The sequence below is a fragment of the Molossus molossus genome, unplaced genomic scaffold (assembly GCF_014108415.1).
Source record: "Molossus molossus isolate mMolMol1 unplaced genomic scaffold, mMolMol1.p scaffold_m16_p_10, whole genome shotgun sequence".
NCBI lineage: Eukaryota > Metazoa > Chordata > Mammalia > Chiroptera > Molossidae > Molossus > Molossus molossus.
The window spans coordinates 523,232-591,398 of record NW_023425345.1 but is presented as its reverse complement, the minus strand read 5'-3'; the positions used below and the strand labels follow the sequence as shown (position 1 = coordinate 591,398).

The window sequence follows — 68,167 nt, the reverse complement described above, 5'->3', positions numbered from 1 at the left end:
TTTCAATGTTGCTATATCTTTACTCATGGTGCTCATGTCCTTACTCATGCTGTTGAGCTTCCTCAAGGTCATGGCTGTGAATTCTACCTCTGATAATTTGCTTAGGTGCATTTCATTTATCTCATCTTTGATAGAGTTCTCTTGTTCTTTCATTTGGCATTTGTTTCTTTGTTTCACCATTTTGGCTTTCTCAGTGGGTTTTGGAGCCTGCCAAATTTTCCCTGTGGGTGTTGGTGTTCTGCTGTTTGTGGCTCCTCTACTGCATTTGGACGAGCCTGGGTGGGCCCACGTTAAACAGCACTGTCAAGTCTTACTTTCCTGGGTAGATTTGCAAACCCAGGAAAGGTTCAGTTATCCTCTAGCTTTTTCCTGATGGCTAGTAGTCTCAGTTACTCAGTGCCTTGGAAGGTAGCCCTGGTGTTCTGCATAAGAGGATTTCCAGAGGGTGGGATAGATGCTGGTTATTAATGAGCCTCAATTTGCATTTCTTTGCCTCACCTAGGAAAGGCTGAATCTCTGGGGGGAGGAGGGCTGCAGCTTTTCCCCACAGCTCTGAGAAGGAGCACATTGGCCACTGTCCTTTGTGGCCACAACTCAGCAAAAACTCAAGGTGCCCTCCAAATCCCGGGTGTCCCCACAGAGTTCCAGCCCAGTCTGCCCTCCCTCTGCCATAGCCCCCAGGTGAGTGGCTGTGGCTATTTTAGCACTCTGTCCCGGCTCTCTGTGCTGTGGAGTGGGCGTGGTCTTTATTCCCCAAGGGCGCTGCCCATAGCTAAGACTGCTGATGTCCATGGGCTCCCAGCTGTGGGTTGTGGTGCTGGCAGAACTCCAAAGAGAAGACCTTGCAAAACAAAAGATTACAAAAATCCCCTGGGCATTGAAGGGATGACTGACCTCCCCTGGCATCAAAAGGTGTTTCCCCACTTTGTTCCCCTTCTCCTTGAACTCTGCCTTGCTTTTTTTTCATAAACTGTTTTTTTAATCCTCACTCAACGATATGTTTGTTTTTTTATTTCAGACAGTGGAAAGGAGAGAGGGAGAGAGAAACAGAAAAACATCAATGTGTGAGAGAAACATCCATCAGCTGCCTCCCGTATATGCCCCAACCGGGGATCGAACCCGCAACCCGGGTATGTGCCCTAGCCAGACGTCGTACCCTCGATCCTGCAGTTCACGGGACGATGCCTCAGCCAACTGTGCCACACCAGCCAGGGCCAGATGTTTTATTTTGGAATCATTTCAGGTTCTCATTGACCCCTCAGCCAGCTCCCTGACGCTGGGGTCCCAGCCCCGGGCACCAAGACTCTGCTTCGCCTTTCGCCGCTGCTGCGCAGGGTGCGTGAGGTCGTGGGGTCTTCTGAGTTCGCGGGTTGGGCTACTCCCTCGTGCTCTGCTGTGAGATGACCGGAGATGCAGGCAAAGGCTCTGAGCCAGGGAGACCCTCCCTCAGCAAGAGGCGAGGAGGCCGGACCCAGGGCAGGGGCCGTGGGTGCAGAAGGACCAGGGGAGGCACTGGGCAGGGCCTGCAGGAGGGTGTGGAGCGAGGCGTGGGGCCGAGTGCAGGAAGGACGGGGCTCACGGCCATGGCCCTGGGCCACAAACGAAGGGTGGCCTTCCTGTAAGCCAAGGGCTTTGTTCAGGTGCATCAGGGGAAAGACGTGGAAAGGAGCTTTGTTCTCTGGTGGCACAAAGCGGTTGCCAGCCTCAGAGCGTCAGCCCGGCTTTCCACTGTCACCTGTAGGGTCTCAGGCGAGATCCCGACCTCCCTCTGCCCCGGGTCCTCATCTGTGAAGTGGAAACGGTGTCACACCCAATAGGGTTACTGCAAGACTAAGTGAGAAAGTCCGGGTAACAGACCACGCCCAGCACAGGAGCCCTCTTTCTGTCTGTGTTTCCTGTTCCTGGACCTTAAAACCTGATTCTTTCTGGAGTCTCCTATATTTGAGTCCCAATCATCTCTTTATTTAGTAATAAGCTGTTGTCATCACATTTCAAATTATTAACTCCTCTAATCCTCATAACAACTCTAGGAGGTCAGGTGCTCAGATTATCTGCATTTCACACTGAGGCTCAGAGAGGTGACCTAACTTGCCTAAGGTCACAGAGCTGGACACTAGCAGAGCCAAAGGTGGAGCCCAGGTAGTCTGGCTCCAGTCATGCCCCACTGAAAGTACTGCACAAGGGCTCTGGACGGGTTAGTCCCCTCCCCTGGCCCCAGAGCCCCTGCCTGGCCTGCCTTCCATGGCTCTGTCGCAGGGCAGCAAGTGTGACTGTCCAATCCCAGCTCTGCCATTTCCCAGGTTAGAGACCTTGACTAAGTCGCTCCACCTCTCCGGGCCTCCGTTTCCCCATCTGTAAAGTGGGGGTGACAGGGAACCACTCCTCAGGGGAAGCTGCACAGTGGCAGGTGGGTGCCCAGTACACGATAGCTCCTGTCCTGCCGGCCTCCCTGGGCCACAGGGCACACCTGCCTGTCTCAGGTGTGGACCCTGAGAAAGAAGTTAAAACAAGAACATAAACAGAGTCTAGCAGCCATTTCTGCACAGGGACCTCTCATGCGAACTGCACTTCAGGAAGCAGCCTGTGCTGACCCGCCCGCCCCCGCACTGACCCGCCCGACCCGCACTGACCTAACCGCGCCCGCACTGACCGGCCCGCCCCGCACTGACCCGCCGGCCCCGCACTGACCCGCCCGCCCTGCACTGACCGGCCCATCCCCGCACTGACCCGCCCGCCCCGCACTGACCCGCCCGCCCCGCACTGACCGGCCCGCCCCGCACTGACCCGCCCGTCCCCGCACTGACCGGCCCGCCCCGCATTGACCGGCCCATCCCCGCACTGACCGGCCCGCCCCGCACTGACCCGCCCGCCCCGCACTGACCGGCCCGCCCCGCACTGACCCGCCCGTCCCCGCACTGACCGGCCCGCCCCGCACTGACCGGCCCGTCCCCGCACTGACCCGCCCGCCCCGCACTGACCGGCCCGTCCCCGCACTGACCGGCCCGTCCCCGCACTGACCCGCCCGCCCCGGCACTGACCGGCCCGTCCCGCACTGACCGGCCCTTCTCTGCACTGACTGGCCCTTCTCTGCACTGACCCGCTCGCCCCCGCACTGACCGGCCCACCTGTGCCCTGGCCCACCTGCCTGCGTGGTGTTCCTGCCCCGAGTCAACCCTCATGCAGGAGTTCCCAGAATCCTTTTCAACGAAAGCACTGAGGCTTTCTTCAATCAGATCTGTACAGTTGTATCCCCAGCAACATCTTTTTAAAAGTATCCTCATTGGAAGATATCTTTTATTGATTTTTGAGAGAGAAAGAGAGAAACATCAATGTGAGAGAGAAACAATCAGTTGCCTCCCATATGCGCTCTGACCAGGAATTGAACCTGCAGCCCTTTAGTGTCCTGGGACAATGCTCCAACCCACTGAACCACCCTGCCAGGACCCCATCATCTTTACTGACCAATCAGAGTGGCTCCGTTCTGACCAATCAGGACAGTGTCTTTTGAACCAATCAAACTGGGAGAAATTGCAGTCCTCGTCTGCAGGAGGACGGACCAATCAGGGACCAGAGGCTGGGACTTCGGTCAAAGTAATCAGCTCTCCTAGGGCTCTGGGAGCCCACTGTTCCTTTCCACCCAAGCCTGCCTTTCCCAGCCGGGGCCGCAAGACCCATGTCTCGTGGAGCCGACCAGCGCGGGCCGGAGCGGCTGGCGCACAGCAGAGCAGAGTGAAACCATCTGACCAGAGCGGGTCCTGGCCCAGGCCACCTCCCCTCACTCCTGTGTCACACCCGAGCTGTTCGGCAACCAGGCTACTGCTGCGTTTCGCACTGAATAAAGTGACCTTCTTTACCCTAACTTGGGGATTCCTGCTGGAATGACCACTGGGCGGCACATGGCGGTCTCTAGAGGTGGAGTCCAGCCCGATATTCCATCCCAGCGGCCTCATGTTACCCACACTCCTTACACGAGGGCAGCTGTTTCTGTCCAGGTGTCTCGGATAACCCAGTCTCCCCAGTTGTGCCTCCTGGATCAGCCTGGCACTTCTGTTTCCAATGCCACCTTTTCTTCTGGGAAGTGGGCGCAGACCCTGCCCCGCTGTGCCCTGGCAAAGCCGCTGGGCGGCAGCAGAGGGCCCTCCTCCCTCTCGGGCGCCTCCAGTCAGGAGCTGCTCTGAGTATGCAGCGGACAGGGTCCCCCACTGATGTCTGAAGTTGGCTGTGCGTTCTTACCACTGGTTCTGTCTCCTTGCTCTTCAAGGAAAACCCGTTTCCTTTTGTACAAATGCCTCCAGGTCACTTTAAATAGATAAAAGAATTCTTTTAAGCAACATGATGTGTATCTCTGTACTGACCTGCATCTTTGAAACACCCATCCATCTTTTCAGTACACCGTAAACTGTTCCAATTTTAAAAATTGCATTTCAAAGTGAGGGGCGTAAGAAGCACGTGGGGAGCTTTCCCCAAACTACATAGCTGCCTGGTGGGCCCTCTGCCCCAGGGCTAGCCCCAGACACAGCACTGACCACAACACCCGTGGGCCATCCCTTCCATAAGTGTCTGCCGCCTGCCCTCCCCCACCCCCTGTGCCCCAGGCTCACCCACTGTTAGTGCTCCATCCATCTCCCAGTGGCCCTGCCGGCCCAAGGACATCTTCCTTTATGACCTCCTGCCACTGGGCTCAGTGGGCTCGAAGCGGGGCTGAGAGGGCAGCTCCCAGGGCCCGATGGCAGATGAGAGGTGCTAACACCTCAGTTTCCTTCCCCCTCCCCCACCCCCCGTCCCCACGCTGTTTGTTTCTCCAGGAAAACCCCAGCTGGCCTGACCCCACTTACCCATAGCAGGCACCTCCCCACTAAGACACCTCTTCCCTTCTCATTTCTCTGACCTCTCTGATGCCTCCTGGGGTCCCGTGCGCTCCAGTCCTGGTCTCTGGGTCAGTCGGCTTCTAGAGGAACCATCTAAGACAACACCTAAGCCGCTAAAGAATAGTTGAAGTGGTGAGTTAATAAATGTGTGGGGCCCTGGCCGGTTTGGCTCAGTGGTTAGAACGTCGGCCCGTGGACTGGAGAGTCCCAGGTTCGGTTCCCGCTAAGGTCACGTATCTTGGTTGCAGTTTGTCCCCAGCCCCGGTTGGGGTTCTGAGGGTGGCAGCTATTCGATGTGTCCCTCTCACATTGATGTTTCTCCCTCTCTTCCTCCCTCTTTCCCTCCCACTCTATCTGAAGATAAATGCAAAAATGTCTTCGAGTGAGGATAAAAAAAAAAGAAGAAAATGTGTAGGTCTTAAAGGTGGTTAAACTTGAAGGAGCTGTCTACAAGAACGGGATGGAGCCGAGTGAGCAGGACGTGCAGGTTGATTGAGGGAAATACCTGCCTCCCAGCAGAACGCAGCAGCCGGTTCTAAAGACTCCGGGTTTTAAACTCGGGGCTGGGGTGGGGGGTTGCTCTGCCAAGGAGTCACGCTCGTCCTTGGTTGGTCGGGGCTGGGGTCTTTCCGAGAGTTGTTCTGGTCTAGGTTTAGGTTTGGGTGGGGGTTCAGGAAACTGCTCCGCCTGGCTGGAGCGATAAGCTTTGGCTTCCTGGAATAAGGGGCTTGGGGCGAGGTTAAACAATCAGAGGCTGGGGGTTAAAGTTAACACTTTCATGTTTAGACAGACAAGGGGAAAGGGTATTACTTTAGCATTCACTCATTCATTCATTCATTCATTCATAAACACCATTAAGGCCCCCTGGGGGGTGCTGCCTGGGCAGGAGAGAGCTACCATCTCTGGCAGGAGGGATGATGCTGGTCACTGACGACACGGCCTCTGGCACGTGGCCAGGAGTGTCCGTCTGACTTCCGCACGGCTTGTCGGTGTCACCCTGCAGGTTACCCAAGTCCATTTCCCCAGGAGCCAGGACACCTGGAGGGAACCCATGCACGACAGAGGGCATCCTGGGTCCTGTTTTGGGGACAAAACAAAGCTGAGAAGGACTTCGTCTCCGAGGACCAGCATCCAAGAGTGGCGTCCTGGGATGTGGACGGAGCCGGAGAGTTGTTCATTTGGAGACGCAAGAGCAGTGACGCGAATGGGTGGGCACGCGCTACATACTGAGGGCTCGGAGAAAGGCCTTTTCCCTTGACTTTTACGTTCTTGACTAGTAGACGCCTTTACGCCCTTGGCCCTGAAGAAAAGACAGACTTCTGAGAAAAGCATAGGCCTGTGTTCCGTGTGAGTTTGACATAACGCAGGGGATTCCTAAGCAAATGACTGAAGAAACAGCCCAGTGGGGCTTTCGTGCTGAGTCCGATGAAGGGTGGGGAGTCGAGAGAGATACGACAGGACAAAGGGAATGAGGTGACATGAACCGGAGGAAACAACACTTGTTCCTTCGGATTCCTCTCTGGTCCCGTCCCTGCAGGGGAGGGTGTCCCTGGCACAGAGGCCGTGCACCTGTCATATCAGGGTCTGATGACCGGCTTCTGGGAAGGGACAGAAAGTCCTGCACCCACCAAGTCCTTCAGCCTAAAATATGCCAAGGTGCTGTCTTTTGGGGTAATGTGTCCTGAACCCCATCAATACATACAAGGGACTATGAGTCAGCCTTCAAGAGCAAGGAGATTCTGACACCGGCTACAGTATGGGTGACCCTTGAGGACACTGTGCTCAGTGAAACCAGCCAGTCACAGAAGGACAAATCCTGTGTCATTCCGCTTCTCCGAGGTCCCTGGAGGAGCTGAATTCATAGACAAAAGCAGGTGGTGGCGGCGGGCGCTGGGCCAGGCCGAATGGGGAGTTAGTGTCTCATGGGGCAGAGTTTCTGTTCCGGAAGATGAAACAAACTTGGAGGCACATGGTGATGATGTTCGTAGAACCTTGTGGATGGACTTAATTCCACTGAACTGTGCCTTAAAAAATGGCTAAAATGGTTATTTTTATGTTATGTGTGATGAACCACACGCACACATCAAAGTGAATTATAGCCGGAGCTGGGAAGCTGGGCCAAGGGTGGGGGCGGCAGGGTGCAGTGGGCTGACAGGGGCTGCCTGAGGCTGTCCCTGCGGTTAGGACAGGCTGGGCAAAGTGTGTGGTGTGCAAGGGACAGAGGCCAGCCTGGGGCACTCAGGGGAGGACAGTGAAGGAATCGACACCTGGCAGGCTGACAGAGAAGCCAAGGCCTCCCACAGGTGTGGGATTTGGTAACTGGAGGAAACACCTGCTCTTATTTTGCCAGGGACCCCAGGGAGGCAGTGAGTGGGGGTGGGGGAACCTCCCTGGACCCTGTGTCCGTGCTGAGCCCACACAGTCAGCTCAGGCCCTCTCTGTCTTTACAGCTCTATGACCTGCTTCCCTGTGAGGAAATCCTTAGTCTCCTGAGTTCCCTTCTATCAAGTCACCGCTTCATTAGTGAATTCTGAATCGGCAGTCCTAGAGGACCAGGGTTCGGTTCCTGGGAGCTTCTGGCTACAACAGTTTGGTCAACCGATCCATACACAGACTTGTGTGTGTTTGCTGTTTAAAGACACCTTATTTGATATCTGTTGAAGATTCATTCACAGTGAACTTACCGCCAGCAGCACTATGACTGTGGCTGGAGGAAGCTCATCCAGCTTCTGCATTTTTTCCGGGGCACCTTGCAGTCCCTTCCTTGCGCTTGGGAACCCTGCATAGCCCTTCAGCACTACATTTGGGGGCCACAGTAAACAGCGACGTCACCATTTAAAAGCAAGGAATGTGAGCTAAATACATAAGCAAGGAGATCACAGGAAGGAGAGTGAAAACAAGAAGGCAGAGTTGCCCTGGCAAGTTTGGCTCAGTGGCTGGAGCGTCAGCCTGCAGACCGAAGGGTCGCTGGGTTCAGTTCCGGTCAAGAGCATGTGCCTTGGACCCGGTTCAATCCCCAGCCCTGGGGGGGTCCTGCGGGAGGCAGCCAATCCATGTCTCTCTCTCACATTGATGGTCAAGGGGCATCTTGGCCACTTCCCAGCGGCCGCAGGAATCCTCCCAAAAGCCCACATTTCTACACTGCCCCCCAACACCCAACCCCCATTACTCACAATTTTCACTTGGAAGTAAAGCTCTGAAATGGAAGCTGCATGTCACTATCATGAAATGAAAAGTCTCTACCACTTGCCATGAATTGAAGACATCATACACAAAACTGCAAGACATCAAAGCAAAAACAGTATATATATTTTATTTAGATGGTGGTACCTGCTTAATGCATGTAAAAACGGGAAATGATAAAGTGTCAAAGAGACATAAAGGACCTAACTGGGCAACTGTTACCTTCTCCCCAATTTAAGGGATGAAGAAGAATGGAATGGGGACCTGTCTCTTTCCAGGACGTCTGAGTCATTGGGAATTACGGAAAACTTTCCCAACTCCCGCGGGCGCAGGTCTGCCCGCCTCCACCCCCGCCCCCGGGATCCTCTAGCCCAACCCGCCCCAGGAGGGAGAGGTGGACATCGTGCCCCAGCTTGGACCACCCGCCGGCTCCTCCCCCTGGTCCGAGGGGGCGGGGCCGGCGGGTGACGTCACGCAGGAACTACCTGGGCGATGCTTGGGTCTGCGCAGAGCCCGCCGCTGTCCAGCCTGGGTGTGCCGCTGACCGCGGACCTCAGAGCCCGCATCCCGGACTCCGACCCGCCTCCATGGACGATCACGAGCACGGCTGGAGCCTGTGCTTCTCGGGCTGCGGCTTCCTGTGCTCCTATCACATCGGGGTGACCCACTGCCTGCAAGAGCGCGCCCCGCAGCTCCTCCGCAACGCGCCCATGTTCTTCGGTTCCTCGGCCGGGGCGCTGCACTGCGTCACCTTCCTCGCCGGCATCCCGCTCGGTACGTCCGGGCCGTTGCCGGGCTCCCTGCCGGGAGGGGGCGTCCCCGGGCGTGGGCTGCGGGAGACACCTGAGGGTGCGGGACGTCTGGTGGATCCGAGTTTGCACGCGGGTTGCGCAGGGTACCTCCCGGGGGCCTCCTCAGTCAGATCCTCCTCCACGGCGCCCTTCGCCTCCGAGGGGTCGCGTCTGGGGGGCCCTCCTCTGGGCGGGGGAACCACGAGCGCCGCCTCACCCCCACGCCCGTCTGGCGCCCGGGCTTGAAGGAAGCCCCGCTTCCCCGGCACTGAGAGCCGTGTCTTCCCGGAGCGACCGGGGAAGAGAACGCGCCGGGAGGCGGGGGGTGGAGCTGATCCCGGCCGGGCAGTCCCCGCCGTGCGCTCTGGAGGCGCTGGGCGAGCTGAGCTGCCGACCGAAGGGCCGATCTGCCCTGGGTCCGACCGGCCCGGGCAGGGGCTTTGGCCTGTGACCCAGGGTGGGCGCCTTCTTCCTTTTGGGGACTTAAGGGACTGGAGATACCACACCATCTCCCTTGCCCCTCTGGGCGCTTTTGGTGCGGCCCAGCCCGCCCGGGGTTGGATGCGTCTCGGGCAGAGGGTAACTCTTTGGAGTCCTCCTGGGCAGACTTGCTGGTGTGGGGTCCAGGTGGGTGGCGGGTGGGGGGCTGCTGTGTGTATGGAGGAGGGGTACGAAGGTAATCTCCTCTCCTTTTCCAGTGTTTCAGGGCTAGAGCGGATCCCTGGACATGCCCCACATGCCACGCTCACCTCCCCCACACCCCACTCAGTGCCACTGGAAATGCCATCCACTGCGTGTTCTCCTAGTTAACGTCTGTGCACCTGGATGCCAGTGGGAGGGACGGACGTGGGGCTTGTGCGTAGGGTAGAGCGTCCTTGGCCGGGTTCCGAGTCAATGGGTGGAGCTGGGAACAAGTGGTAGTGTGGAGCTGATGGCACCTAAAGCTCCCCAGATAACGCACCTTATCAGCCCCAGTTTATCTGGGATTCCTTCACATTTACTCTTTACCTGTCTGACATGGCCAGCAGGGGGCTACTTTGCTCCTGGTGACCAGGAGTCTCCTGACAGTAGGCTCAGCCCTGCCATTGGAGCAGACTCTGGGCTTACTGGGAGGTAGGACTTGGAGGCCACCCACTGCCTTCTTCTTCTAGGCACAGGGGAGCAAAGGGCAGGACTGTGACCTCAGGGAGGATTCCACTGGCTACATGGCCAGTCCGCCCACGCCGGGCTATAGCAGTGATAAAAGACCCACATGGGTGAACGTTTAATCAGGACTAGGTTCCAATGCAGTGACACCAGGACCTGAGTGAAGTGCCCTGGCTTCAGTGTGGGGGTCCTGATTGGCAGAGGACAGGTGCAGCGCAGGAAGAAAGCACCGGGACCACCAAGTCCCTGAAAGTGGGTCTAGAGGTTCTGACAGGAGCTGTTCCCCAGATTGTTGCTTTAACCTCCTGGCTCATGTGGGGACCTCCAAGGAACATTTCCCAGGGGCTGCGACTTGGGCAGAGGTTCTGACAGTGCATCTTAGCTGAGGAGAGCCTGGCGGGCCTACCAGCTGTATACACGGCTGCCCTTTCTGCCTGGGCTCAGTGGGGCCACGCCGGTAGGAAGAGCAGAGTAGACGTCTTCAACGGTTCAGGACAGGGGCATGGCTGGCTTTCTGCATTGCAGGAATTATGACCGGCTGGGCCTTGGGCTGGGGCAGGTAGTGCTGCGTGCCAGGGCAGCACTGGGCAGCCAGAGGGGGCCAGGCTAGGGAGCGAGGTCAGATGGAGCATGAATATGCCCCGTGCCCATAGACTGTCTCGTACTTCTGGCGGTAGAGGTTGAAGGTTACGTCTAGTTATTTATTAGGTGCCCCCTCTGAGTTGAGCGCCTTGGAGGTTGTAGTGGATCTCATCCTGTCTCCAGAAGGTAGAAACACGGCCCCACATTCAGAGCGCATCGTCTGAGACTTGGAGAGGAGTGAAGTGACCTACTGAGGTCACTCAGCTAGAAAGAGGTGGAGGCAGGCTCCAGTTCTGGTGCTGGCCCTTCCTGCACACACACCAATGCCCAGGACGCCCTGGCCTCTGCTCTGTGGGGGATGCTTTGAGAAGAGCTCCCTGGGCCTCTGGAGGCTCGGCCCCGGGAGCAGCGCCATCCACTAGAAATGTAGTATAAGCCACAGATGTCATTTCACATTTCCTGGGAGCAGGATGCAATGAAAGTATAAGACACAAGTGACATTAATTTTATCGACCCCAGTGTCACCAAACTGTATCATTTCCACATCTAATGGATGGGGAAGAGTATTGCGATACTTTGCATTCTTTTTGGGACTCTGTGTTGAGATCTGTAAACACAGTTTAGTTTGGCCGAACCCCATTAGAAGGGCTCTGTAACCACGTGAGAACACAGCTTCCCTGTCGCCGGTTTCTGTCCTGCTACAGATCAGTCCCATCTCTAGAGTGGCACATTTCCTTTATGTTTTTATCTCCCACACCCACAGAACAGCTTTTGCAGAGCATGGTAAACATTGTCCGTTGTGCCAGAAACCGGAACATTGGCATCTTCCACCCGTCCTGCAACATAATCAGGCTCATCCAAGAATTCCTCCAAAGATGGCTCCCAGACAATATCCACAAGCTCATCTCCGGCAAAGTGTGCATCTCGCTCACCAGAGTGTCCGATTGGCAGAACGTCCTGGTGTCCGATTTTCAGTCCAAAGACGAAGTCGTGGACGTAAGCAGTGGGCCTATCTGGGTATTGTCAAATAAGAAAGGCTGTTTCATTTGGGAAGTAACACAGAGAGGGCTGTCACAGGCCACCTGCCCCATTTCTTAGGGTGCAGAAGAACTTGGTTGACCATGATGCTCTTTGCTTCCTGCACCACAGTGACATAAACTCTGTGCCCCAGTGGTCTGGTCCATAGCACATGAAACCCTGCATGTTCCAAGACAGTTTCACTTTTAAATAATGCCTCCCCATCCTTCCAGGCTTGGCTCAGGGCCACCTTACCCAGGGACCCTGTCCTATGGTGTCCCTCTTCCAAACAATGCATGCTCCTTAACGAAGACACCTTGAGTGAGGCCACAAGAGGTGGGAGCATGTCTTTTGTTGTTGTTGTTAATCCTCACCTGAGGATATTATTCCACTGATTTTTTAGATAGATTAAGGGAAGTAGGGAGGGGGAGAAAGGGAGAGAGAGAGAGAGAGAGAGAGAGAGAGAGAGAGAGAGAAACATTGATGTGAGAGAGACACATTGGTTGCCTCCCACCTGACCCCACTGGAGCTGGGGATCCAACCTGCAACCCAGGTGTGCACCCATGACTGGGAATCAAACCCTCGACCCTTTGGTCCTTGAGCCGATGCTCCAACTGCTGAGCCAAACCATCCAGGGCTGGGAGCATGTCTTATTGGCCTCTGTCCTTAGGCCCTAACACAGTGGAGATGGTTTACAATATCAAAATACCATTGAATTTGGCTGATGCCTTTTATGAGGGTTAAATGGACAATATTTCACTTAACTGTGTAAGAGAGCAGGCTGGCCCGTAGAACCAGCAGTACCTCAGCAGCCAGTATCATCTTTCATTAACCTTATTTCTGGGAGTTTGTTCCTAGCCAGCCAGTCCCTGTCCGTTCCCACACAAGTTCGTTCTGTCTGTGCATCAGCATCCTGTCCTCCTTGGTGCTCTCTAGCACGGTGCTGTTCGAAGTGTGGTCCCTGGACCCGCGGCAGCATCACCTGGGAGCTTGTTAGAATTGCACTCTGAGGCCCACCTCCAACCTGCTGCATCAGAATCCCGGGCTGGGGTCCAGAGTCTGCGAGTCAACAAGCTGTGGCTCTGATCTCCTCCCTCCCAGTCAGTGATCAAGTCCACCGCTCTAGATCCTGTCAGCGATGGCCCACTATGCCTCTGGGGGAGCAGGGACAGGAAGTGGATGTGCACACAGTGTTGTTAAGGTGCTTATACTTAAGTGTGAAATGCGGATGTGTGGTTGGTTCATCATTCATTCAGTCTGTTTATTAAAGTGCCTACTCTGTGCAAAGAGCATGTGCAGACTCATTGCCCCCAGGACTAAAGGGCCGATCCCTTCCACCCATGGCTTAACTCCCTTGTGTCTTCACAGGCCTTATTGTGTTCCTCCTTCGTCCCTTGCTTCTTTGGCATAATCCCACCGACCTTCAGAGGTGTGGTAAGTCTGCTTTGATACTGTATTTGCATAGATCCTGCCCTCGAGGTGCTAGGCTCAGGCACCCTAGGACCCCCCCAAATGCACAGTGTTATCTCTCACCATCAGACAGAGATTTCATAGCTGCCCCCGCCTTCCCCCTCCCCCAGCAGAACCAACTTCATGACCATTATCTGGCTACCTGTAAGGTAAGCTGGTTCACTTAATCTTCACATGAGTATCCAGGAGAGGTGCCTAGGGGCCTAGTTCAAGTGTAGCATGCTGAAGACTTGGCAGCTTGCTTAAGGTAGAGCCTTATTCTTAGGGGTGAGCGTGTCAGGCGTCTCTGGGACTGACGGTCTTTTTAGGTTTGGGGAAGAGCTGCCGACAGGGCTTCTGTTTGGGTCCATTCCACAGATATGTGAACACATGTGGCTAATCTGAGCCCAGTGTGGACAGAGAGACAGCAGAGGAGGTGTTTGTCCTGCAGGTGGCTCTGTCTAGGGCAGCAGTTTTCAACTGGAGATGATCCGGTCCTCCACCCCGGGACATCAGCCAAGTCTGGAGACAGTTTAGGTTGTCACAACAGTGAGAATGCCCCTGGCATTGGTTTGGTAGGTGCAGACTGTCCAAACTGTATCAACACTTGCTTGGCCAGCCGAAGTTGGTGGAAAGATGTGGATGCCGGAGCTCATGGGAACCGAGCCCAAAGGCCACTATTTGTGGAATAAGAGGTCATTTACTGGGGGTCGTCTGGGACCCAGCTTCACTGTTTCACTTAAGTTTCCAAAGTTCCTCGAGGTGTTGGTTCTTATTTTCAAGGCGTGGAGAGAGATGAGCTCACAGGTTAGGTATGTTGTCCAAGATTTCCCAAGCAGCAGGGGGCTCTGGCACTGAACCCATGTCCTTTTCTCTCCTCTAGGGCAGGGTCTGTCCCTAGTGTACATATTACCCTGCTCTGTGTGGCCTCTTTATGCGAATTTCGTGAGCACACCTGCCTGGGCTCAGGACCTGGTCAGCGCAGTGTGGGCGGACGGCAGCCTCTGCCTCTTTGCCAGACCCTGCTGTGCAGTGCACGCCCTTTACAACAGTGACAGCAGCCCTGAGTGCCAGCCTGGAACTGAGGATTTGTGGAAAGAGGGATCCCCAAGCCCCGTGTCCCCCCCGGATCAGCCTGCGGCTCTGAGGAGCCTCTGCCCGTAATCTGCAAAACACGTAAGACACCAGCCCAGAGCTTCTGACAGGATGTGCTTTTTTTCTCCTTTAAAAGCGATATGTAGACGGAGCAATGAGTAACAATCTACCCTTCATTGATTCCAAAACAACCATCACTGTGTCGCCTTTCTTTGGGGAATACGACATCTGCCCCAGGAACAAGAACGTAGAGTTCATTTTTGTGCATATTAACCAGCTCGGTGTGCGCCTCTGCTCACAAAACGTTAACCTGATCAGCTACGCAATGTTCTCCATGGACATGAAGGTGAGTGTGAGGGGCTGCGTGTTCTGGGGGTGCAGCTTTTTGCTTCAGACTGCCTGGAGGCCCATCAGGTGGTTCTCTAGGCAAACAAACCGGAGCAGAGTCCTCGTTGAATCGGGACTTTGAGAAGGGTCCCTCGTCCCCAGAGGTCCACACCACTCCACTCTGATCGTCAGAATCACCGGGTACATTAAACTGCACTGCCCCTCGGGTCCCTCTTCCAGGGCTGCAGTGTTAGTGCAGTCAGCCCTCCCTGTCCACAGGTGTCGCTCCTGCAGAGTCAGGCATCCTTGGGTTCAACCAACCACATATCAAAAACATTCCAAATAGAAAATCCCAGGAAGTCCCAAAAGGCAAAACTTGAATTTGCCCCTCGCCAAGCCCTTGCTGAATCCCCACGAACAGCACGGTGTGTGGTGTGCTCTGCCGCAGCCAGTGTGCAAATCCTACATCATTTACATAAGGCACTAGAGTGTCTTTGGACGTTGGCATCGAGAGGGGTCCTGGAACCATCCCCGAGGAGTCTAGGGCAGGACGGTGGTCTTGGTGCAGCCCGGACAGTAGAGTGTGATTGAGTTACGCAGAGCATCTTCTTTGCGGCCAAAGTCATGAACTACACCAGCTCACTGCACCGTGGCTGCCGCAGCCCAACAGTAAGAAGTGTGGACTGAAGGACCAAGGAGGCTGCGGGGGCAGTGTGCACCCCTGCATGTGCTCCCCCTGGAGGCAAGGCTGTGCAACAGCAGGTCAGCAAGCCTGGTTTGTGCACACACCCGTAGAGGAGGCAGCTGTGAACTATCCCAGTGATGAGTAGGACAGTCCCTGTCATGGTGGATGACTGCAAAGGCTCCGTGGAGGGGTATCATTTGTACCGAATCCCGCAGGAAAGGGGAGTGCTGTCTCCTGGGCACAGAGTCCCTTGTCCGGCCATGCTCGGCACCTGGAAGCGGCTCAGAGTTTGGAAGTCTGTGCTTGAAATAAATGGCGCTTAGCGACACCTTCTTGTAGTTAATTCCTTGTTTCCTCACAGGTGCTTGGAGAGATCTGCCTTCGAGGGTATTTGGATGCGGTCAGGTTCTTGGAAGAAAAGGGTATGTATGGGCTGGGGAGCAGACCAGCCCTCTCATCAGCTTTTTGTTAGCGGACTTGAGGTTCTGTGAGTGGCTTCACCTGGCCAGGGAGCGGGTGTGCGGGGCCTTCACTGCCTGGCCTCCGTTGTGCTCAGCCCACTCATTAGCCCCGCCGCACAGGAAAGCTCGGCCCCATTTCACAGAGGGGGAGACGGAGGCTTGGTGAGGCGAGCCAGGGACCCCACTCCACCCACCGAGGGGCAGAGCTGGGGTTTGAAGCCGGGATGTCCAAGCTCCAGGGCGCTCTCCTTGCTCAGTGTCACCTATCGGAAGGTGGTTCCATTTACGTTCCAGAAGAACTTTAACCAGGGCCCCAAGTAAAGCATCAGAAGAGCTGACCCCAACTAGGTGTCGGTGACGCCCCCTGGACCGCTGTCCTTTCTGGAACGCGTTCCAGCTTTGGGTCCCCTGGCTGACGCCTGAGATATTAGAGTGGAACCAAACATCAGGTGCGTTGAAGCTGTTTCTCTTCAGTACTGAAAGGTGGCTCCTGGTTAGTAGGATACACGTGTCATCTACTCAGAGAGTGTTTACTGTGCACTTTCAGGTGCCAAGCAGGTGGCTGTGTGCCGGGGCAACGCAGGGACACACAGCTGCGGCCCTCCTCCTGGAGTGCGGCCAGCGGTGGAGGTGCTGCGCAGAGTGCCTGGCGGGAAGGGGCAGGGCGCTACAGGTCACGCAGGAGGGCTCGCATGGGGGCAAGGGGGGCTTCCAGGAGGCTGTGACTCCAGCCTGACACTTTGGGGATGAATAAGAGAATGGAAAGAGGGCCTGTGGCCTGTGGATGAGAGGAGAGTTTGTAGCAGTCGGGAGCCCTGGAAGGGGAGCTTTGGAAGGTCCCTCTGGCTGCCGTGCAGAGTGGGCGGGACCAGCATCCAACTGGCCAGTGAGGCAGCCAGAGGCTGGGTCCGGTCAGGCAGTGAGGAGAGTGGAAGGGACCAGAGGAGCAGGACTTGGAAGTGGCTGACCAGAGACTCAGGAAGAGGAAGACTTGAGCACTGGCTTTGGCTTCAGGAGCTGGGTGGGGAGAGTCAGGGCTCGGCCCCCAGGCTCAGGGTATGCGGGAGGGAGGAGAGGGTTTGCAGGAGAGCTGAGGGGCTCCAGTGGGTGTGCGGGGCCCCAGGGGCATTTGTACAAGGCAGCAGCCAATGTCAGGGTCCGAAGTTCTGGAGAGCAGTCTGGATGGGGCTGAAATCGGGGGACCTGGGACTAAATGACGGTGACGGGCCCTGTGGGGGTGCGCTCGGGTTCCTCTGTAGCTTTGGGCCAGCCAGCTCGCCCTCTGGGCCTCTGTTTCCGTATCTATACTAAGGAGAATTCTGATTCAGTGACGTCCAGGTGATTCTCAGTCATTCTGAAGACTGGTGTGTGGCCGAGCGCTTGCATCATTGGTGCTAGGTTTGGGTTTAAGTATGTACGTGGTCCTCAGCCCGGCTGGTCCCTGGCATCCTGCAGAGGACAGGTGGGACAGGCCAGGTGTGCTCTGGGAACAGATTCTATACCTAAGGCCAAGTGAAGTCCCAGAGGGTGACCGGTGTGTCTAATGGAGGCCCTAGAAAGATCTAGCGAGAAGCATACATGGGAGGTCTAACCTGGGGAGCATGGTGGGGCATCCAGGAGCAACTCCCGGTCTTTTTAACCCGAGGTTGGAAGAAACACGTGAGCCAGGGCGGCTCACGGCCTCTGGAAGTCGCTGTCCCCATGCCCCCACCCTGTGGGCCATTTCCAGGAGAGCAGGAACCACTCACCGGTGTCGGCACCGTGCCCGGCCTCCTGGGGCAGTGCCCACACAAACTCCTGTGTCTAATGCTGCTTTCAGGGTCCCGTGGTGGAGGAGGGCCCGGGTTCAAACCCCGCTCTGCCGCAGACTGGCTGTGTGCCTGTGGGTGGACCTCCTCACCTGTCCGGGCCTCCAGCGCCGCAGCTGGAGACGGGGAGGTGCTGGCGGTGGGGCCAGCTGAGTGGCTGCTGCAAGGCTGACTGCGAAGTTTCCAGCTCAGGTCCTGGGAAGCAGGCTCAGCCAGCGGCGCGGTGCCTGTTGTTACAGATCAGCTGGGACGCAGGCTCAGCCAGCAGCGTGGTGCCTGGTGTTACAGATCAGCTGGGACGCAGGCTCAGCCAGAGGCGTGGTGCCTGTTATTACAGATCAGCTGCCCTCCTCCTCTTTCAACCTCGCAAGTCCACACTTGGCTGTGGAACCCACACAGCGCGTGCGTGCGTGATGGAGCCAGGAGCCCGCCTCACGTCTCCATGGCTTCAGAGCCCTCGCCTCTCTCTCCCAGTGACGACCGCCTGCCTTGTCCATCCTCGCCTGCTGCTCGGCCTGATGGTTTGTCTTCCGTGCCCTTTGTAGGGATCTGTGACAGGCTCCATCCATGCCCGACCCTGTCCTCAAGAGAGCCGGATGTCTCTGCATTCCCCTGGGAAACCACGAGCCTGGAGGCTTCCGAAGGGGAGGCTGCCCGGCAGACGAGGCCTGTGGGAGATGAGCTGCTGGACCACCTGCGTCTCAACCTCCTGCCCTGGGACGAGAGCATCCTGGAGATTCTGTCGCCCAGCCTCATTACAGGTGCCGACTCCTCGGGGGCGGAATGGCGAGGACGTTGCTTTCTGTTACTGACGGAAAGGGCCTCTCTCCTGTGTGGGAGGGAGGACAGTGAGGCTGCCCTGGGGCAGGAGATGAGGCCACCACCTCCTGGCACAGCCTCTCTGCACCCACACGCCTTGCACAGTCTCCCTTCCCATGTGTGTTTGGCCAGAAAAGTCGAACTCCAGTTGAGCCCGTGTTGAGTCAACCGGGCATGCTGTCAGTTCCTGGGGTCTAGGGACACTGGATTATGGGAGCCTCAAGTGTGGGCCCCTTCTTTCAGAACACTGTTCTCTGCCTGGGTCCCATCTTTCTCCAGGAGCCTGTGCTGATTCCCCCTTTTCCCAAACACACAGTTTTGAAGTTTTTATTCTACGATGGTAGTGTCTTTTTTTACCCTCTCCTGAGGACACTTTTGCATTTATCCTCTGGTAGAGCAGGAGGGAGAGAGCGGGGAAGAGAGAGAGAGAGAAATGTTGATGTGAGAGACACATCGAGTGGCTGCCACCCACACGACCCCAACCAGAGCGGGGACATACTGCCACTGAGGTGCGTGCGCTTAGCGGGAACCGAACCCAGGACTCTCTGGTCTGCGGGCCGATGCTCTATCCACTGAGCCAAACCGCCAGGGCGACAGCAGTATCTTTTATCGTGTCGTCAAACACCAGATGGGCACAAGTGCATACACCGGCTTCCAGTTGGGCATTGGGAGAAATTCAAAGATGAAGAAGACGCTGTTGCCCGGGTCACTGTGCTTTGAGGCAACATGAGGTCATTACAAAGGGGAAACAGAAGGCCGGGGGCTCCAGGCAGCAGGAGATGGGGCCCCGCTGAAGGAGTCAGGAAAGCCAGAAGACGGGTTGGTGTTTGCGGAGTCGGTGTGCTCCTCCCCAAGGACTTGCGGATGGGACAGAGAGTTGTTAGCTGGGAGCCCTGTGCCACGGGCTGTCCCAGGGCTGTCCCGGCCAAACTCCCCCCTTGATCGTGGTGAATGCTTCCGATTCTGTGGCCGCCAGGATTTGTGTATTTCACTGAAAGTCCAAGCACCACCTGCGTAGGGGAGGTTCGTTTTTACACTGGTGGGAAACACCCCCCCCAAATTCTGTTTTTCAGCACTGAGTACGGCAAGTAAAAGCCAAAGTGGCTATATGACCAAGATTTGCGACTTCATGCCGGTGAAGGTCATGTCTTACTTGATGCTGCCTTTCACGCTGCCCGTGGAGTCCGCGGTCTTTGGGGTCCGGCGGTGAGCGTTCTGGGTGGTATAGTGTCTCCACTGGAATCCTGGGCATTCATTTCACATGGATTCGGGGATTTACTTTCTTTTTAGTGAGTTAATCGAGCTTGTCCTTCAGTCCATCTTTCAAAATACAATTCACCCTTCAAAACCCAGCTCCATTCTCCAGGTCCTGATAATCCTTTCCAGGTCCCTTCCCTACTGCATTAGCCCCCTGTCCCCACACCACCTTGCCCTGGGTGGAGGTTCAGGCATTCATCACAGCCCAGGCGTGGGATACTTTCTGTGTCCTGGGGGGTTGGAGTTTGTGGAGGGCAGTGGTCAGCTTCCTCTACTGGACTTGTATGTAGCCAAGCTGTCGGGCTGGGTGGAGGGGGTGATGTCTCAATTCCAAGTTTCGGGCATCTTGCCACGGAGAACAATCCTGGAAAACCAGCCTTCTCCTTTGCTTTGAGTATAAATCCCTTTAGCGTCCACAGGCCCGGGTTTCAGGCTCGATCCCCATTAGGGGGCGTGCAGGAGGCAGCCGATGGATGTTTCTCATGTTGATGTTTCTACCTCTTTCCCTTCTCTCTCTCTCTCTCAAAAAAAAAAAAATCGTGTGTGTATATATATCTTTCTTTCTTTCTTTTTAAAGAGCTTTCCTAACTCAAAAGTGGCCTACCTCTGGGGCTCTTAGGCCGGCTTACTCCAAATCCGCCTTCTGGGAATTTGTCGGGTTGGGATCGACAGGTCCGCAAGCTGCCTTTCGTTCGGCTTCCGTTGGGTCGTCTTTGCTTTGGCAGGTCCCTGCTGACACAGTGAGTGACGGCTTTTCCTTCTGCAGACTGGTGATGTGGCTCCCAGACATTCCTGATGACATCCGGTGGCTGCAGTCCTTAGGCTCCCAGCTGTGTTCTCGAGTGGTGACGCGTCTGCTCCCCACTTCTAGGTATATGGTTTGCGTGGGTCTGATGGGCATTCCCTTCCTCTGAGGAGGCCTCGTGCGCCATTCTAGAGCCATCGTTGAGCACCCAATCGGTGACAAGAGCTGACCTGTTAGTGCAGGGGCACTGTCTTATGTGGGGCAGCTGAGGAAATCAGAGGTGCTGGAATGTCTGCTGAGAGCTGACCAAGGCCTACCTGCACAGGGGGCTGTGGGGTCCAGGGAGATGGCAGGAGACCCGCCAGATTGAGCCCAGATTGGGTGGAGAGAGCCGAGGGGCCGAGTCCAGGTCAGGAGTGTCAAAGAGCATTGCATTGCCTCAAGGAAGTAGCTCTGGGCTCCTGCAGCATGGGGAGGAGCTGAGGCGCGGATTGGGGTGCGAGGCAGGGCTTCTGGAGGCCTGGCCGGGCGTCATGTGACCTCAGACTTGCTGAATCCTAGGCTCACGGTGGGACCCTGAAGTGTGCGCTGTGACCATGGCCCAGTGATGCTGCTGCTCTCAGAATTCTGCACACTGATTGCAGCAAGAAGGACCTTGTTCCGGTGACGAGGGTTGGACCATATCCTGAAAATTGTGGGCCTTGGCTTTCTCACCTAGTCCCCAGGGGTGATCCTCACCTCCTCTTTGGATTTCTGTGAGGATTTGGGGCCCCTTGGCACAGTACTGGACATGTGGTGGGCATGCCTGAGGCGGGGTCTCGGTAGTTATTGCTATTGCTGTTGGCAGAGGTGAAGGGGTTATTTATCTTTAAAAATATGTTTTCTTTGTTGATTTCATAGAGAGAGGGAGAGGGAGAGGGACAGAGAAACATCGATGAGAGAGAACAGTGACTGGCTACCTCTTGCATGCCCCCACTGGGGATCGGGCCCACAACCTGGGCATGTGCCCTGACCCGGAATCGAACCAGCGACCTCTTGGTGCGTGGGTCGATGCTCAACCAGTGGGCCACACTGGCCGGGTGAGGTGAAGCGTTTAAAGTAGGGGGGTGGCAGGATCGGTTGGCATTGGGAGTGACCCTGCGGAGGAGGCTGGATCTCGGGCCGGAGTGGCAGTAGGCTCACCGGGGAGAGGGCAGCTGCACTGTCCCAGGCGAGCACCAGGGGGACCTGGTCTCAATGGAACCTGGGTGACCGAGAGGTATCCCCAGGCTCCGGGGCCCAAAGGAGGTGCCAGTTAGAAGTCCTGGGGCTTGCAGGCATTTTTTGGAAGCAGGAGGCCAGGGGAGGGGTGGGGAGGTGCCCTGGCCAGTGAGCGGCTTTCTGTGGATGAAATCACGGGGTCAGTCATGCCTGTGGAATCTGGTGGAGGTGTCCAGGTGGAGTGAGGGCCGCAGCCTGCAGGGAGTGGCCCAGAGCGTGGGTGGCGGTGCACTCAGGGTTGGCAGTTTTGTCCGTGTTCGCCGAGACCAAAGGTGACACCGAGGTAGCATCTTCTTCGTTTGTTTCAGATTCCCCCACTGAGGGCAAGCAGTCAGCAGCCGCCCCCACACAACCAGAGCACGATGGCCCCTAGGGCCTGCCTGCTCCCCATGGACCCAGGCGCCCCCCCCCGTGCAGGCCCAAAGCCGAGGCCTAAACCTCTTGGGTCTCTGCTGGGGGGAGTTTCCGAGTCATTTGAGGTGGCGAGTCTAGGCCGCCCTGGCTTTGTGTCCCTTAGTGCCGTTGAGTGCCCGTGTCTGTGACGGACGGACTCCGGCTGCTATGCCGGTTCATAGGTGACTGAGACCGACGGCAGTGGAGAAGCTGGGAAGACGCCCGTGGTGTAGGTGGTGGCCCAGAGGGTAACGCAGTCAACCGTTGCAGAGCCTGGGCTTAGCTCTGCTGGTTGGAAATGACCCTCAGTGGGGGGGTCTTTGTCCTGTGGCCCTCAGCTGCCCTAGAGCGAGGTTCCTGGAAGGGCTGATGTTTGGACAGGGGAGCCTGTTCCCCCGGGATGGCTGCCTTCGTGCACTTGGCGTGGCGTGGCGTGGCGGTTGGAGGGAAGAAAGCCAACTGCAGAGGGTCTGCGAGGCGGGAGGGCTGCCATCCTCCAGGTAGGGCAGTGCCCGGCAGGGGCCGTTAAAAGATGCTAGTAACTTATTTACATTTTAGGACAGCTCTTTGAGCCAACCTCAGTTTCATAAAGAGTTTTGTGTAAAAGATAAGGGAATCTTATTATCTGTTGAGTTACGTATTATGTGAATCAGTGAGCTGTTTATAGAAAGGCCTTTAAAAACAAGTCCAGGGCACAGGACAGTCACCTTGGTCCCCAGGGCGGGAGGCAGACACAACTGGCCTGGCCCCTCTCCGCGCTGCTCTGTGCTGGAACCTGGCTCATTTCCCCCAGCTCCCGGTCCACCCTCCTTTCTCCTCAGCCTGCCCCACCCAGCCTGAATGGAGAGCACCAGAGACAGGGAGCGCCCTTCTCCCAGGTGGGGGAGTTTGTGGGCAGGCACAGGGTACTGTACCCAAGGGGCAGCGGGGCTTCTCTTACACATGCGAGCATTACAAAAAGAGAAGCCATGACATGGTCACGTCCCAAGGGTTGGGACAGAAGGCTGCACCTCTCCCCTATATTGTGTAAGAGCCCTGGAGTCGAGGGCCAGCAAGTTCAGACAAGGTACTTGTGAAGACAGACACTCCGAAAGGGGATGCGGTTTTAGGGGCTAACCCTATGTGAGCCTCTCTCCTGAGCTGTGAACTCCTAGGAGGCAGGGATGACGGGATGAGCCAGGGTCACTGCCCAGCACCGGGAACCCCTGCACACTCCTTGCGGGCTGTCTGCAGAGCGATGGAGCAGCTGGGCCTCCTGGTCTGCTAGCACTCGCCCCTTAGCGAGGCAACAGCAGGGGTGTGCTGGGTCTCCCCACCACCTGGGCCCCAAAACAAGGCACTGTCCCTTGGCTGAGCTGGCCTGGAGATGGGGGGCTGGCCTGACAGCCCCCTGGACTCCTTGTACCCCATCTCACCCCTTCCCGACTCATTTCCCGATCAGCATTTCTGTCAGAACCACAGGTATAACTGGGCTTCAGCAGCATTTTTCAGTAGCTAGTGTTTTCTTGTAGACAGATACATGCATGAGTTTTGCCATCGTTACAGGAAAGAAGTATGTTCCCACAGCTAAGATGACATGAAACTCCTTTTCTTTACACTTTTTGAAATTATTCAGCCTCTTACTATGAGCATGCTTTATGAGACCTTTCAAAATGTGCTCTAGGACAAGGAAGTACAGTACTCATTCAGAATGGCTGAGGCTTCCCGACCTGGGCCTTCCATGTCCCCCTCCCCACCCCCCAGGCCCTCCCCTCTCCAGCTCTGCTGGGGTTTCCCACAGATGGAAACATTCTTAAGCCCCTCCTACCCGGTCAGATAAAACCCTCCCTCTCTTAGGGCACATTAGGCTTTGGGGTACTCCACGGTAAGGAGTTAGCTGCGTGCAGTCTGGTTAATGTCGGGGGGCAACAGCCTTGACTTGGTGCGCAGACACCAAGAGCTGGCGCAGCACGTGGGCCCAGCTTGTCACGTGCACTGCTGGGGAGTGTGTGTCCCGGAAAAAGGACCGAACAGATACCAGATACCGTTGGTGGCTGTGCCATTTTACAGAACTCTGTTGTGCTTGTTGTGCTGATAGGTGTTTTCCTAATTTCTATGTCAACAATATTACTTTTGTCAGAAAAGAACTGGTAATAAATGTGGTCAAGTGCTGTCCCGCGACTCGACGTGCCGTCCAGGGGGAGGCGGTGTTGTTCTTCCCTCCCGAGTGAGTTCCTGCGAAACACCCACGCGGCTCCCCAGGCGGCCTCCCCCGGCTCCTTCCTGGACTCCGTGGACCTGACCCTCCTGGCGTCCCTCTCCTTCCTCTGGGACCCCAGCCTCCGAATGGGGCTCCTTTTCCATCCTGGGCACCAGGCTCTTCCCCACAGTGCCCATGTACCTGCTGTGCAGAGTGTGCACCCAGCTCCCGGGGGCGGTCCTCGGCTCACATGCCCACCTACCCCCGGCTGGCTCCACCTGGCCATCTCTTGCTGCACCCCAACATAACCCCGCCAGGGCAGAGCTCAGCTCCCTGGCCAGCCAGCCACCCTGTCTGTCGGCTTCCAGGTCACCTGAGCCAGGAGCTCAGCCTCCCTCACGGCCTCTGGTGTCCTTCAGGGAACCCGCGTGGTCACTGACCGCACTTCTGATTCCGAAGGGCCCGCATCGGCTCTTCGTAAACCGCGGTGTCTGGACTGCGGGCAGATGTCACCGAATCGCTCAGTCAGGAGAGGCTGGGTTGGGCCGCATTTAACAAAGGCCCCCCAAAGGGGTTATTTCTCACACTACATGCCCATTGGTTTTGACCCATCCAGCCTGAAGCTGTCCCACCATCTGGAGGGTCACTTATCAGCTTGGGGAAGACAGGGAGTTGGTGTTTAAAGGTTTTCATCCAGAAGTGATCTCTATCCCATCAGCTTACAACTTGTTAACAAAAGCAAGTCACATGGATGGGGGCGGGGAATGCAATCCTACCCTTTGCCCCAAAGAGGATCACTGGGCGTGCTGGGGACCTACCGCCCAAGGCCACAGAAAGCCTCGAAAACAAAACCCGCGAGGCCGTTGTGGACCCATATAGTCAGGAAATACGGGGTTAAGGAAAGGGAAATAGGTGTTATGTACTGCAGGACTTCTCAGAGCCTTTCTTTTTCAATCCTCACCCAAGGTTATTTTTCCATTTCTCTTCAGATAGAGTGGGAGGGAGCGAGAGGGAAAGAAAGGGAGAGAGGAAAACATCGATGTGAGAGGGACACATCGAATGGCTGCCTCCTGCACGACCCTAACCAGGGCTGGGGACCAACTGCAACCGAGGTATGTGCCCCTCGCCGGAATCGAACCCGGGTCTCATTGATCCATGGGCCGACGCTCTACTGCTGAGCCAAACTGACCAGGGCCTCAGAGTCTTTAAAATATGAATGGACATTGTGACTGTCATAGACAGTGTTTGAGGGTAAAGCTGTGACTTTGTGTTCCTGATGGATTCTCTGTCACTCTGGCCCAGTGCCCTGTGTACAACAGGCTCGCAAATCTTTGGCTCATGGCTCCTGCGATCTGCAGGTTAACCTCACGGGTTACCTTGGGGAAGAGGCTTGCTTGACACTAACGAAGAAATGCAGGAAGAAAACCTGCCTCTATTCAGTGTTTATGGTGCGCAGGCCCCATGCTTTATCTCACTAACTCCTCCTCTACCTTTATGCCTTAGGAACGGCTTCATCCTCATTTTACAGATGGGGAAACTGAGGATGAGGGGCCTGGCAGAATCCAGTTCAAGTTAGTGTCCAGTTTCTGTGACCCGTGCTTAGTTTTCTCAGTCTCCTAGATTGATATCTTTGATAATCTCTGTCCCAGTTTTCACACCTAAAATAGCCTTTTAAGTCTGAGCCAGGGGTCAGGGAGACCTCCCGAGCTTTACTTTGGTGGCCAGGGGCAGGTTTCTTGGGTCCCAGAAGCTAAGCCTGTGGGCACTGAGCCAAGGCCCTGAGTCCTGCCAGGTAACAACTGGGCCACATTCAATACTTTTCTTCACAGGGCCACCTGGTGGTTGTAGCCTGTTAGTGCGCTCTAGGTCCTTATTTTAAAATTAGCAGAAATGGGGGGGGGGGGAAGGAGGGTGTCAATGGGGGGAAATGAGAAACATCTGTAACAAAAATTAATAAATAAAAAATTTTAAAACAATGGACAGGCCCAGCCGGTGTGGCTCAGTGATTGGGCGTCAACCCACGCACCGGGAGGCTGCTGGTTCCATTTCTGCTCAGGGCACATGCCCAGGTGGTGGGCCAAATCCCCAGTGGGGGGGCGTGCAGGAGGCAGCCAACCCATGTTCTCTCATGGATGTTTCTCTTTCTCTCTCCCTTCCTCTCTCTCAAACCAATGAAGAAAATAAAAAACTGGGAAGCTTCTGAACGATCATCCACTTTACCTGTCACCCACTCCAGTCCCTGGGGTTGTGTGGGCGTGGCCACGAACGTGAGACCACATCAGACTGTCCTGTGTTCGGGTCTCTCTTGGACTGAGGGTGTTAGTCTCTCTGAGCCTATTTCATCTCCTGTAAGAGGCCACCTTACTGGGATGTTCATGAAAAGCGATTAGCACCATCCCTGCCGCAGCTAGACAGTCAGTCCTTGGCGGTGGCTCTGGGCTGGGCACAGCTTTACATGTATTAATTTGTTAAACCCTCAAGGCAATCCTATGAGGTACATACTGTTACTATCCCTACTCTAGAAAAGAGGAAACTGACCCAGGGAGGTCTGTGCCACGCTGAAGGCCGCACAGCTTGGAATTGGTAAGGCGAATCGTGACTGAAGCGCAGCCGGCTGTCACAGAGCCGTTATTGTAATTAAATGGGGGCTAATCCGGGGTTTCGGACCCCCTGGCAAGTGGATATCCCAAATGGGCTTAAAAGCGTGGAATGCCCAGGGCCTATTACTTCCTAGCGTGAACTATTAACCCAGTTTAAAAATCGTTCATGGAACTGGCAGGGTCCTTAGCAATCCCATCCCATTATTTCAGTGGAGGAAATGGACCCTTAGAGAGGTTGTGACCTGCCTGAGATTACACAGCTAATGATGGGCCCGTTCTGCCACCAGCCCCAAGCCCATGCTCTTCTGCCTCGAGTCTGTGCCCAGACCCAGAAGCCTCCCCACCAGGCCCGGCCCCTCCTTGGGAGGCCCGTCCTCCTTTCTTGGGAGGCCCGTCCTCCTTTTTGGGAGGCCGGTCCTCTTTTCTTGGGAGGCCCGTCCTCCGTTCTTGGGAGGCTGTCCTGCCTGCCTTGTAGCACCTGTATCCTTGGCCCCCAGCTGCTGATGCCCTGCCTCATCCTCCCCTCCCTCCCCTGCTGCTCTGCTCCTTTTCCAAGACTTCTGACAAGGGTCTGCATAAGCAGGCTAAGACCCGCGGTTTCAAAGACCTTTGAGGCTAGTGAAGAAAGACATGGAATCCATGAATGTTGCAACAAGGGGTTCTTAAACCTGGTGGGCAAAGAATGACCGGACATCCTGCTTTAAAATTCCGATGTCCAGAGATTCTGCTTCAGCAGGTCAGGGCTGAGGCCCAGGAAGGTGCATCTTTAACAATTATTCCACAGGGTCTCTGGCATGTTCTCAAGACTGAGAGAAACACTGCTGGGGGTGGGGACACTCAGTGACAGTGGGGTTGGGGGCTAACTCTTTTGGACAGCATGGCCAGGTGTGGGCTGGGTCTTGAGGGCTATGTGGGCCCCAATTATATACCAGAGCCAGCGCTGCACTGAGCCCTGGGGATACAGCAGTGAATAAGGTAGGATAGACTGGGGGGGCCTCTCTCATTCTTTGCACTTTTCACATTGTGCAACTATTATTTATTACAATGTTTTTCAGGGGAGGGGCTGTTTCCACCACCGAAATGAGGCCAGGGAGGCACTCTTGTTGCTCCATGTGAATGGCCGCATCCGAACCCCTGGATGACCCTCTAATATGTACTGGTTGCCACTGAATGAATAATGGTCACTTACCCACCTCTCAGTGTGTACCCTGCACAGGGCCAGGCGTTGTGGGTTTTTTTTGTTTTTTTTTTTATCCTCACCCGAGGACATTTTTCCATTTTTGGTTCCGATAGAGCGGGAAGGAGAGAGAGGAAGAGAGAGAGAAACATCGATGTGAAGGGACACATCGAGTGGCTGCCACCCGCATGACCAATCAGGGCCGGCGACAAACTGCAACCGAGGTATATGCCCTTAGCGGGAAGGGAACCAGGGTCTCTCTGTACCGCAGGCTACGCTCCAACCACTGAGCCAAACCGGCCAGGGCCAGGGTCAGGCGTTTTTACATCCCATCTCTCATGCATGAGCCGTATTAATCCAACCCTTTGAAGTTGATATGACCACCACCTTCATTTTGCCAATGAGAAGACTGAGCCTTAGGGGGTTTCAGTGACTTGAAAAGGTGCGTGGGGCCAGCAGGAGGGGCACAGGGCGACAATCCAGCCACCGCGACACGCAGGTGTGGAGAGTCTCGGCGCTCTGAACGAGCGTGGGGACAACACCCCCCTCCCCCACTCACACACACACTGGTCTGCCTCGGCGCTCTGCACGAGTGTGGGGACTACACCCCCCTCCCCCCCACACACACACTGGTCTGCCTCGGCGCTCTGCACGAGTGGGGGACTACACCCCCCTCCCCCCCACACACACACTGGTCTGCCTCGGCGCTCTGCACGAGCGTGGGGACAACACCCTCCCTCCACCTACACACACACCCACACACTGGCCTGGGGTACCAGAAATGTTGAGGAAGAGACCTGGGGGAACCCCCGGCGCACCCACCAGCGGGCGTGTTCTCTCCGAGGGGCAACTCCGGACACGTGCTATTAAGCGAGACTCACGCAGAACCGCGATCTACGAACCGGCAGGTTCGCAGGCGTCCTCGGATGCTCTGCGCTTGCGCCTTCCCCAGGCCTCAGGGAGTCCCGGAGACCACGTGAACATCCGGGTTACAGGTAAAAGACCAATGAGCGAAAGCATCATGGCCACGGGGCGGGGCTAAGGCGGGGCATCATGGCCGCCCCCAGCGCGCCGCGTCCGTCCGAGGGCTTGTGAGTGGTTCGCGGACCCGTAGCTCCGCTGCCGCGGGCCCGCCCTCTGCCCCAGCAGCCGAGCCTTGGTTGGACCCGAGCAGCTGTGCGAGGCGGCAGGCGGAGAGGGCGCTATGGGGACGGTGCACGCCCGGGCAAGAGGCCCAGCAGGCGGTGTGACCTCTGGGCGGGCGCCGCGGGGGGACGCTCTCGCGGCTGCTCCCGGGGTTCCCCCGCGCGGGGGCTGCTCGGGCAGCGGGGCCCGGAAGCCCCCGCGGGACCGGGCCGGGCGCTCCGCCGGCAGCGCCCCCGCGCTGGGCCGCCGCGGGCCTGGTGCAGGAGGCCGTCGAGAGCCGCCAGCCGGCCCCGCAGACCTGGGGGCAGGACGCCGAGCGCTGGGCGTGACTTGCCCAAGGTCACTCCGCGAGTCCCTGGTCCCGAAAGGAGTAGCGACGTTTCCGTGGTGTCCTGGGGCAGAGTGACTCGTTTTCTCTCCCTGACTCGACTTCTCTGCCTTCAGCCGCTTCCCGTGTCTGCTCACCTGTCACTTTCTCCAGTCACCTGCTTGGTAGCCTCGCGGACACCAAGTGACCTGTGAAGTCTTCCAGCCGAGACCCGGCTAGGAGTCCTCCTTACTCTCCCCGTCCGAGTGGAGCCTCGCCGTGCGTTAGGTCCTCCTTGTAGAGTGGAGGCAGTAATCGTACCTACTGACCGGGCTGCTGCGGGAATTAGAAGACAGTGCAGCCCTGGTTTGGCTCAGCGGTGGGAGCATCGGCCCGTGGACCAGAGAGTCAGTCCCCGGTTCGGTTCCCGCTAGGGGCACGCACCAGAAAAAAAAAAGGAAGACAATGCATATTAAGTTCTTACTTGGGTGCTTGGCGTGAACTAACTGCCTGCCAAACCGCTCTCCTTTATGGTTATCTTAACTGAGGGCCAGAGAATGAATATTTTGTCCAAGGTCACACAGTTAGAGCCTCAGAATGTTCCAAATCTCAGATTTCTTGAGTCCCAGCCCTGAATACGACTTTCCTACTACAACATGGATTGTTTGGCTTGCACTGCTCCAAGTGTTCAGTGGTTTCCCGTTGTCTTCGGAAGGAATTTGGCACAGACGTCTCAGCCTGGCATCCGGAATCGGACTTCACAGGTCTTTCCTTCAAATGACTCACCGTTGCTCTTCTGATACACTCGGGACTGGGCTGTTGCACCCAGCTCCCTCCTCCATCACCCACCCCACAACCATCATGAGTGGTCAGAATGTTCCCATCTGTTAGAACTTACTTCAAGTCACTGCCTACATAGACCTTGTCCTTGTCTCCCCCAGCTGGATGGGCTCCTAGCTTCCTAGACACTTTTTCTCTGATGCCCTGTTTTAGCTCTGGTTGCATTTTTGTCTCACCTTTTTATTTATTTATTTTTTATATGCCCTAGCTGCCAGCGTCACCCAGAGAGAAAAAGGTTCAGGTCAGCCTCCCTCGGCCACTTCTTTTCTTCCAGTACCCTTTGTATCAAGATGGTCTTGCTAGTGTCAGACCTGAGCCTTACTTGTCTTACCCTTTTAGATTCTAAGTGTATAGACGTTGCAGTAGGAACTGCATCTTACTTGGCTTGTGTCCCTTGTAGCATCTTTAAAAAAAAAAATTTTTTTTTCTTTATTGATTTTAGAGAGAGAGAAAGGGAGGGGGAGAGAGAGAGAAACATCGATGAGAGAAAACATCAGTTGGCCTCACCTCCCCCACCACATTGCCCTTAAGGGGGCCTCTAACCCAGGGCCTCAGAATGGGCAGCTAGTTCGAGTGTACTGCGACAAGCAAACCGAACGCCGGACTGTCACCTCCCTTGTTCTGAGGCTTCTGCTTCTATTATTACAACCACATGTAGCTTACAGAAAATACCAAGTATGAATTTCCCTGTAGTCAGGGCAGACCTCCCCATCAGTGCTCATATGTAGACTTTTTGAAAAGGCGAGAACTTGCCTTTATCCTTTTGTATTTCAACCTGTGGTTTGAGTCTAACAGCTCAGCACGAGGGTCAATCAGCAGAAAATTCTCTCCCTGCCCTGGCCAGTTTGGCTCAGTGGTTGGAGCGTCGGCCTGTGGACCAGAGAGTCCAGGGTTCGGTTCCCGCTAGGGGCATGTACCAAAAAAAAAAAAAAAAGAAAACTCTCCCAACTCGGGGTCACCAGCAATTTAAAGGGCAGGACTGGCCCAGCCATTAACTCAACATGGAGCAGGACACAGACCTGTGACCCATTTCATCAACCTTCTTCTAGGGAATAGAGTTTTTTAAAATTTGGATCTCGTATGACACCAGTGTCGCCCTTTGCTGCCTTTGCACCACTGCGGGACAAACTGCACACTCCTCACGTGGCCCTGTGTGTCTAGCCCCTGCCAGCCTCCCAGCCCCATCTTGGAGAGCACTCCACATTTCGGCTCCAGCCACACTGGCCTCCCTTTCTGCTCCTCGGAGAAGCCTTATTCCCTTCTGCCCCAGGACCTTTGCACATGCTATTCCATCTATCTGAAATGCTTCTCCCTTTCTTCTTTGCTTAGTGGGTTCATTCATCCTTCAGGTTATAGCTCAAAAGTTATCTCCTCCAGGCAGCCCTCCCTGACTAGATGGCCCCTAGTGAGAGCCATCCGGTTCACAGCCAGTGTACACCTCCCTAGGTATCTCTAGGCAGAGCAGTAACTGCACAGGTGACTGTGCAATGACCTGGGCCGTCAGACTCTAGAAGGCCAGGGACTGGGTGTGGGTCAGTGCCGCCTCCCTAGCCTCCATTCTATTGCTAGAATAAACGAACAATGCAGAGTGGTCCATTAGTCAGCAGGGTTAGAATGGTTAGGAGGGCTTAGCTACAGCCGGTCTGCCATGGAAGAGCCCTGTTTTACAGAAAAGGAACCTGAGGCCCAGAGAGGTCACGAGACCTGGCCCGGGTCACACAGCAAATCTGAGCCAGACCAGCCCCTAGAGGCATTTTCAAAAACAGTACAAGGTCTCCAAGGCGCTGACAACTGGAGCAATGGACCAAAGGTCCTAGAGATGGGGGCGGGCATTGACCAGGAGGCCCCCTCTTGACCACAGCTGCAACACCGCCTCCCCATCAGTCTCCCCAGACCCCTGAGTCATTCAGCCAAGACCAGCCAGACTCCGCCCACCGGTGTGCCAGCCACCTTCCCTGCCCTGGCCAGGCCTCACCTTCGGCTCCGGTAGTAGACGTACTCGAAGGGCAGCATGTAGGGCAGCAGCAGGTACGTCAGCACTTTCCCAGGCTTCGACCGGCAGAAGCGGGCCCAGGGCCTGGGGTTCCTCATACACTCTTTCTTCAGGGCTACAAGAGAAGCCGTAGCATGCCTACCCCCCTCCAGCCAGCTCCCTCTCTGCTTTACACAGTCCACAGACTGGGCCCACCTCCATCTGCAGAGGAGAAACAGCACAGAGCAAGCCCCCAGTGAGCCAGCAGGGGGCCAGGCCCACAGCTGGAGATCTCTCATTACAGTCCCTGAAATGAGCAGTGTGACCTTTCCCAGAAAAGGAGACAGAGGTTCAGAGTGGAGAAATGATTTGCCCGAAGAGTGTTGCCAGGAAGTGGCAGGGCCAGGATGGACCCAAGGCCTCCTTAATAGAGCCCTTTCCACCCCTTCCCACCCCTCTGGAAAGTCTGCTGTGGCCTCCTAAGATGGGACAGGTGTCCACAAGTCCCCTGATAACAGTAACACATCGGCATTATTAACCACAGCTGTGGCAGCAGCTGGACCATAACGACCATTTTCCAAGTCCTCTATCCCCTTAATTGACCAGAGTGGAAGAGACTTGCATCCTGGCTGGGGGCAAAGCCAGAGCCCAAATCCCCACCCCAGACCATGGCACAGCCACGCACACACCCCCACCTTGACTCAGGGGACTGTTACATACAGCAAGGTCTGAAGACGCAGCTCCTACTGTGTGTCCAGAGACTCGTCCCTTCCCTTCCCCAAGCCTAGGTTACCCCTCCCCACACTGTGCTGGTGGTGGTGCTGCCTCATCAAAGAGGTGGCTCTCTGGTGCCCCCATGTGGCTGCAGAGATGCTGTCAGAATTCCAGTGCCAAGCTTGTACCAGGGGCTCAGCACACTTCAGAGCCCATTTCTGCACCCCCTGTGTGGTCTCCAGTGCTGAAAGAGGCACCCTCCCCCCCCACCATCCCACCCACCTCATTGTCCCTGCTCTGGCCTCACCACTGTCATCTCTCCTCCCAGCTCCTGCCTCTACAACCTGCCGCCACCCCCTGCCCCGCCCCAAGCTAGGTGCAGCAGTCACTGGGCCTAGAGTTCAGAGTACCAGTGAACTCTGAAGAGGAGGGGATGCCCCCAGCAGCAAACCCTTTAGTGGTCCCTCTTCTCTCCTCTAAGCCACCAGCCCAACCCTCCCAGCCACCCTAAGCTCATCTCTGCTTCCTTGTCCCTCAACCACTGTGTTACAGCCACAGGGGCCCCAGATCTTCTGCCCCCAGACCACCCCAGGACATTTGCATACGCTGTACCCTCTGCCTAGACACTCGTCTTCCCCCTCTCTTTGCCTGGCCCACTCCTTTCGTGTCTCACTTAGATGTTGCTCTAACTCGCCCCCACCAGCACCATTGCATGTGTCTGTGGGACCCTGTACTTTCCTGTTATTGCAACTGTGACATTTAGGTCACTGAGCAGGAGCACAGACTAAATGGTTCAGAGCAGAACTCCTGGTTCTGCCATTTGCTAGCTATGTGACCTTGGGTAAGTCACTTCACCTCTGTGTTCTGGTTTCCACATCTGTACAAAGGGGACAAGTCAGTACCCCTCCGAGTACTGTTGAGGACGAAATGAGTCGAGACCCTCCACAGGTGGCCCTCCTACGTCCCCCAGTACCTCCTGCCCTTTCCTGGACAATGGGCAAAGACCTGGCTTTCTCAGGCACAGCCTTGGGTTCGAATCCCCCAGCTGCAGCCTCTGAGACCTTGGAGAGTCTCTTTCCCTCTCTGAGATCCAATTTCCTCATCGTTGACATGAGGTGAGAAAAAACACCTCGGCCCACAGCTGGAGTGAGGAATGAGCCCGTGGCGCCACGCCTGGGCCTTGGCAGGTACTCAGAAAGAGTCCTCTCCTCTCCTCTCCCAGACCATGAGCATCTCGGGGAGGGTCCCGGCCCCACGCCCCTGAGTGCGGGGCACCCGCCAGGGGAGCACGTGCAGGAAGGAAGGGGCAGTACCAGCCTCCAGCTCCGGTGAGAGCTGCTCAAAGTTGGGCACATCCTTCACCAGCACGGAGGGCACTGCCCAGTTGTACGACAGGCCCGCCTTCTGGCCTCTGTCATGACCAGTGTCCTGGGTCCCATCAACTGGGGCTGGGGGCTCCTTGGACACCAATGTCCACAGCACTGGCTCCTTGGTCAGTCCTGGATCAGGTGAGAGGAGGGATAGGACCGGTCAGCACATCCCGGAGCCTCCCAGTGACAATGACCCGCCCCCCGTGCTCTCCATACTGCCTGCACCCTCAGTGCCCAGGCTCAGCGGAGAACCTGCCTGTCACGGGGCGGATCCGGGGTGACACCTTCCTACATCCCCCCGCTGTGCTCTGCTCCGTTTCCTGCTCGCTTTGCATGGTTAATCAGGGCCCAGATCCCAAGGACCCGTCTGGGGTTCAGACTGGGCTCTACGCCCGTTAGCTACGTGACCGGCAGCTCCGTGTCTCCGCGTTCCTCTCTGCAGACACGAAGACCTGCTCTGCACGGTTTTCTGAGGGTTAGGTGAGTACCGACTCGAGCCTAGGTCTGGGCATGGGGTACGTGCCAGCAAATGCTTCCTAGCTGCTGTGTGTGGGGCCATAGTGTGCGGGCATCGAGGACGTGGGTATGGGGACCAGACGACCTGGGTTCAGATCTCAGCTCTAGCTTTGCCCTATGGGATGACATCCGAGCCCACTCTGGCCCACCCACTGCCCCGTGAACACACATACACACACACACACAAACACACACGCACACACACACACCCCTGCAGCCACACGAAGTTATGTTCCCTCAGGGTGCTAGCCTAGTCCTTTGCTCTTGCTCATCTTCTCCCTGACTACAAGACCTCTTCCTTTGTGCTCTACCTTTCCATAGTCTCCCTAATTAGACAAAATCCAACTTGTCTGTCACTGCCTCCAGGAAGCCCTCCTTGCCCACTCCAGCCCTAGGCTGGATCAGGCGCCTCCTCTGGGCTCCCACAGCCCTGGCAACCCTCCATGTCCCCGAGGATATGTCTCTCTCTGTACCTCGAGAACGGGACCCATGTGGGAGTCCTCTCTGCGCCCCCAGCACCCAGCTTAGGCCAAGCACAGAGCAGAAACTGAGGAAGAGAATGAGTGAACCAAGGTCCATAAAACGTCAAATGCCCAAGAGGCAGGGTCCACCTGGTACTTCCATGGGATGCAACCCCAGCTCCAGGGGCGGCTGTCACCTACCGCGTCTCTCCAGGAACCTCAGGGCATCCAGGTAACCTTGCCTGCAGTAGTGGGCCACTACCTGCAACACAGACGGCAGGGTAGGACAGGGAGGCCTGGACCCCCCCCACCCCCCGAGCTGACGGTCACAGGGCAGACATTTGTCTTCAACTGGAACTGATTCCAGCCTGCACTCCCCCAGAGACCCCTTGGCAGGGCTCCAGGACGCTAGGGGCCAGCCCTGGGCAGGGCAGAACGCAGGACCACGGGGGAACGAGTCTGCCGCCCACGGCACTGCCCTCTGCGAGCCCTGGCTGGGCTCTGGCTCCAGCCCCTCCCCTGGTCCAGGAAGCCTGGGACACTGCCTGGCTCCTGTAGGTCAATGGATGGTGGACTCTCTGCCCTTTGATCCTCTTTGCCAGGACCAGCCTGCAAGGACAGAGGAACCCTGGGGCCGTGCCCGTCCACCTCGACCAGAGCCCACGAGTGGAGGAAGAGCATCTGCAGCCCAGGAAGGGGCTCTGCCTTCCCAGGCTGTGTGACCTCAGTCAGCCACTCCACCTTTCTGAGCGCGTGTCCCCGTTCGCGGGAGGATCACAGGCAACACGCACGACTTGATTCATACATTACAGCTCTCCACAGCCCTGAAGGAACAGCAGAGGGCCAGCCGGGGTTGGGGTGGAGGAGCATGTTGTGATGATAGAGTGTGAGTTGTCAAATTACCTATTTTTAGAAATGCTAAGGGGCGAAGAGACAGGAAAAGGGGTCTGTGGTCCGTCTTCTTTTGAGCTGTGACTCATCTCTGCACAGATGGTCTAGGGCAGCAGTTAGAAGCTCGGCGCTGGGCTAGCGGAGGGGCTGAAACCTGGCTTTGCAGCTGCTAAGCTGTGTGACTTTCAACCAGTCACTTACCCTCTCTGAGCTGCGGTGTCCTGCCCTGAGAAACGGAAACAACAGTCCCTTCTCACAGAGCCCGGCCAGAGGGCTCAGCAGGTTGGCGCGAGTGCACTGCCCATGTTAAGGGCACGACTTGGGCTTTAGGCTGTGGGCTCAGGAGCTTGGCTGTAAGACTCGGGACATGAGTCTCAACTGCCCTGAGGCTGTGGGGAGGGTTCGGGGGCACAGAGTCTGACTCACGGGGTCCTTGATCACCGCTAAGTCTCTAACACCTTCGAGGCTGGACGGCGGGGCCAGACCTACCTCGGAGCTGGGGAATAGGAGGCAGGTGAGTGCCTGCGATACGTTCATGGTGGAGACCTGGAAGCTGGCGTTGAAGGCGTTCAACTCGAGAAAGTTGGCCGAGGAGCTCTGGGGACAGATGTCCACCGTCCCGGGGAAGGGCGACACGGTGATGGTAAAGGGGCACTCCGCGAGGGGCAAGTTGTTGCTCAGAGCCCCGTCGATGTAGCGCTGCAGGTGGGGTGGGCAGTGCTGCCCTCAGGACACTGGGCTGCGGCCACGCCACCTCGGAGCCACCCTCCGGAAGTGGGCTGCAGCCGGCGACGCCCTGGCTGCCCCTGGCTGCCCCTGCCTCCCGAGGTCTGTTCCAGCCCAGGATGCTCTGAGCTCCGCAGGGAGCAGGGGGGAGGGAGGCGGGCACACAGTCGGGGCGCAAGGAGGGCCGTGCACTCCACCCACACACCTCTCACCTGCAGGGGCCTGGGGCCACAGAGCACAGGGCAGGGCCCCTCCACTTACCTCCCCTCTGAATTCAGGGGGGATCGTCCCACAGTAGAAAGGAAAGTACAGGGTACAGACCAAGGCCTGGAAGACAAGAGTCCGTGGAAATAGTTGTTCACACTCCTCGTGCTCAGAACTGACTCAGCACCGCGCCGCATCCCAGGACAGCCTGCGAGGCGGCTGTCATTTGTCCTGCATCCAGGGGAGAGAACGAGACCCTGGAAGGCTCGGGTTCCAGCCAGTCTCCTGGCCCGCACTGTTCCTGACGCACCGACTGACTTGCCCAAGATGGTGCAGGTTGCACTGAGCGCCCCCAAGAGGAGCCTTAGACGTGCGGGCGCCTTGGAGGAGGTTGGGGCGCGCTCCCTGGAGCATCGGGCCTGCCTGGTCTCCCCGAGCCTTGGAAGCTTCCCTCCTGTGCTCTGGGAGAAGCAGAGCCAGACCTTGTCCCCACAGATTAATGATAAGAGTGACAGCAGCTAATGTTTAATGAGCACCTACTATGTGCCACATGGGCAAGGATGGTGGACTGCACCTTGGAGTCCCCAGCTGGCCTCCCTGGGAAGCCATGGACAGCAGACTGCAACAAGGGACAGGCCCCTCCCTGCACACACTAAGAATTCAGGTCAGCACAGACTCAGAGACGGGCACCGAGCTGGGTGCTGGGGACACCCAGATGAAGCAGATGCTGCATCAGAACCCCCGTCTGCATGGAAGGTGCAGACCCCAATGGGGACAGAGGGGCGAAGCACCAGGTCAGACCTCCCCTACCTGCCTGACACCCCCACCTCCTGGCCTTCACTCTGTCCTCCACCACACAGCGCTGTCATGTTCCGCTGTTTGATTTCAATAGGCCCTTTGTTAATTCACTGCACACGGGGCCATTATCTGTACCCCACACACGTTAGACTAGAAGCCCCGAGATTCGGGCGACATTTTGGTCTATATCATTCCGTCGGTCACAGGGCCGGGAATGGTGACTAGCTCATGGCAGACGTTTGGGGAATGTTTGCCTGCCGTGTCAGAGAGCACGTGGAGGACTGGGGTGGGGCAGGCGCCCCTCTGGAAAGAGCAGCCCCTTCAGGGGCTCTGACTTTTGCCCCCTCCCCAGCCACACCCTCTGTGTGCAGCCCAGGAGCCCACCGCGAGCTGGGAGTGTCCGTGCTCACCTTGCTGCCCTCTCTGCCCCTCAACCCCCTTCCCTATAAACCAGCAGAGGGGCTGCAAGTTGGCCCCCTCCAGCCCCGCCCCCACCCTGCAGATGTGTCTGCCCCTGGGAAGTGCCTCGCAGTCACTCTGGTGGGAGACAGATCCCACTCAGCACCAGGTCCTGGGGCCTCACACTTGCTCACCTGGATGACCTCATCACGGGTGGCAAAGTCGGTGACAATGACGTTGTGGCCATCAGGAAAGCGGGTCAGCGAGATGCCCAGCCGCTGGGAGGCCAGGATGTGGACGTCAGGGGGCAGGAAGTCTTGCAGCTGCTGCTTGATTAACTCAATGGGCGCAAAGGCCGGGTGGAAGATGCCCAGGCTCAGCTGCTCCACCTGCTTGACCAGGCCCAGGAGGTGGAAGCAGCAGAATTCTGCAGGCACGGGGACAGCGTCCTGAGCCCCCGGGGAGCCTGCCACCGCGCTGGAAGGCTTGGCTTCCCCCTGGGTGTCACGGGAGCGGAGGGTCCTCCGGCCTCCTGCTCAGAATGCCTGTGCCCAGCCTTGAGTTCAAAGGCCCTGTCCCACCTCTTCCCCCAAGGGACCTTGGGAACAGCCTTCCTGGCTCTGAGCCTGGCATCCCTCTTCTGTGAAATGGGGGTGACCATCGTCCCAGGTCCTCATCAGGATTAAATGGGAGTGTGCCAGGAGTAAAGACCCCGGGCAAGGCCAAGCACAGGGCCCTGGCGCACCCCTCCCTCCGCACCCACCCCTCCATGGGAATCAGCTTCCGCTGGGGCTCCCGAACCCCGCGCCGGCCCCTGACGCACCGACCGGCTTGCCCAGGATGATGCAGAGGGCGTTGAGCGCCCCCGAGGAGGAGCCGTAGACGCGGCGGGCGCCCTGGAGGAGGTGCGGGGCGCGCTCCCGCAGGCAGTGGGTCGCGCCCACATGGTAGAGGCCCAGGAAGCCCGAGCCGCTGAAGGACACGTTCCAGCTGCCCTCCTCCTCGAAGCAGCTCATGGCGGGGCGCCGGGCCGGGCCGGGTCAGAACAGGCCCGCGGAGGGGATCCGTGGCGGCGGTGCCGGGATGGGGCACGGGGTTTGGAAGCCTCAGCGGTCGAATGAGGAGCAGAGGCGCGGTCCAAATGGGGAACTCTGGGGGGAGAGCCCAGCCCCGCCCCTGGCGCTCCCGCTGGTCCCTGGGCGGCGTCACCCTTCACCCCAGCCAATGAGGTCCCGGGGCTGCGGTAGGCCCCTCTCCTCCAGGTGAGCACCAGGTGTGCCCCAGAAGCGCCTGCTCGCTGTGGGTGCCCTAGTGCCACCCCCACGTGCCTGCCCTGGGTCAGGACCACAGTCCGAGGTGTCTGGTGAGTGTGCCGCGGGGGTGGGACCGGCTGTCCGCCTGGTCTGTGCGCCCGCAAACACTGCCCAGGCCTGGCGGCGGGCTGAAGGCAGAACCGCGGCGCCCTGTGCCAAGTGCGGAGTTCGTGGTCACGCACAGCTGGGTGAGCAGGGACCCCTGTGCCACGTTCGGATGGGGACACGGGCCCCCGGCCCAGCCAGGAAATGCCTCCAGGGAAACATGCCCACAGCCCTAAGCTGGAGGCAGCCTCTGGAAAGGAGGGCCTGGCAGGGGGTGGAATGAAGTGCACAGAGAAGAGTCCCCGCGTGTCCACGGGGCGATGAGAGGGCACCTGAGGGGCGATGCTGCCTGAGCCGCGGGTTTGCCTCCACTCCCCACTCCCCGGCCCCATGGTGGGATGAGTAACCACAGTGGGCACTCCAGGGAGTGGCCGAGAGCCCTAGTAGTGATGGGCACGAGGTTTACTGCATGATGCCATTTGTGTGAACACTGGCAAAGCATTCTGTGTTTTTCTAAATCATATGTGAACTGCCTGGAAGGTGGAGGGGAAGGTCAGGTAGTAACTAGTCTGTCTGAGGAAGGCAGGGAGCAGGTTGGGGAAGAAAGGCTATGAATACAATAACAAAGTGAAACAGGGTGTGCCCAGGGGCTCAGAAGAGGGGGAGGGCGCAGCAGGGAAGCTTCGGGGAGCTGGACTCCCAGACTGAGCAGGAGGCAGGCCCTGGCCACACCCTCCTGGACTCAGAATCCCCCCAGGGTGCAGAGGGCCTGGTGGCCTGGGCTGGAGGCTCAGAAGAGGCTTGAGGGTGGGTGGGGGGCTCTGAAGGTCAACAACACACCTGTGCAAGTATTTACCTCCTTCCTGACCCTGGGCTAAGCACTTTTCCTAGGGCATTTCATGTCCTCTTCTCAGCAGTCCTGTGAGATAAACCTTATTGTCAACCCATTTTACAGATGAAGAAACTGAGACCAAATCTGGGAGCCCAGGAGAGGCTCTGCCAGTAGCCGGCTGAGCTGGGACTCACTGGCCTCCTGGGTGCCCTGACAGGTGGGGGCAGGAAGAGGAGCCGGAGCCTCCGTTTCAAGCCAGAGGAGTCCACTGGGACCCGGCCAAAGGGGCAGAGGCCTCTGCAGGCATCAGGACAGCACAGCGCTTGTCTGGGGTCCTGGAGGCTGTGGGGAGGCCGGAGGCAGGGATCCACACACAGTGAGTCAGCCAAGGGCACAGAGTGGGAGGGTGGCCACCCAGGCTGGTGGAGGCGGGAGCTGCAGGTGCGCTGGGCAGAAGGCTGGCACTCTGGGTCACAGAGGCTGGCAGGGAAAGTGTGCTCCAGAGGGAAGAGCCTAGAAGGAGGCGGCTCCCACAAACCGCCCTGGCGTCTTGGCCCAATTTCTGGTTAAGTGACAGACTCAAAGCGCAGGACAGTGTGTGTAGGATGCTTCCATTTGCATAAGAAATAAGAGGAAATACTCATATGTTTCCTTTTATTCCCTTTTCTTTGAGAGAGAGGGGATGGACCAGGAACTAAGGGGCGGTCGGGCGAGTGGGGGGCAGGACCCCTTCAGTTCATCCTCGCGCACCAACGTGGCTTTCAGACCACTTCCATCTTCTGTGCGCTGGGAAGAGTCAGATACTCCAAGACAAAGACTGAAGATGAAATACAAGCAGAAACACATGAACTAACTGTGTTTCAAACTCGCCACGTCACCAACCGAATGGGGGCGCCGAGCACTGGTCGTGGGCCATCCAGAGGGGCGCAAAAGCAGGTTCACAGTCGTTCCTGTGGGAAATAGTACAATAATTCACAAATGATCACACAAGAATCGACTCCGTGTTTCACGTGCTCACAGCTAGACCCCTGCTTTGCCCACCCTGTCTATCCTCAGGCTACAGACAAAAGCACCTGCAAATAGGAACCTCTCCTTTCCGTGGGGGTACAGGACAGCAGCCTTGCAAACACCGTCTGTGCCTGGGCTGGTTTGGCTCCGCGGTCAGAGTGTCGGCCCGCGGACCAATGAGACCCGGGTTTGATTCCGGGCAAGAGCACGGACCTCGGTTGTGCTTCATCCCTGGCCCTGGTCGGGGTCATGCAGGAGACAACCAGTCGATGTGTCCCTCTCCCATCGATGTTTCTCTCTCTCTCTTGCCCCCTCCTGATCTATCTAAAGATAAGTGGGAAAAAAATGTCCTCAGGTAAGAATAAAAACAAACACCTGCTGTGATTTGTATAATGATCAAAAAAATACAGACTGAGGATAGCCCTGGCCAGTTTGGCTCAGCAGTTAGACGTCGGCCCATGGACCGGAGAGTCCCAGGTTCGGTTCCCGCTAAGGGCACATACCTCAGTTGCAGTTTGTCCCCGGCCCTAGTTGTGGTCGTGTGGGTGGAAGCCGCTCAATGTTTCTCTCTCACATCGATGTTTCTCTCTCTCTTCCTCGCTCCCCACCCTCTATCTGAAGATAAATGCAACAATGTCCTCAAGTGAGGATAAAAAAAAAGAAAAGAAAATATACTGAGGACATTGGAAGTCAGGTTCTCATTGTCGGAGGAAGGCGTTATCAATATGGGAAGACAGAAGGCTATGGACTGGAATGGAAGGTATCGGCATGAACTCACGGGTTTAAAATTGAAGAGAGAGTCATAGCTGGCCGGTGTGGTTCAGTGGCTGAGCTTTGACCCATGTACCAAGAGGTTGCTGGTTTGATTCCTGGTCAGGGCCCAGGTTGTGGGCCCAATCCCCAGTGGGGGGCATGCAGGAGGCGGCCAATCACTGTTCTCTCTCATCACTGTTTCTATCTCTCTCTCCCTCTCCCTGTCCCTTCCTCTCTCTAAAATCTGTGGGGTTGGGGGGTTGGAAGATGGACGATTTGTAACCTTGTGTTAATGCATTATGCCTGTCTGGCCAGCCCAGGGGCAACTGCGTGCTTCATTTGCATGTGAATAAGATAAGGTGTGCATGGGTGGACTAATGGATCCTAGGATTCAAGAATGTCTATGTTTGCTCTGGCCGGTTTGGCTCAGCCTTTAGAGCGGCAGCCTGTGGTCCAGAGAGAGGCAGATTTGGTTCCCGCTAAGGGCACGTACCTCGGTTGCAGTTTTTCCCCGGCCCTGGTTGGTCGTGCGGGTGGCAGCCACTCTATGTGTCCCTTTCACGTCGATGTTTCTCTCTCTCCCCGTCCCACTGTATCTGAACAAAATATGGAAAAATGTCCTTGGGTGAGAATTAAAAAAAAAACACTGAAAAAGAATGTCTGTGTTTATTATCTTTTAGTTTCAAAGTCTCTTTCCACCATAAAAAGCAAGAGACAAGGCTAGGCTGTGTGGTTTACAGAGACACCATCTCAAGGAAATAATTTACATAAATCCACTTGAAGCCTGGGGGTACCAATCTGCAAATAAATGGGACTGCGTCCTTAAATCTTTTGCGAAGCTCCCTCTCACCCGGAGCAGCGTGTGCTTGTAGTTGCATTGTTGCACCCATCCCGGCAGGCCCAGAGACGGCAAAATACTATAAAGAAAAATAATTTTTTTTTTTTAAGAGAGACAGGTGCAGGTATGTGTGTCGATTATTCTTACCTAGTGTTCTTTGTATTTGGAAGCTCTGTCCTCTGAATGGGCTAGAAGCAGAAGCGGCCCACAAGGAAGGAGCAGGCCCAGCCCCAGGACCTCGGTCTCCGAACACCATCCCGCGCGCACAGGAATGCGCTCTGGGGAAGGGACTGGTCGCAAGGCCCAGCGGGACAGGCACAGGAGGAGCCTGCAACATCTTACAGCAGAGAACAAATCCTGGGGCTTGTCCAAAGGACATAGGAACCAGCCTGAAGGTGGTTTCCTGGGCTAAACCTGGGACAGTTTCCACATCCGAACAGATCATTTTCATAACAGAACGTTCAGGGAGTGAGATAAGAGTCTGTGAGTCCATCCATGAGATAAATGAATACACAAATGGAGAAGTCAAAGCTCTCCCTGACGTTAAATGCCAAGTGATCGGTGTAGAAAATGGAGACCCCTTTGGCAAGATTCTCAGTAATAACTGATCCAGCCAGTAATCCTCATAGAGGACAAAGCTGGTGGGAAGCAAGAACAGGATACTGACGTAGTTTCAAAGTATCACCCTCGCATTTCCTATTAATTACAAAAGTACAAATAGCTTATGGTGGCTGACCCTGCAAATGCAACCATAGCCACATATCAGAGTTACATCGTCACCAACAAGGGACAGACTGGCACCGCAGGCCAGTAGATCTGATCCCCAGAGGAGGACAAGCATGTGAGAACATTAGTGACCCTCCACGTTAGTGAATGTCCGCATCCTCACGCTCAGAATCTGCAAACGCGTCAAAAGGTCTTTGCAGGATGTGATTAAATTAAGGGCCTTTTTGATACACTGTATACAGGTTCAGGTGCACAAGTCTGCAGCACATCATCTGTACACTGTGTGTACCCCGCCCCAAGTCAAGTCTGTGTCCGGCACCCTTTCTTCCCTGTACCCGCCTCCAAGTATCCCCCCCCCCCCACCATCACCACATGTGTCTTTGTTAAATTAAGGATCTTAAAAATAGGGAGATTATTCTGGATCATCTGGGTGAGCCCAATGTAATTGTACTTCTACCTGCCAAGTGGAAGAAGGAGGGAGAAGAGTCGGGGAGAGATTTAAAGATGTTTTTATTGACTTTTCAGAGAGGAAGCGAGGGGGAGAGACATAGAAACATCAGTGAGAGAGAAACACTGATGGAACACTGATCGGCTGCCTCCTGTGCTCCCCCTACTGAGGATCGAACCTGCACCCGAGCGTGTGCCCTGACCAGGAATCGAACCAGCAACCTATTGGTGCATGGAAAGACACCCAACCAACTGAGCCACAAAGACTGGGGAGGGGGGGGGCAAGAGGGAGAGGGACTGTGATGAAGCCCGGTGACGCATCCTTGGCTGGCAACGTGAGGGACTGTGTCTAAGGGCAGGGTGGCAGAGGGGACAGTGGAGTCACCTGGAAGACTGTGAAAGACTGTAGTTTATACACAAGGGGCAGTACGCCACATGCCCAGGCCATTGGCAAACAGGAGAAGGAGGTGCTGGCAGCCACCAGACCTGGGCACAGGCAGAACCTGTTCCCTCCCCGCCCACAGCTCCTTCCTCCATCCGGCTGCCACCCCTGGCTCCTGAGGGGCCAGGATATCCCCAGAGTGTTTCACCCAGAACCCAAGACCCAGATCTGAGAACTGGACTCCCGGCCACCTTGGTCCCAGAGAGGACTCTGCTTGAGATAAGTCACTGCCGCCCTGGCCGGTCTGGCTCAGCAGTTAGAGCGCCGGCCTGTGGACCAGAGAGTCCGGGGTTCGGTTCCCGCTAAGAGCACGTACCTCAGTTGCAGCTTGTCCTCCGCCCCAGTTGGGGCCTGTGGGTGGCAACCAGTCGATGTGTCTCTCTCACATCGATGTTTCTCTCTCACATTGATGTTTCTCTCTCTCTGTTCCCTCTCTCCCTCCCACTCTATCTAAAAAAAGATAAGTCACTGCCTCTCTCTGGGCCTCACTTCCCCCACCTGTAAGTCAGGAAATTGATCTACATCAGTAGATCCCAACCTTGGTGAGAATGAGGGTCCCGCTTAACACACACACAGACACAGGCACACGCATCACACGCACACGGCCCTGGGGTGTCCTGTGGCTATTGGTGGCATCCATTGACTGAAAACGCTGAATGACCAAGGGTGCTGTGGATTCGGTAACACTTTGGGAACAGGTGAGCAGTTGATGGGTCACAGCAAACACTAGAAAACATCTGTCCCTGTGTGTGCAAAGCCCTCTCTTCACCTATAGCTCGAGGGCCCGGGCTGGGTCCTCCCACGGGCGCAGTAGGTGTTTGTGAAAGGAACACATCCCGTGAAACTGTCAGCAGACAGCCCCGGGCCCAAGCAGGAGGCCTGCCTGTGGGTGCAACTCCATGGAGGTGGGCACTGGGGTCATGGAGCAGACCCAAGTCCCTAGAGAGAGACAGAGACCCGGACGGACAGGCTCACCCAGAGGGTGGGCGGGGAAGGGGCTGGGATGGCACCCCCAGGCCTCCTTCAGGACCCAACCTCCTTCTCATCCCAAGGAGGAGACCACGGGCAGAAAGTCTCCGTCAGGGTCCTTTCCAGGGCCAGGCACCGAGCAAAGGGCTTCCCGGGTCACCCTCCCAATCCCGTGAAGCAGGATTTATGTCTGTTTCATAGATGAAGGGACCAGAGACACCAAGTGTCTTTCCCGAGTTACCCAGCTGGTTCGGGCCAAGCCAGGGCGGGGCGCTGGACCCCCAGACACACGCTGACCCAAAAACACTGAATCCATCTTTCAAGGAAAGAGGGGACCAACTCTTCAGTGTCACCAAGACTCAGCCCTGGCAGTGACCCTGTTTACACCCACGGAGCAGCCTTGGTGTAGCAGGTGCCCTTGCAGGAGGTAGGAACATCCAGGTGAGGGTGCGTGTGACAGCTACGAGGTGGGGACAGACTGCTGCGTGTGGTGACTCAGAGCTTCGCCCCCGCCCCACCCCCATCAGCACCTGGTGTAAGACGAGGCGGTGCAGGGTCCCCAGAAGTGCAGGTTTATTGGGAATCAGGCTGCCGGGCTACCTCTAAGGAGAGAGTAGCAACCGGCTCATACAGACTGGGGATTTTTAAACTCAGGGCTGGGGCAGGGGGTGGTCATTCAGCTGAGGAGTCGTGGTCCTCTTTGATTGGTCAGGCCTGGGGTCTTCCGAGTTCTTGATTGGTCGGGGCTGGGGTCTCCTGAAACTTGTTTTTCTTGTCGAGTGACCCTTTGCACTTTAAGGTGGGTTAGGGTGGTTCTGTCATTCCGTTCCCCCTGACTGGAGTGATGGGTTTGGTGTCCGGGAATGAGAGGCTTAGGGCAAGGTTAAACGATGAGAGGCTCGGGGCATCAATATGGAAGTAAAAGATTTAAGAGGCTGGGGCAGTACTATGAAGTTAGAGCTAACACCTGGGGCTTCAGGTCCAGCTGTTTCCCCCTTCACACAGCTGGGGCGCTGACCTGATTCCAGCCCAGCCCAGCCTAGCCGAGGGGCCAGGAGTCGCCCGCTGACCCCACCCAAGGCATGACGGAGGGGACCCTGGTCCCAGTCAGCCCCGGACAAGACCGCTGGGAGCTGGGGAGAGAGTAACTGCTCACTTTACAGATCAAACCACCAAGGCCAGTCTGCCTTCCATCTTTGATCTGTGTGCCTCAGCTCCTTCCAGCAAGAACCCGGGAGGGCTTACAAAAACTTCCTCCACGTGATGTTTTCGCTTCAGGCCAGAAATGGGCTTCAGGAGTTCTGAACACAGGGCTTCACCAAGGGCAGAGCAGGGAAGGCTGCCTGGAGGAGGCGTTTAGGCAGGGCCTTAAAAGACAAGTTTAGGCAGGGAAGATTGGGGGAGGCAGAGATCAAGTGTCAATGTAAGAAACATTCAAACCTCTGAAGAATTTTTGTGAGTTTCTTTGAGCCAGAACGGTCGACAATTGCCAAGAAGCAAATTCTCAACAGATTGAGATCATGTTCCAGAAAGTGGCAGTTTTGCAACTTACTGTATACATTACGATGAAACAAGAGACATAAGTGGTCACATGAAAGCCATCGGTGCTAGATTAGGGAGGCGGGAGAAAGCAAACAAAGGGGAACCTCTGGGATTGGAGGACAAGGGAAATGAGAGACACACGCATCTCCTACATAGGTGGGCACAGGACAGTGAACAGTCAACAATGAACTCAATAACAACGAGGGACCTGTGGTCTCCGCAGAGGGGTGCCTGTGCTCTGAGGGGTCCCGAAATAGGAAAATGACTTGACATTCCAAAGACATGTTCTCGTAGATGCAAAAAGACAACAGACAGGTTCAGGGAAGGTAAAGACTGACCTGTCAGGGAAGATGCCCGCCCAGGGCATGACTACCTGCCATAACCGGTTATAAGTTAAGAAGTTTGCATTTCAGCCCTGGTGGTTTGGCTCAGCGGTTAGAGCGTCGGCCTGCGGTCTGGAGAGACCCGGGTTCGGTTCCCGCTAAGGGCATGTACATCGGTTGCAGTTTGTCCCCGGCCCTGGTTGGTCGTGCGGGTGGCAGCCACTCGATGTGTCCCTTTCACGTCGATGTTTCTCTCTCTCTGTTCCTCTCTCTCCCTCCCACTCTACCTGAACAAAAAAATGGAAAAATGTCCTCGGGTGAGGATAAAAAAAAACAAAAACAAGAAGTTTGCATTTCAGACCATCCTTGCGGGTCCTTGAGGTCTCTGAGTTTGCAAGGCCCACACGGGCCTCCCTGAGCCGGTCAGGTTAGCGCGTGGCCCCACTGTCCACACAAGGAGGGTACTCTAGAGCGAAAGCAGAGGGTGTGTCCTGGACTCGAGGAGGGGACCCACGACAGACCAGAGACCAGAGGCCTGTCAGTCCAAAGGAATGTTATGAAGATGTAGGAAGACAACAGCCCTGGCCGGTTTGGCTCGGTGGTAAGAGCGTTGGCCTATGAGTTGTGGGTTTGATTCCAGTCAAGGGCACGTATGTTGGTTGCAATTCGTCCCCGGTCCTGGTTGGCGTTGTGCGGGAGCCACTCGATGTGTCCCTTTCACGTTGATGTTTCTCTCTCCCTTTCTCTCCCTCCCACTCTGTCTGAACAAAGGTGGAAAATTGTAAGAAAGACGATAGACAGGCTCTGTAAAGGTAAAGATTGGCCTTTGTCAGGGAAGATACCGGCCTAGGACATGATAACCTGCCATAAAATGCTTTTAGTTGAAAAGTTTTCATTTCAGACCATCCTTTGTGGGTCCTTCAGGTCTCTCTTTGACTTTGCAAGGCCGTCACACAGGCCTCCCCTGAGCTTGTCAGGTTAGCATGTGGCCCCTTTCTGTCCACACTGGTGACTTCAGTGCTCTGTCCTGGCACCCGAAGACCCTCCTGGGCCACAGATCCCTCACTGTTACTGAGTTCATTGTTGACTGGTCACTATCCTGTGCCCACCTATGTAGGAGATGCAAGTGTCTATCATTTTACTTTTCATCCAATCCCAGAGGTTCTCCCCACTTTGCCTTCTCCCGCCTCCCTAACCCATCACCAATGGATTTCCTTTACACACATGCGTCTGCTCTCTTGATTGTAATGCATAATATAAGCTATAAAACCGTTGAGATTTTGCTTCATGACAAGTGTCGACAGTTGGGCTCAAATAAACTCACAAAAATTCTTCACAAGTTTGAATGATTCTTACATTAATACCAGCCATCCAGGCAGGCCAATCCACTCGTAAGCCGTGTGGCTGAAGCAAGACCACCTTCCTAAAGTAGGGTAGGAGCACAGAGGGAGCACCCCTCCAAGTGCCAGGCAGAAGATGAGCATCTCTGGGCCTCCCTGGCTCATGTCCTTACTCACCAGGCCCTCCCAGGTCTTTTCTCCTCCCCTGGTGCCCTGCAGGCCCAGATCTGCCAGCTCTCAGCCTGCCAGGATCGCTGTAGCACAATAAACTACAAGCACACGCTGGTTAGAGTGAGAGGGAGCTTTGCAAGGGAGCAAAAGCTCCAGATCTTTGGACGCAGTCCCATTTATTTGCAGATTGGTTCCCCCAGGTTACAAGTGGATTTATGTAAATTATTTCCTTGAGATGGCATCTCTGCAAACCATACAGCCTAGCCTTGTCTCTCGCTTTTTGCTTTTGAGGCCAGAAAGAGACTTTGAAGCTAAAGAATAACAAACCCAGGCCCATTTGTCCACTCAAGGCAGTGTTCCAGCCTTTGTCATGCAAACCTTATCTTATTCACATGCAAAAGAAGCATTCACTGCAAGCAAGGCAGTTTTCCTGCCTATCAGTGAAACCTGTCTGTCCACACACACACTTTGATCCTAGGCTGGCCAGGTTGTGAGAATACATTATCACAAGGTTACACATTGTCCATCTACCAACCCCCCATTTCCACACAGGTCTCATCACTTCTCACCCCATCACCTGCTGCCATTTCCAAATGCCTCCCCAGCTAGTCTCTCCCACACACTGCAAGGTGGCTCCGATCCCTGGCTTAGCTACTCATCACTCATGCAGGTGTAAACCCAACTCTTCTAAGTCCGAACTTCTCCAAGTTCTTCCTCTCTCCTCCACAAAGGCTGAACCCTCCCCTTTCCCATCCTTGTAGCTGTGGGAGGGGTCCTGCTGCTGTCGCTCTGGGCCTTGGAGAGGAGGAGCTGACTGGAGCCTGGGACAGGCAGTCCTGAGCTGGGTCCCCCCTCACCCCTATCAGACTGGGCTGCCTTAGGCAAGTCACTTTTCCTCTCTGAACCTGTTTCCTCACCAGGATGGGGGTTGATAACCCTGCCTAGCCAGCAGACAAAGGGTCTTCCACAGTAGCAGAAGAAACACACACATACAAAGCAAAGAACAACTCAGATTATAAAGGAAAGAGGAAGAAAAGACGTACCACAAACAAAAAGCAGGTGAAATAAAGAACCAAGCCCATCAGACTGACCCACCAACCTGAATGAGACCACCTGGCACAGACACACCATCAGAGGGCCTCTGGCTACTGAAAGTGGGGACAGATCCATGTCATGGACCAGGGCCACTCCCGAGACAGAAAGAGTGCCAATGGACTACACCGTGGTGAGATCTGACCACTGGGTGATTTTTAAAAAGGAGAATTAGCCTGGCTGGTGTGGTTCAGTGGATTGAGCATCATCCTACGGAATGAGAGGTCTTGGTTTGATTCCCAGTTAGGACACATGCCCAGGTTATAGGCTCAGTCCCAGAGTGTGTGTGTGTGTGTGTGTGTGTGTGTGTGTGTGTGTGTGAGGGGCGCATGCAGCAGGCGGCTGATTGATGTTTCTCTCTCATATCAATGTTCCTATCTCTCCCTTCCTCTCTTTCTAAAGAAATCAATAAAAAATTATATTTTAAAAGAAGGAAAATTATACCTCAACACACGAGAATGTCTCTGGAAAGATCCACAAGGAACTATAATGCCAGTGGCCCCAGTGGCCTTAGGGAGCAGGCCTATTGGGAGAGACAAATATGTTCACTCTGGACCTTTTCTTAGTGGTGGGGAGCTCTCCATGTCCCCACCATTGCCTGGGGAAGTGGGGTTTGTGCTGTGTCACAAGAAAAGGAATTTTCTGAGACTTGACTTGTGCAAGAGAATGAATGGCATTTATGTGCATGAAACCACATCACTGAGTTTCCAAGGTCCCATTCCCCTTCGTTCCACCAAGGAAGAAGCCCAGCTGTGTCTTCAGCAGGGCTAGGATCAAAGCCACTGCCCGGAGATTCCAGTTCATGTCTGCATAGTGCGGTCCAGCATCGGGCTAGCCTGGCTTCTGTTCCCAGGGGCAGTCCACCTGTCCATTGTCTGTGGGGTCTGCGGGGCCACATGGCTATGGTGGGCACCGGGGCAGGAGCACAGCCATAGGAACAAGTGCACAAAGAGGGTGAACCCCTTGTCTGGGTGACAATGTATTTCCAAATTTTCGTGGGCTTTCCTGACCCCACCCCCTCCGGCCAGTGATCTCTGTCCCAGGCTAGACTGACAGGCACCTTCCCGACATCACCCCTATTTCACTGTACATGGGCCTTTCTCCCCTTTGTTGGACCTCTTCCCCCAGTGATCTGCAGGGAATGGACTGGTGGTTCCCTGGGGAGCGTGAAGTTGCAGCTTCCTGGTGCAGCTGGGCAGACGGCCATACTTACAATGCCTGGCCTCCCCTTTGCTCCTTTGCTATTATTTATTTATTTTTTATCCTCACCTGAGGACATTTTTCCATTTTTTGTTCAGATAGAGTGGAAGGGGCGGGGGGGGGGGGAGAGAGAGAGAGAGAGAGAGAGAGAGAGAGAGAGAGAGAAACATCGGCGTGAAAGGGACACATTGAGTGGTTGCCACCCGCACAACCAACCAGGGCTGCAGTCAAACTGCAACCGAGGTACATGCCCTTAGCGGGAACCAAACCCAGGTCTCTCTGGACTGCAGGCCGACGCTCTAACCGCTGAGGCAAACCGGTTTGGCTCTCCTTTGCTATTATTAATAACTAACTAGTTACAACAATAACACTTCTATTTGATTACAGCCTCTATGAACCATCTTTAAAGAATTAGAATAGGAAAATACCACTTTTCCCCACAACTGTGGATTCCAGCGGAAGCGGGCAGAGTCCCACCTCAACAGCAAGGCGCTGGCGGCCCCAGGGCCGGTCCTGCCCCACTTCCCCGCCTTTGTTTAACTTGTCTAATGAGCAAGATGAAGCGGGGAAGCATCTGGACACGGAGCCCGCTCCCTACCTTGCAGCTGGAGGCAGCCCCGCCCCCCACACTGACAATGGAGGCAGCCATGCCCCACCCCCCGCCGATGAAGGCAGCCCCGCCCCCTGCCAATGGGGCAGCCCCGCCCACTGCCAATGGAGGCAGCCCCGCCCCTACACCCTGCCAATGGAGGCAGCCCCGCCCCTACACCCGGCCAATGGCCAATGGAGGCAGCCCCGCCCCTCCACCCGGCCAATGGAGGCAGCCCGCCACTCCACTCGGCCAATGGCCAATGGAGGCAGCCCCGCCTCCCCATCCTGCCAATGGAGGCAGCCCCGCCCCTCGACCCTGCCAATGGAGGCAGCCCCGCCCCTCCACCCTGCCAATGGAGGCAGCCCCGCCCCCCACCCTGCCAATGGAGGCAGCCCCGCCCCTCCACCCGGCCAATGGAGGCAGCCCGCCACTCCACCCGGCCAATGGCCAATGGAGGCAGCCCCGCCTCCCCACCCTGACAATGGAGGCAGCCCAGCCCCTCGACCCTGCCAATGGAGGCAGCCCCGCCCCTCCACCCTACCAATGGAGGCAGCCCCGCCCCCCACCCTGCCGATGGAGGCAGCCCCGCCCCCCACCCTGCCGATGGAGGCAGCCCCGCCCTCCACCCTGCCAATGGAGGCAGCCCCGCCCCCCACCCTGCCGATGGAGGCAGCCCCGATGGAGGCAGCCCCGCCCTCCACCCAGCCAATGGAGGCAGCCCCGCCCCCCACCCTGCCGATGGAGGCAGCCCCGCCCCCCACCCTGCCAATGGAGGCAGCCCCACCAGGATCCTTCTGAGCCTCCCAGCTACAAAGGGTGATGGGGACGGTGACAGTGTGTGTCATCCCTGAGACCAGTCTTTCTGGTGGGGTCTCTGCGTGAATGTTCCCTTAAGAAGTTCTGTCCAATGTCTCGTGTGTGTGAGCAAATATCCTATTATGTTTGTTTGTATGTTAATCTTCACCCCAGGATATTTTTTCCACTGATTATTTAGAGAGAGTGGAAGGAAGGAAGGAGGAGGGGGAGAGAGAGAGAGAGAGAGAGGAACATTGATGTGAGAGAGACACATCGATTGATTGGGGATTGAACCTGCAACCCAGGTATGTGCCCTTGACCAGGAATTGAACCCTCGATCTTTCGGTGCGAGGCCCAGCGCGCCCACTACTGAGCCACTATTTACCCAGTGACTCGCTGTCGTCACTGCCCTGGGTTGGCTCTGGGTTTCTCTGGCTCTTTGTCTGCCCCTCTGCCCCCCCGCAGGAGCCAAGGTGCTTTGAGAACCCCAAGGTGACAACACCCTGTATTCAGAGACTGAGGGGTGGGTGGCCATGCCATCCCGCACTGACTCACCAGCCTGAGGGCTCTCTCCAAGTGGCCCCAGTCGGAGGTGCAATCAAAAGTGTAGGAGACTGAACCCTGGGAGGGAAACTCACCGTGTCAGACAGAGCCCAGGACTGCCTCACCCACAGGCATGGCTGTGCCGGGCCTCCGAGAAGTTCCGCCTGAGACCCCAGGCACCCTGAGAACCTCGGGGGATCCAGCGTGTCCTCAAATCCCCTCACCGTCACCCCGGGCAGCATCCAGCTCCAACTCCTCTGCTGACAAGGAACTTCCTGCTTGCAAAGGAGCACTCATTCTCACAAGACGGGTCTGACTGTTGGAATGTCCCTCCCTGTACACCCTCCTGCCCGTCCAGCTCTGCCCTCTGAGACCCCAGCCCAGACGTCCTCCCTCTGCCTGGGACAGCCTTGCACAGACAGGTGTTCAAGACCCCCGACAGGTGCTCACCCACTGTGGCTCAGCCCCTGTCCTGGGGTCCCCTGGACCTGTTCCACATGGTCAGTGCCACTCTCAGGTGCAAGACCCAGGACAGAAAACCCCATCCCCGGATAGCCGCAGAGCTGATATTCACCTCCTTCCTTGTAGCTGTTGCTCCTGTTAATGTGGCCTTGGGTCTCATTAGCCTTTCAGTAAGCCTTATCATATTGACACTTCATAGGCTATTTCCAGCCACTCAAACACTCAGACCCTCTTCACGGGGCTTTTTTTTTTCCTTTTCTTTTCCTTATTGATTTTAGAGAGAAGGAGTGGAGTGAGAGGGAGAGAGAGACCGAAACATCGATGGGAGAGAAGATCAATTGGCTGCCTCCTACATGCCCCACATTAGGGATCAGACCCACAACCTGGGCATGTGCCCTGACCAGGAATCAAACCGGTGACCTCTTGGTGCGTGGGTCAGTGCTCAACCGCTGAGCCACACCGGCCGGGACAACACAGGGCCCTCTTGCACCAAGCCCGCCCCATGTCTACTCAGCAGCCGCGTTTCCCTCTGGGTCTAGAACAGCTAAGTCCCAGAAGGTAAGCCTCACATGGTACTTTTCATTTTCTAGCCAGAAAAGTAAAAAGAAAGAGGTGAGATTATCTCCAATAATGTACATTGAAAGAAGTCTTCTAAACCTTTTGCTCTGAAAACCCTTCCTGATTCTGATAGTAAATTCCCACCAGCTAGAGGGAAGTGCAGTCCTACCAAAACAGTAACTCTGTGTCGAATGGGAAAATGTTTCACAGGGCTTCCCTTTGTCCATTTACATTTTAATTACTGAGAGTAAAATAAATGCAGTGGCTCTGGGCATCAGCCACATTTTAAGTGCTCAGTCGCACAGGGGCTGGTGGATTCAGTGCCCAGTAGCGGGTGCGCAGGAAGTAGCCGATGGATGTCTCAATCTCACATCAATGTTTCTCTCTCCCTCTCCCCTTCTCTCTCTAAAAATTGATAAAAGCTATTTTTAAACAAACAACAAACAAACAAAACTCCTCACTTTAAAAACTTAGAATATAAGCCTCTCCTTCTAGCCACTAGGTTCAACCTACGCAGGGCCCACCACTGCACTGGCACCACAAAGGTCTGTTTGGCCCGCGATGAGAACGCCCTTTCTGGAGCCTGGGTTCGATCCCCGCCTCCCTGACCCGGCTGGGCTGAGCGCTGTGCAGCTTTTGCGGGGTCAGCTTCGGTTGGGGACAGGGCTGGATCGGCACTTACCGAACCCACCCAGACCTGCCAAGGTGAGCTGGGCTGGGTCTCAGATCCTGTCCTCTGCTCCCCACCTGCCCTCTCCCTGGTGAACTCCTCCTCCCCCTTTAAGGCTCACTCAGATGCCACCTAGGGAAGCTGGCCAGTCCCTCACTCCAGACCCTAGCTCCATGCCCCATGCCTTCGGGGCTCACCCACCCCTGTGGCAGTGTGCTAAGCTGTCCCAGTGCTCTGCAGGGGCTCTTCTCGATGGGCCCGAGGAGTGTTCTCCACCTCAGCCTCACAGTCCTGAGAGTAACTAACCCTCCCCATCCCAGCTGGGGCCTCTCTCCACCCACCACACGCTCTGGGGAAGTGGCCATGTGCCAGCCCAACGGTCTCCTGGAGGTTCCCTGCTGAGGCAGCTGGCCACCCTGACCTGAGTCAACTCTACCCTTTCTTGGCCTCTGTGTGCCTCTGTCACAGAACTGGTCACACTGGTTGCTTGCACCTGCTCCCCAATTGGGACAGAAACCACCCAGGCTCTGGCTGGAGCAGATGCTCACCCTCTACTTGGTGTGACAGGTATGTGAGACATTCAATGGCAACGGGCACGCCCCAGGGCCCTGCTAAGTGCCTCACAGTCATCACCCTTTTCAATCCCTATGATAACCCTATGAGGGCCGTCTTGTCATGATGTCCTCATTACAGATGGAGGAGACCCAGGTGTCTGACCAAGGTGACAGGCCATCACCCCACTCACTCTGGAGCCTGGGCCCCTTTCCCCACGTCCAACTCCAAAATGTCACCTGACCTCTTTGCTCAGCTCTTGACCTTAGTGTCTTATAGTTTGGGGAGTGGGGTGGGTAGATGGTGGGGGTATCTGAATCAACACAGAGCTCATTCCTTTTTTTTCCTCACCTGAAACACTTTTATTTATTTATTCATTTATTATTTTTTTAAATCTTTATTGTTGAATGTATTACAGATGTTCCTCATTTTTCCCCCACTGCTTCCCCCTCCTCTCCCTCCCCACCCTGTCCCCAGCTTTGTTGTCCATGTCCATTGTTCATGCGTACATGCATGTAAGTTCTGTGGTTTATCCTTACCCCACCACCTCCTTCTCTGGGGATTGTCAGTCTGTACTCCACTTCCACATCTCTGGGACTAGCCCATTCCTCAGACTGTTATGTTCATTATATTCCACAAATAAGTGAGATCATATGATACTTGTCTTTCTCTGTTTGGCTTGTTTCACTTAGGATAATACTTTCCAGGTCCCTCCATGTCATCTCAAAGGATAAGACATCTTTCTTTCTTACAGCTGCATAGTACTCCATTGTGTATATGTACCACTGCTTTTTTATCCATTCGTCTACTGATGGACACTTGGGCTGTTTCCAGATCTTAGCTATCGTAAATAGTGCTGCTATGAACGTGGGTGTACATATATTCTTTCTGATTGGTGTTTCAGGCTTCTTAGGTACATTCCTAGAAGTGGGATTACTGGGTCAAATGGCAGTTCAATTTTTAATTTTTTGAGGTAACACCAGAGTGTTTTCCATAGTGGCTGCATTCCCACCAGCAGTGTACTAGAGTCCCCTTTTCTCCACATCCTCGCCAACACTTGTTGTTTGATGATTTGTTGATGGCAGCCATTCTGACAGGTGTGAGGTGATACCTCATTGTTGTTTTAATTTGAATCTCTCTGATGATTAGTGATGTAGAGCATTTCTTCATATGTCTCTTAGTCATTTGTATGTCCTATTTGGAGAGGTGTCTATTTAGGCCCTCTGACCATTTTTTAATTGGGTTCTTTGTCTTCCTTTTGTTGAGTTGTATGAGCACTCTCTATATATTGGAAATTAACTCCTTATCTGATATACCATTGACAATTATGCTCTCCCATAGAGTGGGTTGCCTTTCCATCTCTATGATTGTATCTTTTGCTGTGCAGAAGCTTTTGAGTTTAATGTAGTCTCATGTGTTCATTTTCTCCTTTGTTTCTGTTGCCTTGGGTGATGTATCAGTGAAAGTTCTGCTGCGTATCATGTCTGAAATTTTGTTGCCTACATTTTCTTCTAGGATTTTTATGGATTCATGAGTCACATTTAAGTCTTTTTTTTTTTTTATCCTCACCCGAGGACATTTTTTCTATTTTTTGTTCAGATAGAGTGTGGGAGGGAGAGAGAGAGAGAAACATCGACGTGAAAGGGACACGTCGAGTGGTTGGCACCCACACGACCCAACCAGGACCGGGGACAAACTGCAACCGAGGTACGTGCCCTTAGTGGGATCCGAACCTGGGTCTCTCAGGACCGCAGGCTGACGCTCTAACCGCTGAGCCTAACCGGCCAGGGCACATTTAAGTCTTTTATCCATTTTGAGTTTATTCTTGTGTATGGTGTAAGTTGACGGTCTAGTTTCATTTTTTTGCATGCAGCTGTCCAATTTTCCCAACACAATTTATTAAAGAGGCTGTCTTTACTCTACTGTATGCTCTTGACCACTTTGTCAAATATTAATTGAGCATATTGTCTTGGGTCCATTTCTGGTTCTGTATTCTGTTCCATTGATCTATCTGCCTTTTCTTGTGCCAGAACCAGGCTGTTTTGATTACAGTGGCTTTGTTGTATAACCTGAAATCTGGTAATGTGATCCCTCCTACTTTGTTTTTCTTTTTCAAGATTGGCGTGATGTCCTGGCCAGTTTGGATCAGCGGTTAGAGCATCGGCCGGCAGTCCAGCGGTTAGAGATCTGGGTTCGGTTCCCGCTAAGGGCACTTACCTCGGTTGCAGTTTGTCCCCGGCCCTGGTTGGTCGTGCGGGTGGCAGCCACTCGATGTGTCCCTTTCACGTCAATGTTTCTCTCTCTCTCTCTCTCTCCCCCCACACACACTGTATCTGAAGAAAAAATGGAAAAATGTCCTCGGGTGAGGATTAAAAAATATATATATATATATATTGGTCTGGCTATTCGGGGTCTTTTTTGGTTCGATATGAACGTGTGAAGTATTTGTTCTAGTTCTGTGAAGTATGTCGGTATTTTGATGGGGATTGCATTGAATTTATAGATTGCTTTGGGTAGTATGGACATTTTAATGATGTTAGTTCTTCCAATTCATGAACAAGGTATGTGCATCACTTTTTTTATATCTTCCTGTATTTCTTTTTTAAAAGTTTATTTATTTCTTAATCTTTATTATTCAATGCATTACAAATGTTCCTCATTTTTGCCCCATTGACTCCCTCCTCCCCACTCCCACCCCCTCCTGCCTTTTCCCATACTGTTGTCTGTATCCATTGGTTATGCATATAAGTTCTTTGGTTTATTTCTTCCCACCCCCCACCTCCCTTCCCTTTGAGGTTTGTCAGTCTAGCAACCCATTTGTACTTCTTAATCCCTTCACCTTTTTCACCCATCCCCCAACCCCCCTCCCATCTGGCATGTTCTCTGTATCTATGAGAATGTTTCTGTTCTGCCTGTTCATTTTGTTTGTAGAATCAATTGTCGATAGATATGTATTCATTGTCATTTTGTTTGTTCATATATTTTATCTTTTTCTTCTAAAAGACCCTTCATCATTTCATATATTAACAGTTTGGTGGTGGGAGACTCTGTCTGGGAGACTCTGTATATGGCCATCGATTCTAAATGACAGCTTTGCAGGATAGAGTAACATTGGTTGTAGGTTCTTGCTTTTCATCACTCTGAATATTTCTTGCCACTCCCTTCTGGCCTGCAAAGTTTCTTTTGAGAAATCAGCTGACTGTCTAATGAGAACTCTCTTGTAGGTAATTAACTGCTTTTCTCTTGCTGCTTCTAAGATTCTCTCTTGGTCTTGAACTTTTTGCATTTTGTTGATGATGTGTCTTGGTGTGGGCATCTTGGGGTTCATCTTGTTTGGGACTCTCTGTGCTTCCTGGACTTGTATGTCTGTTTCCTTCACCAAGTTAGGAAAGTTTTCTGCCATTATTGTTTCAAATAGGTTTTCGATTTCTTGTTCTCTCTCTTCTCCTTCTGGCACCCCCAAGATGCGAATGTTGGCTCGCTTGATGTTGTCCCAGAGGCTTCTTACACTATCCTCATTTTTTTGGATTCTTTTTTCTTTTTGCTGTTCTGATTGGGCGTTTTTGCTGCCTTGTATTCCAAATCGATGGTTTGCTTCTTGGATTTATGTACTCTACTATTGAATTTATGTAAATTATTCTTTATTTCAGTTAGAGCCTTCTTCATTTCTGACTGTGCATCCATCATTTCTGACAGGTTCTTTTTATGCTCTTGAGGTCCTCACTAAGTTCGCTGAGGTTCTCACTAAGTTCATTGAGCATCCTTATAAGCAGGATTTTGAACTCAGCATCTGTTAGGTTTCTTATCTCCATTTCGCTTAGTTCTTTTCCTGGGGTTTTGTTCTATTCTTTCACTTGGGACCTGTTTCTTTGTCTCCTCATTTTGGCTGCCTCTGTGTGTTTGTCTCTATGTATTACTTAATGAGAGGCATGGGGCTAGCTGAGACCAGATGTTGCTTGTTTGAAAGAATTTAGGAAAACCTGATGCAGGATCCAAGACAGGCCAATGCTATGGTTACTCAACTGGCAACTGCTTGGGTGGGCCTGAAAGTTGGGTGGGGCGGGGCCTCAGGAAATCACCAGGGCGGGGCCAACAGTGTGAGCAAGGTTGCTGGAGTTCCAGCTATGGGGGCTGTCTGCCGCCCCAGGGAAGGGCTCACCAAAGGAACAAAGGCCTCTGACAGCACATTTGTCCCGGAGAAAGCCCCCTCTCCAGCCCTCACTCCAATGCCAAACAGCTCAGTTCTTCCCTGTATGTCTCTGGTCCCCTCGAGCTGCCTCCCCTCCTAGCTTAGAGGGAGAGAATCTGATAAGTCCGTGCGTGGGCCCTTTAAGGAGCTGCCTGGGGCTCCAGCCATCTCAGCCTCCCTGAGCCTCTGCTGGTTTTTCCAGCCAGAAGTGATGGGGATTCTCCTCCTGGCACTGGGACCCTGAGTGGGGCTCCTGGGGTTGGACGGGGACCCCTCAGTCCTCAGGGAGGAACTTCCCAGCCAAGGGAGCCTCCTGATTTTTATCCACCACACGTGGGTGTGGGACCAGCCCGTCCCCTCCGCCCTCCTACCAGTCTCCATGTGGCGGCTGCTTTAATTCCGTAGTTGTAGGACTGCCATTCAGCTCAATGTCAGATGGTTTTCAATGATGGTTGTTCTGTAGTTTAGTTGTAACTTTGATGTGGTTGTGGGAGGACGTGATACTGCGTTTACCTACCGCCACCTTGACCGAAGTCTGTATTTTTTTTTTCAATGACCTGTAGTTTTCTGCGAATAGGTCCTTTATTTCTTTGGTTAAGTTTATTGCTAGGTATCTTAATTTTTTTGCTGCAGTGGTAAATGGGATTATTTTTAGTTTCTTTTCTATGAGTTCATCATTGGTGTATAAGAATGCTGTCGATTTCTTGACATTGATTTTGTATCCTGCTACTTTGCCAAATTAATTTATTAAATCTAGTAAATTTTTGATGGAGTCTTTGGGGTTTTCCACATATCATATCATCTGCAAAAAATGACAGTTTCAATTCCTTCTTTCCAATTTGGATCCCTCTTATTTTTTCTTCCTGTCTGATTGCTGTGGCTAAGACTTCCGGGACTATGTTAAATTAGAGTGGTGAAAGTGGGCATCCTTGTCTTGTTCCTGTTCTTAAGGGAAATGCTTTTAATTTTTGCCCATTGAGTATGATATTGGCAGTAGGTCTTTCATATATGGCCTTTATTATGTCGAGATATGATCCCTCTATTCCCAGATTGCTGAGCGTTTTTATCAGAAATGAGTGCTGGATTTTGTCGAATGCTTTTTCAGCATCTATTGATATGATCATATGATTTTTACCTTTCATTTTGTTTATGTGGTGTATCACATTTATTGATTTGCAAATATTGTACCAGCCTTGCATCCCTGGGATGAATCCCACTTGGTCATGGTGAATAATTTTTTTGATGTATTGCTGGATTTGATTTGCTAGTCTTTTGTTCAGGATTTTGGCATCTACGTTCATCAGGGATATGGGCCTGTAGTTTTCTTTCTTTGTAACGTCTTTTTCTGGTTTTGGAATTAGAATTATGCTGGCCTCATAAAACGAGTTTGAAAGTCTTCCTTCTTCTTGAATTTTTTGAAATAGTTTGAGGAGAATGGGTATTAGTTCTTCTTTGAATGTCCAGCAAAATTTCCCTGTGAAGCCGTCCGGGCCTGGGCTTTTGTTTGCTAGGAGAGTCTTGATTACATCTTCAATTTCTTTTGTTGTTATTGGTCTGTTCAAGTTTTCTATCTCTTCCTGGTTCCGTTTTGGGAGACTATGTGTTTCTAGAAATTTGTCCATTTTGCTTAGATTGTCGAATTTGTTGCTGTATAATTGTTCATAATATTTGTTAACAATCCATTGTATTTCTGTGGTGTCTGTTATCATTTCTCCTCTTTCATTTCTGATTTTGTGTATTTGGGTTCTCTCTCTTTGTTTCTTGGTGAGTCTAGCTAAGGGTCCATCAATCTTGTTTATCTTTTCAAAAAACCAGCTCTTTGTTTCATTGATCCTTTGAATTGTTTTTTTGGTCTCCATGTCATTTATTTCTGCTCTGATCTTTACTATTTCCTTTCTTCTACTTGCTCTGGGGTTTTCTTTTCGTTTGCTTTCTAGTTCTTTAAGTTGTGAGGTTAGATAGTCTATTAGAAATTTCTCTTGCTTCTTGAGGTAGGCCTGTAGTGCTATGAACTTCCCTCTCAGAACTGCTTTCGCTGCATCCCATAGATTTTGTGTTGTTGTGTGTTCATTTTCATTGGTTTCCAGGAAGTTTTTAATTTCTTCCTTTAATTTCCTCCCCAGTAACCCATTCATTGTTCAATAACATGCTATTTAGCCTCCATGTTTTTAAATGTCTTTGCATGTTCTTGTTGCAATTGATTTCTAGTTGCATGCTATTGTGATCTGAGAAGATGCTTGATATGATTTCAATCTTCTTGGACTTGTAGAGACTTAGTTTGTGCCCTAACATGATGGTCGATCTTTGAGAACGTCCCATGTGCACTTGAGAAGAATGTGAATTCTGCAGTTTGGGGATGTAATTCTCTGTAAATATCTATCAAATCCGTTTGATCTAGCACTTTATTTAGAGTCTGTGTTTTCTTTTCTTTCTTTCTTTTTTTTTTTTTTTTTTTGGAACATGCCCCTATATGCTAGAGCCTAGCGGGAACTGAACCCAGGACTCTCTGGTCTGCAGGCCAACACTCCAACCGCTGAGCCAAACTGGCCAGGGCTGGGGACTCCTATGATGTGAATGTTATTACGTTTCCAGTTGTCCCACAGTTCCCTTAAGCTGTCTTCCTGTTTTTAAATTGTTTTTTTCCTGTTGGTTTTCTGATTGGTTGATTTTTTTTTACCCTGCCTTCTAATTCACTGATCTGGTCCTCAGCTTCCTCTACTCTGCTGGTTATTCCTTCCAATGTGTTCTTAATTTCTGCTATGTCATTCTTCATTTCCACTTGGTTGGTTTTCTTTTTTTTTTTTTTTATCCTCACCTGAGGACATTTTTTGATATTTTGTTCAGATAGAGTGGAAGGGAAAGAGAGAGAGAGAGAAACATCGACGTGAAAGGGACACATCGAGTGGTCGCCACCCATACGACCCATCCAGGGCCGGGGACAAACTGCAACCGAAGTACATGCCCTTAGCGGGAACCGAACCCGGGTCTCTCTGGACCGCAGGCTGACGCTCTAACTGCTGAGCCAAACCGGCCAGGGCTTTGTTGGTTTTCAATGTTGCTATATCTTTACTCATGGTGCTCATGTCCTTACTCATGCTGTTGAGCTTCCTCAAGGTCATGGCTGTGAATTCTACCTCTGATAATTTGCTTAGGTGCATTTCATTTATCTCATCTTCGATCGAGTTCTCTTGTTCTTTCATTTGGCATTTGTTTCTTTGTTTCACCATTTTGGCTTTCTCAGTGGGTTTTGGAGCCTGCCAAATTTTCCCTGTGGGTGTTGGTGTTCTGCTGTTTGTGGCTCCTCTACTGGGTTTGGACGAGCCTGGGTGGGCCCACGTTAAACAGCACTGTCAAGTCCTACTTTCCTGGGTAGATTTGCAAGCCCAGGAAAGTTCAGTTATCCTCTAGCTTTTCCCTGGATACTAGTAGTCTCAGTTACTCAGTGTCTTGGAAGGTAGCCCTGGTGTTCTGCATAAGAGGATTTCCAGAGGGTGGGATAGATGCTGGTTATTAATGAGCCGCAATTTGCATTTCTTTGCCTCACCTAGGAAAGGCTGAATCTCTGGGGGGAGGAGGGCTGCAGCTTTTCCCCACAGCTCTGAGAAGGAGCACAGTGGCCACCGTCCTTTGTGGCCACAACTCAGCAAAAACTCCGAGTGCCCTCCAAATCCCAGGTGTCCCCACAGAGTTCCAGCCCAGTCTGCCCTCCCTCTGCCATAGCCCCCAGGTGAGTGGCTGTGGCTATTTTAGCACTCTGTCCCGGCTCTCTGCGCAGTGGAGTGGGCGTGGTCTTTATTCCCCAAGGGCGCTGCCCATAGCTAAGACTGCTGATGTCCATGGGCTCCCAGCTGTGGGTTGTGGTGCTGGCAGAACTCCAAAGAGAAGACCTTGCAAAACAAAAGATTACAAAAATCCCCTGGGCATTAAAGGGATGACTGACCTCCCCTGGCATCAAAAGGTGTTTCCCCGCTTTGTTCCCCTTCTCCTTGAACTCTGCCTTGCTTTTTTTTCATAAACTGTTTTTTAATCCTCACTCAAGGATATATTTGTTTTTTGATTTTAGACAGTGGAAAGGAGAGAGGGAGAGAGAAACAGAAAAACATCAATGTGTGAGAGAAACATCCATCAGCTGCCTCCCGTATATGCCCCAACCGGGGATCGAACCCGCAACCCGGGTATGTGCCCTAGCCAGACGTCGTACCCTCGATCCTGCAGTTCACGGGACGATGCCTCAGCCAACTGAGCCACACCAGCCAGGGCCAGATGTTTTATTTTGGAATCATTTCAGGTTCTCATTGACCCCTCAGCCAGCTCCCTGACGCTGGGGTCCCAGCCCCGGGCACCAAGACTCTGCTTCGCCTTTCGCCGCTGCTGCGCAGGGTGCGTGAGGTCGTGGGGTCTTCTGAGTTCGCGGGTTGGGCTACTCCCTCGTGCTCTGCTGTGAGATGACCGGAGATGCAAGCACAAGGCTCTGAGCCAGGGAGACCCTCCCTCAGCAAGAGGCGAGGAGGCCGGACCCAGGGCAGGGGCCGTGGGTGCAGAAGGACCAGGGGAGGCACTGGGCAGGGCCTGCAGGAGGGTGTGGAGCGAGGCGTGGGGCCGAGTGCAGGAAGGACGGGGCTCACGGCCATGGCCCTGGGCCACAAACGAAGGGTGGCCCTCCTGCAAGCCGAGGGCTTTGTTCAGGTGCATCAGGGGAAAGACGTGGAAAGAAGCTTCGCTCTCTGGTGGCGCAAAACGGTTGCCAGCCTCAGAGCGTCAGCCCGGCTTTCCACTGTCACTTGTTGGGTCTCAGGCGAGATCCCGACCTCCCTCTGCCCCGGGTCCTCATCTGTGAAGTGGAAACGGTGTCACACCCAATAGGGTTACTGCAAGACTAAGTGAGAAAGTCCGGGTAACAGACCACGCCCAGCACAGGAGCCCTCTTTCTGTCTGTGTTTCCTGTTCCTCGACCTTAAAACCTGATTCTTTCTGGAGTCTCCTATATTTGAGTCCCAATCATCTCTTTATTTAGTAATAAGCTGTTGTCATCACATTTCAAATTATAAACTCCTCTAATCCTCATAACAACTCTAGGAGGTCAGGTGCTCAGATTATCTGCATTTCACACTGAGGCTCAGAGAGGTGACCTAACTTGCCCAAGGTCACACAGCTGGACACTAGCAGAGCCAAAGGTGGAGCCCAGGTAGTCTGGCTCCAGTCATGCCCCACTGAAATTATCGCACAAGGGCTCTGGACGGGTTAGTCCCCTCCCCTGGCCCCAGAGCCCCTGCCTGGCCTGCCTTCCATGGCTCTGTCGCAGGGCAGCAAGTGTGACTGTCCAATCCCAGCTCTGCCATTTCCCAGGTTAGAGACCTTGACTAAGTCGCTCCACCTCTCCGGGCCTCCGTTTCCCCATCTGTAAAGTGGGGGTGACAGGGAACCACTCCTCAGGGGAAGCTGCACAGTGGCAGGTGGGTGCCCAGTACACGATAGCTCCTGTCCTGCCTGCCTCCCTGGGCGACAGGGCACACCTGCCTGTCTCAGGTGTGGACCCTGAGAAAGAAGTTAAAACAAGAACATAAACAGAGTCTAGCAGCCATTTCTGCACAGGGACCTCTCATGCGAACTGCATTTCAGGAAGTAGCCTGTGCTGACCCGCCCGTCCTGCACTGACCGCCCCGCCCCCGCACTGACCCGCCCGCCCCGCACTGACCGGCCCGTCCCGCACTGACCCGCCCGCCCCGCACTGACCCGCCCGTCCTGCACTGACCGCCCCGCCCCCGCACTGACCCGCCCGACCCGCACTGACCGGCCCGCCCTGCACTGACCGGCCCGCCCCGCACTGACCCGCCCGCCCCGCACTGCCCGACCCGCACTGACCGGCCCGCCCCGCACTGACCCGCCCGTCCCGCACTGACCGGCCCATCCCCGCACTGACCCGCCCGTCCCGCACTGACCGGCCCGCCCCGCATTGACCGGCCCATCCCCGCACTGACCCGCCCGTCCTGCACTGACCGGCCCGCCCTGCACTGACCCGCCCGTCCTGCACTGACCGGCCCGCCCTGCACTGACCCGCCCGTCCTGCACTGAACGGCCCACCTGTGCCCTGGCCTACCTGCCTGCGTGGTGTTCCTGCCCCGAGTCAACCCTCATCAAGGAGTTCCCAGAATCCTTTTCAACGAAAGCACTGAGGCTTTCTTCATTCAATCAGATCTATACAGTTGTATCCCCAGCAACATCTTTTTAAAAGTATCCTCATTGGAGGATATCTTTTATTGATTTTTGAAAGAGAAAGAGAGAAACATCAATGTGAGAGAGAAACAATCAGTTGCCTCCCATATGCGCTCTGACCAGGAATTGAACCTGCAGCCCTTTAGTGTCCTGGGACAATGCTCCAAGCCACTGGACCACCCTGCCAGGCTCCCCATCATCTTTACTGACCAATCAGAGTGGCTCCGTTCTGACCAATCAGGACAGTGTCTGTTGGACCAATCAAACTGGGAGAAATTGCAGTTCTCCTCTGCAGGAGGATGGACCAATCAGGGACCAGAGGCTGGGACTTGGGTCGATGTAATCAGCTCTCCTAGGGCTCTGGGAGCCCACTGTTCCTTTCCACCCAAGCCTGCCTTTCCCAGCCGGGGCCGCAAGACCCATGTCTCGTGGAGCCGACCAGCGCGGGCCGGAGCGGCTGGCGCACAGCAGAGCAGAGTGAAACCATCTGACCAGAGCGGGTCCTGGCCCAGGCCACCTCCCCGCACTCCTGCGTCACACCCGAGCTGTTCCGCAACCAGGCTACTGCTGCGTTTCGCACTGAATAAAGTGACCTTCTTTACCCTAACTTGGGGATTCCTGCTGGAATGACCACTGGTCGGCACATGGCGGTCTCTAGAGGTGGAGTCCAGCCCGATATTCCATCCCAGCGGCCTCATGTTACCCACAGTCCTTACACGAGGGCAGCTGTTTCTGTCCAGGTGTCTCGGATAACCCAGTCTCCCCAGTTGTGCCTCCTGGATCAGCCTGGCACTTCTGTTTCCAATGCCACCTTTTCTTCTGGGAAGTGGGCGCAGACCCTGCCCCGCTGTGCCCTGGCAAAGCCGCTGGGCGGCAGCAGAGGGCCCTCCTCCCTCTCGGGCGCCTCCAGTCAGGAGCTGCTCTGAGTATGCAGCGGACAGGGTCCCCCACTGATGTCTGAAGTTGGCTGTGCGTTCTTACCACTGGTTCTGTCTCCTTGCTCTTCAAGGAAAACCCGTTTCCTTTTGTACAAATGCCTCCAGGTCACTTTAAATAGATAAAAGAATTCTTTTAAGCAACATGATGTGTATCTCTGTACTGACCCGCATCTTTGAAACACCCATCCGTCTTTTCAGTACACCGTAAACTGTTCCAATTTTTAAAATTGCATTTCAAAGTGAGGGGCGTAAGAAGCACGTGGGGAGCTTTCCCCAAACTACATGGCTGCCTGGTGGGCCCTCTGCCCCAGGGCTTGCCCCAGACACAGCACTGACCACAACACCCGTGGGCCATCCCTTCCATAAGTGTCTGCTGCCTGCCCTCCCCCACCCCCTGTGCCCCAGGCTCACCCACTGTTAGTGCTCCATCCATCTCCCAGTGGCCCTGCCGGCCCAAGGACATCTTCCTCTATGACCTCCTGCCACTGGGCTCAGTGGGCTCGAAGCGGGGCTGAGAGGGCAGCTCCCAGGGCCCGACGGCAGATGAGAGGTGCTAACACCTCAGTTTCCTTCCCCAACCCCCCAACCCCCGTCCCCACGCTGTTTGTTTCTCCACGAAAACCCCAGCTGGCCTGACCCCACTTACCCATAGCAGGCACCTCCCCACTAAGACACCTCTTCCCTTCTCATTTCTCTGACCTCTCTGATGCCTCCTGGGGTCACCGTGCCTCCTGGGGTCACGTGAGCTCCAGTCCTGGTCTCTGGGTCAGTCGGCTTCTAGAGGAACCATCTAAGACAACACCTAAGCCGCTAAAGGATAGTTGAAGTGGTGAGTTAAGAAATGTGTGGGGCCCTGGCCGGTTTGGTTCAGTGGTTAGAACGTCGGCCCGTGGACTGGAGAGTCCCAGGTTCGGTTCCCGCTAAGGTCACGTATCTTGGTTGCAGTTTGTCCCCAGCCCCGGTTGGGGTTCTGAGGGTGGCAGCTATTCGATGTGTCCCTCTCACATTGATGTTTCTCCCTCTCTTCCTCCCTCTTTCCCTCCCACTCTATCTGAAGATAAATGCAAAAATGTCTTCGAGTGAGGATTAAAAAAAAGAAGAAAATGTGTAGGTCTTAAAGGTGGTTAAACTTGAAGGAGCTGTCTACAAGAACGGGATGGAGCCGAGTGAGCAGGACGTGCGGGTGGATTGAGGGAAATACCTGCCTCCCAGCAGAACGCAGCAGCCGGTTCTAAAGACTCCGGGTTTTAAACTCGGGGCTGGGGTGGGGGGTTGCTCTGCCAAGGAGTCACGCTCGTCCTTGGTTGTTCGGGGCTGGGGTCTTTCCGAGAGTTGTTCTGGTCTAGGTTTAGGTTTGGGTGGGGGTTCAGGAAACTGCTCCGCCTGGCTGGAGCGATAAGCTTTGGCTTCCTGGAATAAGGGGCTTGG

At 54.7% G+C, this 68,167-nt stretch overlaps 2 protein-coding genes across 2 annotated transcripts; one reads left to right on the top strand and one right to left on the bottom strand.

The window, feature by feature from the left end:
* Positions 1-8,638: 8,638 nt before the first annotated feature.
* LOC118623260 (1-acylglycerol-3-phosphate O-acyltransferase PNPLA3-like) lies at positions 8,639-20,402 on the top strand. The gene is made up of 8 exons (XM_036250755.1): positions 8,639-8,825; positions 11,334-11,566; positions 12,956-13,021; positions 14,268-14,477; positions 15,505-15,565; positions 17,958-18,173; positions 19,305-19,437; positions 20,255-20,402. The coding sequence occupies exons 1-8, from the start codon at positions 8,639-8,641 to the stop codon at positions 20,400-20,402; spliced, it is 1,254 nt and encodes a 417-aa protein (XP_036106648.1).
* An 11,536-nt stretch (positions 20,403-31,938) lies between these two features.
* On the bottom strand, positions 31,939-39,202 carry LOC118624587 (patatin-like phospholipase domain-containing protein 5). Its single transcript, XM_036252985.1, has 7 exons — positions 39,010-39,202; positions 38,381-38,613; positions 37,047-37,112; positions 36,549-36,758; positions 35,370-35,430; positions 34,135-34,320; positions 31,939-32,243 (listed from the first exon to the last, which is right to left on the bottom strand). The coding sequence occupies exons 1-7, from the start codon at positions 39,200-39,202 to the stop codon at positions 32,107-32,109; spliced, it is 1,086 nt and encodes a 361-aa protein (XP_036108878.1). The 3' UTR covers positions 31,939-32,106.
* Positions 39,203-68,167: the final 28,965 nt, after the last annotated feature.

Coding starts and splice junctions, on each gene's coding strand:
- LOC118623260 (XM_036250755.1), top strand. CDS start 8,639: ATGGACGATCACGAGCACGGCTGGAGCCTGTGCTTCTCGGGCTGCGGC. Junction 14,478..15,504: donor TGTTCTCCATGGACATGAAG/GTGAGTGTGAGG, acceptor GTTTCCTCACAG/GTGCTTGGAGAGATCTGCCT. Junction 15,566..17,957: donor CAGGTTCTTGGAAGAAAAGG/GTATGTATGGGC, acceptor TGCCCTTTGTAG/GGATCTGTGACAGGCTCCAT.
- LOC118624587 (XM_036252985.1), bottom strand. CDS start 39,202: ATGAGCTGCTTCGAGGAGGAGGGCAGCTGGAACGTGTCCTTCAGCGGC. Junction 37,113..38,380: donor CCCGTGATGAGGTCATCCAG/GTGAGCAAGTGT, acceptor CTTGTCTTCCAG/GCCTTGGTCTGTACCCTGTA. Junction 35,431..36,548: donor TCCTATTCCCCAGCTCCGAG/GTAGGTCTGGCC, acceptor TCTGTGTTGCAG/GTAGTGGCCCACTACTGCAG.